Genomic DNA, 72,089 nt, shown 5'->3' with positions numbered 1-72,089 from the left:
TAACTTTACCGTTTGTAGCAACCACCACCAATTTTTTAAAAATTATCCAAAAGAATACAAATCAGATGTAATTACCAATTTTGAGTATGCTGATTTCAAATCTGGATTCCTTTTTACTCCAATTTCTTATAGAAAATGAGGTAGTTCTCAAACACCCCTACCGTCAGGTTGCCAAAAACGGAAACTGTTTCATTTTGCATCAAAAAGTGACCCAACTTTATTTCTTGAAACACCATTACCCAAAACAATAAAAAGCAGGTGTAATTACCAATTTTGAGTATGCTGAATCCAATTCTGAATTACTTTTACTCCACTTCCTTACAGAAAATGAGGTATAGTGTCTTAAACACCCCTACCGTCAGGTTGTCAAAAATTGAAAATGTTCCATTTCACATTAAAAAGTGACCTGAAAGTTATTTCTTGAAATAAGGCATACAACATAAAAGGAAAACAATTAATACTAAATTGTTCCATGAACATTCTTAGTTGTTTTGGAAAGAATATATCTCACCTCTGGACTTCACAGATACAGGAAAGGAAGAGGAATACGGAGCGGATCAACGATCTAAAATTTAATCAGATTGGGCCATAGCCTAATGAACTGATGAACAGGAGCAAAAGTAAATTTAATAGGAAAACGGATTTATTAAACATCAGCAAGTCTTTTCCGAGAACTTCTGGTAGAGCTGTCGGGGGGGGGGGGGGGGGGGAGGGGCTGATTTGCATCATTATCAGAATTTACCGAAACAGTGGACTCTCTGGCCAGTCTGGGGCTGAGCTAGTTGCATCAGAACTGACAGAAGCAGAACTCTCTGGCCAGTCGGAGGCTGAGTGGTATCAGAATCTATTATTTATTTTTTTTCTTCAAAATTTGAAAACTGTATGATCAGATTTTTTTGTAACACTAATAATTAATGTCCCTTTATTGCGATGACTCTTCAAGTACAAACCATGATATTAAAAAAAAAAATGAAATGAAATGATAGATAAATAAATAAATAAAATATTTGTAAGTTACTCTATTTATCTGTAAGTAAGTCACTAATTAAGTGTAACTAGTGGCAGTGCAACTTGCAAGTGAAAATTGCATCATCTGTAGCTTATGACCCCTTTTGCCTTGCGTTGTAATTAATATTGTTGAAAATTTGGCAAATAGCATTTTTAACCCCCATTCCATACCCCACTTTTCTTTAAACGTTAAAAATCCAGCTAATTCAGTGAGGAAGAAATGTCACTACCATATTTCGAATTTCCTCTAGACTATATCAAATTAAATACCACACTGCTATCAGTCACAGATTGACACTGGTAGGGGTATGGGGACCTGGTCTGTGAGTGTGATGGAAAAGATTCTGATGAAAACAAAGATTCACTCATCATTCAGAAATGAATAAACATTGTATTATTGTATACCACCGGTACGTTGTGAGTACGTTAATAATGGGAGTTATCTTTCCTTGGATATCTAAATCAATCAAATACTATATGAACACGGACAATTATCGTCCATGTTTGACCTCAGCATAATTTATTCATGCATAAAATGTATTAATATGTCACTCTTTGTTGCGTATTTCACCGTTAAGTAAATGTTTACATATACTCGCTCTGCTAAATCGCTTCAACCTCAAAGGGATTTTCTGGAATATGCCTAATCACGTGAGATACGCTAAATATAGCTATTTTAGATCCGAACGATCAACTTCGCATCATTCGTAGGCTCAAGGTTTATCCATACTAGCCCGTAAAAAATAGGGTGGAACCTCGTCCCACTTTTCCTGTAGAAATAAATATAGAACATGACGCGCCACCTAGCGAGCGTGGTTGTTGCTACCGTTTGGTACTGAATTTGACGACGGATTACTCCGTTAACCTGATGAAAATATATAACACTCGATAGAGGGTGCTTACACCTCTTGTGTTTTCACTCACAACCTGATCATTGAAAACCATTTCCTAACATCTGACTGTATCGTTAATAGTGGTTTCTGGCAACTGGCCACTAGCATTCATTATCTTGGAACTGTAATTATACTTTGGCAGTCGTAAAGGAAGGAACATTTTGTAGGATGTCGTTAATGTCAGTTGTAATAGTTATCTCTATACACAAAAGAACAGTGTACCCAATCGTGGTAAATTTGTCGCTTTTGAAGCAGTGCATTAATTTCTTAGAGACACTTTTGATTGGTTTAAATTGAGTATATCTTTTTCCTAATGGCTAAAAAAGCTGAAGGATCCAGAGACATTAATATTTACAAATTACGATACAAAATAAACTTTAAAAAAAAAGAAGAATTTCATGACTAATAAGGGCATATATTTAATTGATAATAAAAATGAAGATGTAAATTTCACAAACTTCTACAAGTAAAGGTACATGTGCAGTAAGTTTTCTTTTAATTAACAGGCTGTACTCTTTGATATCACCTTATCTTTGGACGCGTCTTTCGACGGCGTTTCACAGGAGTGGAGACTACTTCAATTGTTTTGGCGCTTACAGTGACTAGTGAAATCTCGTACTTACAGTGACTAGTGAAATCTCGTACTTACAGTGACTAGTGAAATCTCGTACTTACAGTGACTAGTGAAATCTCGTACTTACAGTGACTAGTGAAATCTCGTACTTACAGTGACTAGTGAAATCTCGTACTTACAGTGACTAGTGAAATCTCGTACTTTTGTGGAAATATTACTCCAAGATTACTTAATTTTCATGGCACCTTTGAATCTTTGTTTGACAGTTAAATTTAGCAACATTCGTTGCACCTAGAGCGATATTCCCTATTGACGTTCAGGTCACAATATTGTCCGCTCAGTATCTTGAACACACTTTGCTTGCAAGACATTAAACTTGATACTCAGGTTCTACCCAAGAAGTAGATGACTCCTACTGATTTTAAAATCCTAAGGTCAACGGTCAAACTGGACATAATAAAATGTTCGTCAGTATCGTGAGAACCATTTGCATGACAGACATAAAACTTGGTACATTAACTTATAAAAGTATATGGCCCCTGTTGAGGTCACGAGGTCAAACTAGACACAATAAGATACTGTCTCCTCAATATCTTGAAAATCCGTTGTTTGAGAGTTATCAAACTTGTTTTACCTAGGGAGTAGATGACACCATTAGGTTTGGAGATCACTGGTTGTTTGGAAATGTCTGTTCAGTACATTAAGAGATAAAACTTATCACGGTTGTCCCTGCCTAGTAGATAAGTCATAAATCTTACTATCAACACTGACATTCCTAATGAAAAGTTGATCCTTTTCAATATTGTCACACGAGGGCATATATATTTTATAAACATTTCCTGTTCTTGACTTAATCACCACCTCTTCTTCTTCTAGTTGTGTTCTCTTTATGTCTATATACTTGACATTTGTCTTTCCATAGTTCAAATGTGCTGTGTGTTACTTTTTCTAGAATATCTGTAATACTCTGTCTGTCTTTGAATTTGTTAACAGCGGAAAGAAATGAAATAGCGAGGAGGAAACCTCATTGAAAGTGGTGCTTGATTTACCGGTGATACGACCATTTAAAATCAACAGCATCGTATTAATCAACTTAATAACACTTCCACAACTGAATCCCAAAGTCTCGGAAACTAGATTCGCGAAATGATATCGGAAAAAGGTAGGCTACTTAACACCTGGCTGGAAGCGAGGCCAAGGAAGTTTCAAACAAAGTCAGATGTAGATCTAAAAGCACCCTATCTCTACTAGTCAGAGTACCATATCTCTATAAATAGTATTTAATCCGATCATCACACAAAACCCTTTATAAAAATACAGCAGTACACGTCTGAGTAAAATCGAGCTTTAAACCAGTTGAGATGAAATCAGTGTTAGAACACCTTTCCCAGCCTTTGCTTTATACTCAATACGACGAGGGCGGTCATTCATGTCGCATCCAATATTTCAGGTTGTCTGTACAAATACAATGTATATCCAATTTTAACGACGACGATATACAATGCACCGCGGCATAACACGCACATTCCCTGGGATTCCACAATTTCGGCACGAGAAGACGCCATTTCTCTTTAAACTGCCATTGCGACAAGGATCGGAATGACACAAAGTAATCACAAGATCAGTTTCTGATGCCCCCGTATGGCAGCAAAGTAAGATCTTGTCACAATGAATACACATGTGGAATATGAAAGCTCTATCACTAAGCATCTAAAAGCTATATTGCCAAGGAGAATTTTTTTTCAAAGTAGGTCAAACTCCATAGTGAAGGTAATGAGGTCAAAATTTTATAGGTACCAAAAGAGAGAGAGAAAAAATTAAATGGTACCCCAAACAATAAAACTCATTTTTAAATGGTACCAATAGAGAGGACCGCCGTGATGGTCTATAGGTAGAGCGTTCTCCCCGCATGCGGAAGGTCAGGGTTCGAATTCCGAGCAAGACAGAACTAAGTAGTTAAAACAGGTAGTGACAGTTTCATCGACAAACGCTCGGCATCAGGTGTGAATCTCATGACTCTTCGAAACGAATGTCCCGTGTCACAGCAGGTGTGGTACGCTAAAGAACCATCACTGTCTAATAGCCGTAAGCGCCGAGCATAGGCCTAAATTTGAAGCCCTTCACCACATGAGTGGAAAATTCTCGAAAAGGACATTAAACAAGATACAATCAAACAAAAGAGAGGGCTCGTCACAAAGGATACGAGATGGAAATATGAAACCGTTAATAGCCTTTCAAAAGGTATGACCAAGGTTCAAGTTTTTTCGGACAGACAGACTAAAACTATATGCCCCAAAGTTCCGATGACGGAGATATACAATGAAATTCCTATGTGCTTACCAGGTTGTGTAAGTGAATAATTTACCCCACACTAGTTCTGCATCCTACGAATGCAACACTTAAGTCCGGCGAAAAAGCATTTTAAAACAAATCATGTACCATCAATCCATTAAAGAAAACCATGTCTTGTTCGGCACTTCTTAATATGAAAAGGTATCATGAATTATTATTCTCTTTGCACTTATTTTATTTTTATTTATTTTTTTTTTTACCAAAGAAGCATAACATTATACGTTATTGAAAACATTTTAATCTCCATATTTCCAGAAGTTATGAAAATAGAAAAACATTCCATTGTGCGAATATTTTTTTTCATATTCTATAAAGTTTTGGATCGTTGAATAAATCTTTGTTTGAAATCTATTTTTAAAAATAAATTGCATTTCAACTTTGAATCGATGTGTTGCAATTTTTCACCAGAGCACTAACCAAACAATTATTCATCTTTCGTTTGTTTAAAGCTACATATTGATGGCACATCTTTGCTTGAAATGCACATCAAAGAATATGAAGCAATTTGAGGTTTTGGTGTCTGCTACATTTTTCTTTCAGTAAATCAATTCATACTAATTTCAAATAGTGCAAATACATATGGAAAGCCAAGGGTTTAAAATTCTATAGATATGGAAAGCCAAATGGTTTTAAATTCTATTGTAAGTTGCATAAAGTAAAATGTAAACAAGAGTACCGCAAACGGTACAATATACGCCCATCGGGCAGTGAAATTGAATCTGGAAGCATATTGTGCACTCTGAATTGATACAACACACATTCTGAATAGAAAAGCCTTAAAATGGGTTCTAGTGCACCAATCCATCTGACATGTGAACTGATTATGTATTTCTCTGAGTTATGACAAAATGTCGGTGCAATATCTATCTATGATGATAAAAAGTCCAGGAAACCATTTGATTTACATTTAGCCGTAAAGTAGGTCATGGTGCATCTATGAAATTGAAATGTGAACTGATTATGTATTTCTCTGAAAGGGAGGTTGTGACAAATTTTCAGGACAATACCTGTGACCATACCGAAACAAATCTGGAAAACTGTTTGACCTACTTCTACTCCTAAAGTAGGTCACTGTGCACCAATCCAGCTGAAATGCTAATTGCTTTGGGTTTGTTTTTTTTTCGAGAGGTTACTTGTGACTTATTTAAATATCAGAACAATATATGTATCCGTAACGAGAAACAAGGATTCTGAGAGTATTGCATGGCAATACATAGTCCCTTACCAGTCACAAAAGGTACTGGACCGCAACAATATTTAAAGTTTATTAAGTAGACTATATTAATGGGGGAATCAGGATAGGAATGGTTGGAAATTTACTACTATTCAGGTACAAAGACTAAACCAGGAACAACGACAACTTTATAATTAGGTTTAAATTTTTAACCAAGTCAATGAACTGTGACATGTAGGTGATCATGGATAATTTAGTTACGCCGTTGTATTACTATCCTAGATGTTTTAATGAGTGTAGTACTCTTATCAACAGAAATAAGAAACTTGGATGTAAACTAATAATTCATGTAATTTTGTCCAGTCCAAGGGTCATAACTTAGTGAAAAATCAACGGACCGAGACGAAATTCGACCTTCATCTGTAGCTTGTTATGGCCAAGCAATGTATCAAATGAATATCTGCAAGCACAGCAAAGCAAAGTCCGGAAAAGTTATAATTCATGCTATATTTCTAAGTTCAAAGGCCATAACCAAGTGAAAAATCAACAGACCGAGACAAAATTCAAACTTGATCTGTAACTTGTTATGGCAAAGGAATGTAATAAATATCAAATAACAGTGGGAAAAAATGCGAAAAGCTGATCTGACGGACAGATGGAGTGCAAACAAAATCGCCTTCGTCGGCAGGGTACTAAAAAGTACAGAAAACTGTTTAACCTACTTTTAGCTCCAAAGTAGGTCACAGTACAATACTCCGGCTAAAATGCAAACTCACTCTTGTGCTTCTTGAGAAAGAAATTGTGACTAAATTTCAACGCTGTACATGCATCTGTTACGGAAAAAAGTCTGCAAAACATTACCTTGGACTGAAACACAGACAGATCAATCCAGCTGAAATGCAAAATGAACTTGTATTTCTCTGAGAGGAAGCTTGTGACTAAACTACATGTCAGGGCAATATCTGTATCCGTAATGGGAAAAAAGTCCGGGAAAGCTGTTTGACCTATTTTTAGCTCGACATTAGGTCAAGGATTGACCAATCCAGCTGAAATGCAAACTCGACTAGGTGAAGATAACGAACAGTGATCAATCTCATAACTCCTATAAGAAATACAAAATAGATAGTTGGGCGAACACGGACCCCTGGACACACCAGAGGTGGGATCAGGTGCCTAGGAGGAGTAAGTATCCCCTGTCGACCGGTCACACCTGCTGTGAGCCCTATATCTTGATCGAGTAAACGGAGTTATCCGTAGTCAAAATCAATGTGCCAAGAACGGCCTAACAATCGGTATGTAACACGTCAGACAGCATTTGACCCAATGATAGGTTGTATTGACGAACTAGATCGTTATAACGACCATAGAATTTGCGAAATGCTGACTTCAATCAAGACTGTTGAAACCCCTGTACCATCAACTTGTTTGTCAGTAGCTTACCTCGATTTAAAAACTGACTATACCCAGAACAAGCTCTTGTATATCGAATCAGTTGAGATATATAAACACCATATACAGGTGATAATGGAGCAAACCTGTGACTAAATTTCAGGGCAATTTTTGTATGAAAATAAGCCCGTGAATACGGCTTGACTTACTTTTAGTCCTAATGTAGGTCACGGACGGACGGACCAATCCAGCTAAAATGCAAACTGAACTTGACTTGTATTCCTCCGAGAGAAAGCTTATGACTGAATATCAGGGCAAGATCTATCTGTAACGAAAAAAAGTCCGGAAAACTGTTTGACCTATTATATAATCCTAAAGTAGGTCAAGGTGCATCAATCCAGCTGAAATGCAAAGTCAATCTTACGCTTTCTTGGAGGAAAAATTATGATCAATTTTCAAAGTCGTACATGCATCCGTTACGGAAAAGGTTAAGGAAACATGACCTTGGACGGACAACCAACCAGAGGCACGGACAGCGCCATAACTAACTACGGCCGTATAAAAAGCAATTGCAGACAGTGCAATTTAAATAACTATCGATGCTCAAAATCTTTATAATAGTCTTTCTATCATTGACGCTGACGTTCTGTATGCGTTATAGGTATGATGTATTCTGATTTCGTCAAACATATATGGAGTCCGGTTTTGCACAATGGGGTGAAACGTCACATTTTTATGCTAGATACCAAATAAAATTGTGAGAGTTTTTCTGTGTCAGCTTCCAACTTGTAAAAGCTAAAGCGATTATTATCCCAGTGGGACAATTTCAAATTTAGGTATATTTAATGAACTGCAAAATCGATGAGATTATCCTTACACCGTGGGGACTATGTGTTAGCGACTCAAGGGTTAAGGTAGTACTCTACATCGTCATAATGGCTGACTTCCTGTAAAAACATGGATGAAAAAATCGATATCAGCAATATTTTACTTTTCCTTTTCATTATCAATACCTAGCCGACTAGCTCAGTAGGTTTGAATACCGACTGCTGAACTGCAGGTCGCAGGTTCGAGTCCAGCAGGGGTTTTACTTTTTTTCCAAATTACTTTCTACTAAAACTGCATTTTTTTGACAAAATTAAGGTTGATCGATCCTCTTGTGATGTCATAGGTTTTTACAAAAATCTTAATTAATTAAACTTTGCGCATGATAGAAATATATCTTTCTGAGGAATTTCACTCACTGGATATAATAAAAAATCTGGTAAACTATAAACACTGAAAAAGTTTATATTTCCCATTGATAATCAATTAATTATGATTTTAAAAATGTCGTCAAGGTCAATAACTCCTATGCTGGAATTTTCTTTACTGGATGTCTATTATACATTGGTTTCCCTAATATCCACAATCAATCTATACATATTTATGAATTAGCAGTTTTTTTTAAAACTGTTGATATATAGATTTTGTCATTTCAACAAGTTTTTATCAATTTATATTATTCTGTTTAACGAAAATGTGTGATTTTATTATGTTGATGTGTACTTCTGTTTTTGTACATCTGACATCTTTAAAAAGGTGGCAACATAATTTTTTTTTACAATACTTCATTATCATTTAATGATGTCTAGATTTCTCTGACCCAGGTATCTAATATTTTCCTAAAATCTACAGTGGATCAAAAACAAGTATTTTAAGTGTTGTTTTTTTTTTTACCCTTTATTGAATAATCTTTGTAAAATTGCATGTGCAAAAGTAAAGATGCATTGAAAATTCAATTACAAAATTAAACATTTCACTGGTTTGTTAAGGTACTCACTACACTAAAGCTTTATGACACTATGTTACAAGATGACGATTTAAATGTTTTGGGAAAGTATTTGTATTGATCGATTTATTCGTCTATAACACCATAGCTAAGTGGTTAATTAATAAAGCATTGGGCGAGAGAGAGAGAGAGAGAGAGAGAGAGAGAGAGAGAGAGAGCATTGGGCTGGTGAACTACAGATCTTGAGCTCAAATCCACCAGTCTTTTGTTCATGTGTTGAAATAATATTTTTGAAAATCATGTTTTTATCCAAATTTGCATTTTTTGCTGTTTTTGGCATACACACTTATTGTATATCATCAGATCTTTTTTAAAATATTAAATCAATTTGTACTGATTTGAGAAACTATTTCCCGGTGTAGTGAGCCACCTTAAATGTAAACATAAAAAGACTCCAGTCTTTGTTTACATGACACAGAATGAAGGCTAAAATTTTATTCCTGCATCCAGAAGGTTACAATTTTGGCTGTGAACACAGATTCAGTTATACTTTTCATGTTTAACATTTAAAAAAATGAAAACAAAATTTAAAAAAAACAAAACAAAAACGTAAACGTCCTGCTTGAGAATTTTTCACTTGTATGGAGACGTCACCATTGCCAGTGAAGGGCTGCAACATTTAGGTTTATGCTCGGTGCTTATGCCCCTTTGAGCAGGGGTGGATTAATATTGTGTCACACATTTAGGTAATGTCATATAACTGTAAACAATGTCTCTAGAGGATTTGGGTGTTGCTCAACCGGAAATTTAATAAATTAATGCATAAGACTGGGTCATACTTCTTTTTGGACTAGAACATCCAGGACTGAACTTTCTTAGGGTCGAGATGTCTGTTAACCGTTTATTCGTATTTACTTGTCAAAGTCTTTTTGACGCTTAAGGTATAGGAGAAAGTACTTTGACTTCAGAATGAATGTGATTGTCAGAGGGAGAATGATGGACCGAAGCATGCATTTTGTAAAATGATTCTTGTGTTGTTAAATCTTCGAGAATCTTGTTGGAGATGTCTGATTCGGTTCACGAAACAACTTACCATCATCTAGCAGTAGCAGATTTCACCGTAAGCACTTAATTAACACTAATTTTAATATATTGTAAACAAATTGTAACTGTAAGCTAGGCTATTCCAAAATTCCACAACATATCAGAGGAACCGGTAATTTAGCCTATACATAATGATAAGAGTAGGGGTATATACCACACACCCCTAATAAAAGCACTGGGATTACTGAATCAGAATGACAATTGGGGTGGGGACGATAAAAGCAGAATTTTCGAATTATTTTGAAGCGAAGTTTTGAGTAAGAAATGGTGCCATTCCTTTGGGGTTATTTTTTTCATTGGGGATGGTACCATAGGGCCAACTATTATTATTACAGACAAAAATACCGATTCCTGTGAATATTCACACCTGACGACCTGTAAAGGGTTGTAAATAGTGAATGTGAACATCTGGATGTAAATAAGTTAGTGTTCTAACTGCATAATTTAATACCGTTCAATTTTATTCTAATATTTTTGTGATAGGGTTATATGTATACAATTAAAATTGCATGGGAAAGAGTTTAGTAATGCAGAGCTCTAATATAATTTAATTTCTCATGTTGTTTAGACATGTATCCATTAACACATGTATAGGTCTACATAATTTAGGAGTGTAATTACTAGATATAAAGTTAATGTCATTCCTTAGCTTGCAAGTACATTCTTAAGAATCATGACAAACAACACTCTTTAAGATACAATTTTCTGCTTTATTACTATATTCATGGGATAAAAGTCCCCATCCTGTGTTTTATTTGGGATATTTATTCCCATTCATGCTCAAATAGGATATTCACTGCCATTTCATGTTCATTATGGGACATTTCCTCCTATGGGACATTGTATCCCATTTTGAATTTAAAAATGGGAGTTAAAATCCTATGGGAGAAATTATATTTTTTCTCCCATGGGATTTTTGGTGGGAGTGAAAATCCCCCAAGTGGGATTAAAAATCCCTCCAAAATCCCATGGGATTTTTTGATTTCAGGTGAAATATCTTAAAAACTACAATAGTTACAAGTGTAAATGTTGGTGCATGTCTTGTGGACATAAAATCCCATCTTTTTTTGTAAAGGGTTTATTTGTATCCGTAATAAAAGGGTTGGCGAAACTCCGGACTTTTGTCGTGTCCAGAGTTAAATGTCGCACTGTTATATACATTTTCTTTGGTTATTAATTAAATTAAACTATATTGAGTGGAAATTAATCAAGTTTTTCCACTTTTAACCATTAGTATTGATAATTCACATGAGGATGGAGATACCTTAAGTAAATTTGAAAATTTTCAACTTCAAAATATTGTTGTACATATCCTCCACTTTTCATCCACATCAAATTTCTCTGGTGTAGCATACCTCCTTAAACTAAATACTTCACATATGGTCTGCAAAGATCCCGTGGGGATCCGTGTTAGAAAAGGCCCTCAGTACCCCTTGCTTATCGTAAGAGGCGACTAAATGGGGCGGTCCTTCGGATGAGGCCGCAAAAACCGTGGCCCCGTGTCAATATACAATATGGCCTGTAAACGACTTTCTTATCTCTCGAGTCCAGTTCACTTGACCCTTTCACCCTGAAATCGATAGGGCTCATCGTTAACTCGCGGAGAATCTGTGTCTTTAGGTATGGCGACCCTAGGTGTAAAGAGAAACCGTTTTACTATATCAGTTTCCGATTCTCCTTGTCTTTGAACCCCCAGATCATTAAAGATGAGGCTTGTTAAATGAACTCAAAATTGGTTTAAGTTCCTTAAGGTAAATAAATAATAGCTTTTAACCGAACGGACAGACGAATTTGCCATTTGATCCCCTAATTTCTTAAATTGGCGCAGGAATTCTGTACTCGCTTTTGATTTGAGTTTCATTATTTCAGCATTAAAATGAAATTACACTCTTCTATACATGTCCAGTTTACTTGACTTTTAGAAAGGTTTTCAAGAGGGGTCATTTCCATTTGAGGTACATGTATGTGCATTCAATATCCATTCATATTTCTGGTAAGAAGAAAACTTGGTAAAACACCCATTGTCTTCTATTGTCGTTTTTCTACTGACTTTGAAAGTTTCATCCAAAATTATCTGAGATTACCCATTTCCAATGTACTCACCAATGGCATAAGTTTAATGGGCATAAGCTGTCATTTTGTCACAAAATATTTAATTCAATGAAATTGCCCAATCTTATTATATATTTCATTACTAACATCAGTATTTCATGATTTCAAACAGTTTTTAACCCCACCCCCACCCCCAGGCACATGAATATGCCATTTTGATGATTAAATATTGTCTTACAAGTTTTATGAGGTGTTATATACATGCGTATATATATTTTCTTTGATAAAGACAATTTGTTAGTTTCTTAGATTTACTTAAAATGATTTAGGCATTGTTTAAATGTTTTTGATTAATTGTTAGAAATCTATAATTGAAATTTAATTGTTTTATTATATCATTAGAAAGAACATTGCTGCACGTGTTTGTAATTTCTCAAACTTGACATCTTTCTCCCCGTCCCACGGTATCGATGCTATTCGCTTGTAATTGTTATCAGATTTATGGTCAGATCTAAGACTGGTGTTTCTTCGAATTTGTTATGCTTACTCAAAATATTTCCTGTCCTGTAAATTAATGTCATTGAGCTTTCCCCTAATGGTTCATTTAATGAAAAGTGGGAGGAGTTGTCAAAGATGAGACGTGCGTGAGTTTGTCTGTTATTCACTTTTACTTTTGACTCTTACAAATTTTTGTGTTAAAATGCAGTTTTTAATTTTGTATTTTTTGGACTTGAATAAATTCTTAACTTTAATAAGGAATTATTATTTACAAAACAACGAAAACACTACAGAGGTTTCTCCTCTTTCTGTACGAAATAATTTTATTGAAATAAAATGGTTACTATTAAAACAAATGAACAAAACCTTTTAAAATAGTACGATGGGCAGACCGACAAAGTGATATATATACCCCCAAGCTTCGTTAACGATTTGGTCTTTATTTTGTTTTATCTTTGTTTTGAACATGAACATCTATTGCAAAAATTAATCCATCACAATTCATTTGATCGATTCACTGTTCATCAGAATGTTCAATACAAACGACAGATGAATTTGTAAGAAACGCTCCCTGACGAGGTCTCCTGGAGGCGAGTGTCCGTGTCTGTACGGAGATAGTCACCAGAGCTTGAAGGTTCGCCAGAAGCCCAGCGAAAGTAGGTCATCACCTGTCCATTGTCATCGACAAAGTTGGATCCTGACCGTCTTCCCTGTACGTATATGGCTCCAGTATTGTATGTGTCTGTTTATAAAACAATTATACTTTTAAGGAGGTATGCTACACTAGAGAAATTTGATATGAATGAAAAGTGGAGGATATGTACAACACTATTTTGAAAATGAAAACTCCATTTTACTTTATTTAGTAGAAAGTAATCTGAACAAAAAAAAAAAAACAACTAAAATCCCTGCTGGACTCGAACCCGCGATCTACAGTCCATCAGTCGACGCGCCAACCCACTGAACACCTTACATCTCCTTCAAGTTGAAAGCACAAAATACTTAATATACCTTGGTTATCAAATTTGACTTTTAATAAAGTTAAATACATTTTGGTCCTTAGCTTTAGAAATGACCTTAATAGAATATGCCCGATATTATTAAGGGTTTGTCAGCTATTTTATTTTTATTGAAATGATGGGAGCAAAGGGAATGTACGTGTAAACATAATGAGTTGAACATTTGAAACAATGCACAATCCCTTTCGAGTAATTGTAGGTCTAGTATGATCCAATGGCTCAAAATTATTAATGAAGGCAGCACTAGTAACACACAAATCATTTGTTTTACCTATGATGTTTTTAGCAAAATTGTAGGTATCATCCGAATGAATTAAAAATAGGTGGCTGTTCACATGTTCTGTTGGACACTTTGCCGTGGCATCCGCTCCATCCAGTTCGACGGTATGGAGACGATAACATATACCATACGCCACATCCCACACGTAACCCAATCCATTTAGCGAGTTGCAAGACTCTGTAATGAAAAAAAAAATCTGTAATAAAAACACTGCTCCTTAACTTTATGAACGTAGCACGTAAACTAAACAAGAAAAGGTTAAATAATGTCCAATTCGTGCTAGAGAAGAGATAACGTAGAGTTATCGTTTATGTTTGAAAGATGAAGATAACGAACAGTGATCAATCTCATAACTCCTACAAGCAATACAAAATACAGATTTGGGCAAACACGTACCCTGGATATACCAGAGATGGGATCAGGTGCCTAGGAGGAGTAAAAATCCCCTGCCGACAGGTCACCACCGCCATGAGCCCTGTAACTTGATCAGATAAACGGAGTCACAATTAATGCACCAAGAACGGCCTAACAATAGGTATGAAACGCGTCAGAAAGCATTCGACCCAATGATAGGTTCTAATGGCAAACTAGATTGTTATAACGACAATAGAAATTGCGAAATGCTGACTTTAAACGAGACTGTTCAAACCCCTGCACCATCAACTAGTTGATCATTAGCCTGCCTCGATTTAAAAACTGATCATACGAAGAACAAGCTCTTGCGTATCGAATCAGTTGAGAGATATAAACACCATATGCAGGTGATAATGGAATGTTGCTACATAAATATTGGAAGTTGACGATGGAGAAGCTAAAATCATCCCGTTTGTGATAAAGTTGAGTTGTTAGTTTGCTAGTAATATATACTTTCAATGAAATATCTAAGTACGAAGCAGAAGTGGACGACTCTGTGATGTCTTTATTTCGTGTTTACTGGGATATATCGAATCGACATATGAATGAAAATTATCATTGTTAAAAATAGTACTTCGTCGATATATGTAAAGGTCGAAGTGAAGGCCACAAGAGATTTTTTTTCTTCTCAAGCAGAAGTTTTTGAATAAATTCTGCTTCATAGGAATATGAAAACAGGTCAGCTAACAAAGGAGCACAATTCGTGCCCATAGGAATTCCAACAGACTGTTGGAAGACCTTATATTGAGGAACTCGAGCATATTTTTTTTTTTATTTCAACTTGAGAGTACTTCTGCGTGGAAACAGAGTAGTGTTTAACAAAGTAATTTTTCGATGACTGATCACTAGAGGAGTAACTGTCTATGATGACTCGAGTCTTTAATTCATCGTGAGGAATTGTTGTATAAAGTGTTGAAAAGTCCTACGTTTTGATGTTGATTGGAGAAAAGTTTTGCGATTTCAAATTTACCTAAAGTTCTTATTTGGCAAATCTATTGGGATCTTTGTGACACAAGTAAACTTTATTCTGTTGAAAACAAAGTAAACAAACCGTATGACATCGTAATGAAACGCCAAGATGAAGTGATTATTTCTAGAATACGCATCGGACATTCAAAATTGACCCATTCTTACTTACTAAACAGTCTGTATGCATTTCTTGTGACTGTCCATTAACTATACATCGCATTCTTAAGAATGTAGTGATTTTCCGCCCATAGGAAATATACTTTTAAATAATGTGCAAGCAATGAAAGAACTTTTTACAAATATTGACAATCATTATATTATACAATATTTATAAGAATGCGACTTTTACAGAAAAATTTGGAAACTTATATAATACAACTGTTTATATACACGAATTGATTTTTTAAAAATCCTGTTTATGTATTTCTAACTTTTATGTCCGTCTGATGGGACGCTAAAGGGAATTAAACCACAAAAAACGACACCCCGTGTCACAGCAGCTGTGGCACAATAAAGATCCATCCCTGCTCAAAGGCCGTAAGCGCCGATCATAGGCCTAAATTTTGTAGCTCTTCACCGACAATGAGTGAAAAATTCTTCAGCGGAACGTTAAACAATTTACAACCAACCTTTGTATTTACACTGAATAACACGATTAGGCGAGGAATACTTTCCTTTACGACTCATTAAGATCAGAATTTCATGTAGACTGACTTTCACAGGTCTTTTAATGTTCGTTAACTAATTTGATATTGCTGTTTTCTTTAACAAGATCACGAAACTTACAATTTTGGTAGAGGCCTTCCTGTTCTCCATCACCATGCATTTAGTTTTTCTTGCACATGTGCAGTTCTCGAGAAGTAGATTTTTTTGAAAATTGGTCTGTACCCCCCCCCCCTCTGCTCTCTCTCAAATCCCATATACCTTTAGCTTATGCTTGTTTTTTGTTTGCTCCTTTTCCTGGACAATCAGAGGTCTAGATAAGGTGCGGAAGAGCGTAAATACTCATTAATTTTTACCAAATAGTATGAATTATCTATTCATAAGAATTGAGGTAAGCTTAGCGCTAGATCTTACATGAAATATAATCTCTATAAAAAACATTTAGACGACAATGACAATTTTGAAAGAAGGCTTAGAGATAACTCAAAACAACTGTATTATGTATAAGCCTAATTGTTATACTTCTTTCTTAAAGAGGCAAAGTGCTGTCGAAAGCACATGAAAAATAACTTGTATTATCTATCATAGACAAATGATTGCTGCTACAAACATGGTACAGAAAATGTCACCGGACAAACGATACTTCTTCCGTTAAACGTTAACTTAAAAGTTTTTGTATTGAAAGGCCGCTCCTATAGCATTGTCTTACTAACTATTTAAAAGCATTTGCGAGAATGGGAGTCACGCATTTATTTACCGACTTCCGTCACACATGCACTCGTTTTACACAGGTGGAGGAAAACCAATTCTTGGTTAACGGTACAAGATGAGGGGAATCCGACCGTAATTTGCAGTCAAAACAAAGTACAAATAATATATATGGGCAGAATTAGGTTCGTCTAAATTTCAAAAAATGCTATAGAAAGACACAAAATCTTTTGACTTTGAAACTGATATTTTTTGGTCAAAAATGCTTTTGGTTTCTCAGTTATAAGCAAGTTTAATTTACAGTATGATATTTAGTTTTGTTTGTTTGGTGTTTGTAAAACTTGTACAGTGCCAATTTTGACGCACCAGAGGCGCATTTCGACAAATAATGTCTCTTCAGTGATGCTCAACCGAAATGTTTGAAATCCGAAATAACTATGAAGTTTTAGAAATATTATAGGGAAAAAACAGTGTGCCAAAAAAGTGGAGTCAAATTCGTCTAAGGATAAGAGCTATGCGTGAGGGAGATAATCCTTAATTTTGAAATGAATTTCTAAATTTTATAACAGGAATTAAATATACATCCGTATTTTCAAGCTAGTAACGAAGTACTTAGCTGCTGGGCTGTAGAGACCCTCGTGAAATTTGTTCAATACTGTACAATAAAAACTTGTATAGTTACGGGTGAAAATCCTTTGTAGTTCTTTTTATTATAAACTCTTCATTGTTATTGGGATTTTGAAATTTATCATTGGGGTATTAGATTTTAATTTGTCAGACACTAGGTCACATAATATCTTATTATATTTAGATTAAGTGATCGAATTCTGTATTATTGACAAAACAGCAATATAATCAGTAAATGAACACAATACTCTTTTGACTTTTTCTGGAAAGCAAAATACTCATTGATTTGAAAACCAGGGGGTATATACTCTTTGTGGTAAAACATTTTCTGGAGCTCTGTGGATATAATATTAATGTATATCTAAAGTACCGATATGTGCACTAAAATAAAAAAAGTATATTTAAAAAAACTTATTAGATCAGAGAACCTGGGGAAACTTGTGGAACTGATCGGACATGATTTACGAAGTTTCAACTTTTATCCAAACAACAATCATGTATTTGACTGTAGACACTAGCTTTAGTTAGTTTAGGAACGAGATCAAAAGATCGATGTCAGATAAAAATCTAAATTCAAATAGGTAGTAGGAGGGGTGGGGGGGGGGGGGGTAAAAACTCAAAGTTTTTTCATCTGACATCGATTACACATTAGTGAAAAATAAAGACATGGCTGTTAAAAACCACCTATTACATTTTAATGTACACTTTCATTTGTGAATAAACATTAAACAAGAGGCCCACAGGCCTTATCGGTCACCTGAATACTAGTGAAAAAGAATCACTACTTCCATGGTCTATGAAATCTAGAAAAAACAATTCTGTTCTGAATATCTAAACTAAATTCTAATGTTCAGCAACAGTGTAAACAAGATGTGTTCTTAAAACCTCACTGCCCTCAAAAGTGCATACACTGATCGAAGGCTTTAAGTTTGGCCCAACCCTTAGGTCAGAACCCCTACCCCAGGGATGAATCATGAAATTTACAATCTATGCCCCCTTGTTCAAAATAAGCTTTATACCAAATATGAAAAGAATTGGAATGATAGTGATCAAGAAGATGTTAAAAATGTCTATTGTTCACACATTTAATAACTGACCATTTTGACCCCACCCTGATACCAAAACCCCTACCCGTGGGATCATCAAATTTACAAATTTGGTAAAGGACTACCTGCTCTTTTTAAATATCTATTTAGTATCAATATAGTATCAACAACACTAAAAAAGATGCTATTTAAATGTTTTACACATTAATACTATATACCACGTTTGGTCCCGCCCTGGGGTCAAAACCCGTACCCCGGTGATCACGAAACTTACAATTTTGGTAATTTTGGTTCAATAATTTGCTGCAATTGCTAAGTAAAAGAAAGAATAAAATATTGGAAGTTTAGAACACTTTTCTAAGCAATTATAAATGCATCCTATACTAGTATTGTTCAAATATGCAGGTTTCCTTATGAAATAGTTTTCCTGAAATGGAAGAATGAAAATATTTTACAGCAATTCATATCATTGTTCGATCCTTATTGTAAGAATGATTTATAACGTAATTGGACTGTTAAATTAATGAAATTACAGCATTTTGCAGTGATATACATATTATGCATAAAACGTTTGCTGGAATAAATTACAAACTCGTTTTTATTAAATGACATCCAAGAAGAATGATATTTGGTTTTTTCTCAACACAATGTTACCACACAATATTGCTCAGAGGAACATTAAAAACCATGATAACATCAGTCATAAGGACAAAGTTACAAATCAAATCATAAATGTATGTCTTAATAACCTCATGAATGTTATCAATGTATCCAAAACAATTCTCATTCATCTGATAAATTGTTAGAAATATGTCTCATATCATCTGAATCACATCTAATTCTCGACAATCTCAAGAATGTTCTCAAATAATTCAAAAACAATAATTAAAAAACAATCTTAAATTATTTGAGCTTGTTCTGTGTATGGTCAGTTTTTAAATTGATTGATTGATTTTATCTTGCTTAAGGGTGTACTCTCGTGAGCTATTTATGCTATTTATGCCGCTTTTCTGCTAAAAAAAAAAAAAAGCGGCAGATAACTCTTACTGACGTAAATTGAAGTAAAGCGAAATAGTACTTTATCTTAATTAATTTTATATTAATATATATATAAACCAATGAAAATGAACAAAATCCATGGTTGATAAAGCCACTCCTCAAAACGAATTTTTATTATATGTCGTAAATGTTAACCGGAAGTACATGTAGTATGTAAACAAAGTCTGACGCAGACGATGACAGCGAATGGTAGAGGCTAGACGCGACGTAAACTTCCATACATCAACAGATCAATGGGTAAAAATTAAATAAGGGGTTCAAAACAACAAAACAGAAAGACAGGCTTTTAAAGATATATGCAGTTTTAAGTTCTTGATAACTGCCATTCCAATTATTTTCAAATTTTGTATGAAACATGTTTGGGATAAGGGGACATAAATTGTATATATCAGGTCCCCTGCACCCCTGGGGCCTGGGCAAAACTGCCAAAAATGACCAGTTTTCACAAATCTTCTTCTCTAAAACAACACATTTGTAAGCAAAACTAAATGTATCGTGATGTAGAGCAGGGAGGCCTTTACCAAAATTGTAAATTTCATGATCCAACGGGGTAGAAAATCTTTTTTTCTATTTCAGTTATATTTGAGAAAAACTGAATGCATGATTATGATGTCCTTGAAGCTCTCTTCCTAAATTGATATGGGAGATAAACTGAAGTTTTATTTATATAGGACATTGTTCAATGATTGGAGCTAAGACGGGCAAGGCTGTGGGATATAGTGTGCGCAGTAAATTCTGTAAAACTTATGATGTGGCAAATCAAAATGGCATACAACTGAAAGAACACGATTGTCGTTTGAACTGGAGTGGAAGTGCAAAGGCTATGGAACAAGATATGGTGATTGAAATGCTCAAGTCGTGCCAAGAAAAAGGTGCCGAAGTCAACACAATTATAGCCGATGATGACACCACAACGATACCCAGAATTAAACAACAAGTGAATCCAAATATCAAGAAAAAATCAGACAAAAACCATGTGAAGAAAAATATCGGCAATGCCTTGTACTCCCTGAAAATGAAACATAAGAGATTACAGAATCCAAAAGTTTTCAAATATCTTCAGCGATGCATAAACTACATGCTAGCTCAAAATCAATACAATGCTAAAGGAATTGAGGAGGGTCTCGATGCCATAAACCGCCATCCATTTGGGGACCATTCATTGTGCCAAACCTCTTGGTGTTGCCATTTGGAAAATCCAAACCAAAAATTTTCTTCCTTTCCTTATGGAAAACCGCGAGAAGATGCTGCATTACAAGATTCTCTAAAAAATCTCATGAATAGTTATAAATCACAAAGTGTAAAATTATCCAACATGGGCAGCACACAGTCGAATGAAAGTTTTAATAAAACAGTTTCATCAAAAGCACCCAAGACACAATTTTACTGTGGCTCTGGTAGCTTGAACCACAGGGTTGCGTCAGCTGTAGCCCAGAAGAAACAAGGCCAAAGCTATCTACCAGAGGTAACTAATTAATTCTGGGTTGAAAATAATTTATCAATAATTATCTCATAAAATTTATCCTGATTTTTAGAGCAGAAATCAAATAAAGAAAATAAAATCAATTTCAAATATCAAGCTGAGCTCTAATTTATTTATTGATATTTTTATGCTGCTGCAACTAAATTTGGGGATTTGTCATTTTTATCCTGCCTGTCTGTAACATTAACCCTGGGCATAACATTTGAAGGATGAGCAATAGGCTCTCACATTTCATAAGTGTATTCCTTTGTGACAAGAACTTTCTTTTGGTACTAAAGATTTTGACCTTGTTGATTGTTTCTTTTTTGTCACCTGGGTCATAGTGTTTCACAAACACAACTTTTTGATTTAGGTATACAAGAAAGTTGGACTTTCTCCAGGTTATCATACAAAAAGACTTGCAAACCTTCGATACATCAGAGCTAAAAGACGGAGAGCATTAGCGTCCCTAAAGAAACACAAATTAAGAAGACTTGAGCTTAGAAACCGACGGTACTGATGCATAATTCTTGATGACTAACTACATTTTTTAAATCCTTTTATTAAAGAAATCTACCTTTTACATGAAATAGGGAACTCGTTGTCAAAAACTAAAGAACTCTTTCCTTCATGAACTTGATAATATGGAATCATTAATGTGTGTGGGAGCCAATGTTTACAAATAGCCAAATATTTACTTGTGCATTGGGATGGAATGTTTTTGACTAAATAAATTATTTTGGAAAAATTATTAATTTTACTAAGTAATATATGGCAAAGAGTCACTGGTTCATGGGGATGTAGATTACACAGTATATTATAAAAAATTAAAAATATATATTTGTTCATTACACATGTTATGCATGCAAGGTGAAGATAACGAACAGTGATCAATCTCATAACTCCTACAAGCAATACAAAATAGATAGCTGGGCAAACACGGACCCCTGGACACACCAGAGGTGGGATCAGGTGCCTAGGAGGAGTAAGCATCCCCTGTTGTTAATAGTTTTGTTATGCTCAGCAATTTTTGCAACATGGAATTTAGAAAGTTTGTCGATTTGAACTATTAATGTTTAGGCCAAAAAAGGAAAGTTAAAAAAATAATCAATAGGCCCATGGGCCACATCGCTCACCTGAGTCACCTTGGCCTATATCAGAAGACTTTCCATATATATTTGCATGTAAAACCGTAGTCCCTATTATGGCCCTAACCTACCCCTGGAGGCCATGATGTTTACAAACTTGAATCTACACTATGTCAGAAAGCTTTCATGTAAATGTCAACTTCTTTGGCCCAATGGTTCTTGAGAAGAAGATTTTTTCTATATATTTGTATTCAAAATTTTGATCCCCCTTGTGGCCCCATCCTACTCCCAGGTGCCATGATTTTAACAATCTTGAATCTGCATTATGTCAGGAAGCTTTCATGTAAATCTCAGCTATTCTGGCTCAGTGGTTCTTGAGAAGAAGATTTTTAAATGACCCCACCCTATTTTGCTTTTTTTCTATTATCTCCCCTTTGAAAGGGACATGACCCCTCATTTGAACAAACCTGAAAGCTTTCACCCAAGGATGCTTTTGGCCAAGTTTGGTTGAAATTGGCCCAGTGGTTCTGGAGAAGTCGAAAATATAAAAAGTTTACAGACAGACAGACAACGGACGATGGTATTATGACCTAGATTTCTAAGTTTGACATTTCGAACTTTGAGCTGCTAGTTCTGAAAAACATAGATGTAACAGCAAATCTCGTATTTCACAAATGTATTTCGTTTGATTCTTTAGCTCAAAGTTAAATTCTGCCGCTGAACTGAGAGAAGGACTAAGTTACTCCACTGGGATTGATTTGCAAGTTCAAGGATCAGATGTTGCTGAAATTCCTCCACCTAGAAAACAATCATGTGATAACATTCCAACCATCACAAAAGATTATGTTTTTGATTTGGAAACAACAGGATTGGGTAAATTGATTTTTTTCCCATTTGAATTTGATAAAATGTGAAACACTATGGTGCTTTTCAAAACACAACAACAGGTGTCGCAACCATTTGCAAGAGTAGTTCAGTAGAGGGCACACTCTTTATGCCTCTGATTATTTACTCAATCAAATTAAACATTTTTTCCTGTAAGTGAAATTAAATCATGACTCGTACCAACTCAAATTTTCCAGAACGAAATTCTCACATCACCCAAATGGCAGTAGTGTGTGGAGATGACCAGTGGCAATGTTATGTGATGCCGAAAAAGCGAATATCTCCAAATGCAGCACAGACATCTGGAATTACATTAAGAAATGGCCAGATGTACCACTATGAAAATGTTGTCGAAGCCAAATGCATATCCACAGCACTGGATGAATTCATAGAATTTATTGCCAACCTCAAATCATCCGGGGATGTAATACTTAGTAGACATAACATAAAGTCTTATGATTGCCAGTAGGAGTGAAGAGGAAGGTATAAGGCAATTGCTGTCTGAAAAATGTGGAAAAAACCTAGAGTGACAAATTCATCAAAAATAATACATGCTATTGCTGAACACTTTAAACAAATTACATGTCGCGGATCTTAATTATGATCTGTTTTGTATAAATGCATAATTATGATTTCATCATGAAGCCCCTCTATCGGAATTGATTCGCACTCATGAAAATATTTTAGAAATCCTCTCTTAGGAGTGAAATAAAGTCCATATCCAAAAACAAAACATTGAATATCCACAATATATTTTTAAACTTGCTAAGGAATGTTCACCAAGACAAAATGGTCTAAATGATATGTCAAATCTGCAAGGTCATGGTCACAGTGAACAAAGTCGTTAATTTTTTGTTCAGGCTATATCTTGTCATTTGTTGCTATAATTTATTTTGCATCACAAGTTTGATCCAAAGTATTAATTTCAAGGTCAAAGTCATGCAGTCCTCTACTTTTGGTACCACTATGTTCAGGTGCATTTATTCCATCATAACATAATGTTGTTACATATCTTTATGTTATTATAATAGTGATTAACAAAAATATAATTATTTTGATAAGACATATTTATCTAAACGAAATCTACTCGTATTGTTTGGTATACACTGGGAATGGAATGTGCGAAACAATTTTCAATGAATATGCAATGTCCCTACCCGTCTCGTAGATTATACAGAACAATTGTATAGCTTTCAAGATAATGCTATCACATAATTATTATGTAGTTGTGTAACAGCTACAATAATATCCATCATATTTCAATTTAAAGATTAAATTCATATTCAAGGTCACTTTTTAGAATATATCACAATCAAGGAAACACATGCTGTTTTACAATTACTATGCTAATTAATTCAAAAATATTAACAGATTGATTGATTGTATCTTGTTTAACGTCTCGAGAGAGAATTTTTCACTCATATGGAGACGTCACCAAGACCGGTGAAGGGCTTCAAATTTAGGCCTATGCTCGGCGCTTATGATCATTGAGCAGTGAGGATTCTTTAGCGTGCCACACCTACTGTGACACGGGACATCCGTTTCTTAAGTTAACTCCGAGGACCCGTGACATTCACAGCTGATGCCGAGCGTTTGGTGATGGGACTGTCACTACCTGTTTTAACGACTTCGGTCTGTCACGCCTGGGATTCGAACCCCGGACCTTCCGCATGCGGGGCGAACGCTCTAACCTCTAGATCACCGCAGCGGTATCGAGGCAAGCTACTGACAAACAAGTTGATGTTACAGGGCTTTCAACAGTCTCGATTGAAGTCAGCAGTTTGCAAATTCTGTGGTCGTTATAAAAATCTAGTTCGTCAATACAACCTATCACTGGGTCAAATACTTTCTGACGTGTTTCATACCGATTGTTAGGTCGTTCCTGGCACACTAATTTTGACTACGGATGACTCCGTTTACCTGATCAGGATATAGGGCTCACGGCGGGTGTGACCGATCGATAGGGGATGCTTACTCCCATACACCTGATCCCACCTTTGCTGTGTCCAGGGGTCCGTGTTTGCCCAACTATCTAATTTGTATTGCTTATAGGAGTTGTGAGATTGATCACTGTTCGTTATCTTCGCCTTTTTTTTTTCTTTTTTTTTTTTTAAATTCTCACATATTTGTCTCATAGCATTCCAATGTTCTTAAATGATTCCAAAGGTATTCGTCTGGTGAAATCTCATAAATATATATCATCATCTCCATCAAATCTAAGTGCATAATCTCAATTCTAAGGAAATATTAAATCGAATTAACCACACTCAGATTTTTACATAATGTATATTTAAAAATAGGACACCGCTAAACCTGTACATGATACGCCTGTATACATTTTTGACCCGGGAATTTGAACAAGTAAATCCATATCCAAGGATAATAATTTGGATCAATATAAAATGTTCTATGAGTTGCAAAATCAAGGTATTTGCAAAGACAAATCTAAGCCCATGGGCCCAACTAAGGTTTAATTTTTTCCACAGATAAACAGACAGACCAAAAACTATATGCCCCCAAATCTTTGAAAGTAACAATGAAATACATGATGAGTTGCATTTTCATTTACAGTCCAAGGGCTATAATTCCCTAAAAAATAATGGGATAGCATTCCCCTTGTAATATGCACATCTATACATTGTGATCTTCCTTTGCACTAAATGTCATTAAAATTCCCCAAAGGGTTTAAGAGGAGTTGCGAAGACAATGTACTTGCATAAAATAAATCTAAGTCCAAGGACCCTAACTCCTTCAAAACTAGTGGTTCAGCATTTCCGTTGTCATATGCACATCTCCACGTTGTATCAAGTTTCATCAAAATCTCCCAGAGGGTTTAGGAGGAGTTGCGAACACAAAGTACAACCCAAGTCTAAGAGTCGTAACTCCTATAAAAACATTTCTCCTTGCAGTATGCACACCTCCACATGGTGATCTTTCTTTGTACCAAAATTCATTGAAATCCCCCAAAGGGTTTAGGAGAAGTTGCGAAGACAAAGTATTTTGAATAGAAAAAAATTAAGTTGAAGGGCCCCAACTCCTTTAAAAACATTGAACAGTATTCCCCTTGCAATATGCACAGCTCGACATTGTGATCTATCTTTGTACCGAGTTTCATCAAAATCCCCAAAGGGTTTAGGAGGAGTTGCGAAGACAAAGTTAAAGGTACATACAGACAGACGACAGCGGTATAGCATAATACGCCAACATTTTTATGCGGGAGTATAAACACTGTTTATAATTTTTAATCTGCTAGTATCACAGTTCTTAAAACAAGTGAAAATAAATTTCCTTTTCTCAAACAATTTCTGAATTATGCCTAGAACTTGTATTATATAGATGTATCCAATCCATGGTGCCCTAGGTGCGGATTAAGCCCCTTTTCGCATCCACTGTACGTTATGAATATATATTATATAATATCATGTAACAACAACTCCTTCTAGAAACCCATTATTTGAGGTGTCCTGTCCTCTAGTAGCGTAGCGCAGAGTAAACGATGAACTCTTGTGTAAAATTAAAATACCTTGAGCTATGTTTTTTTTTTTTGCTTATATAAAACATTGAAATGAAATTTCTAAATTTGACACTGTCGCAGCCAATACTTTTCCCTGTTTCTGATTATACATGTACAAAAATGTACTATATAACATTATTTTCTGTAATAATAATTAATGCATGCATATGCTTTTATAACTACTGTGCTCTAAATGTGTCCAATCCAGGGACCCCTGGCACTCTAGGCGAGGATTAAAATGGGGTACTTGATAATAAAAGAAAGAAAATAGGCTAAGATCTATATAATTTTGAATGCTTTTCAAATGATTCCAAAACAATATTGTGATTTTCATTAATTTTTATATAAACTTCATTCTTCTCAATTTACTAGAACAAAGAAAAAATATCCGAATTCTATATTGATTATATAGGTTGATTGTATCAAATTTTAAAATCACATAACTTTATCTCTAAATTAAAATTTAGGGTCTATACCAGAAAACACTTTGAATGAAACTTTAATACACAACAACGTCCATAGGCCTCATCATCATTTTCATATCAATGCAAGGCGAAGATAACGAACTGTGATCAATCTCATAACTCCTACAAGCAATACAAAATAGAGAGTTGGGCAAACACGGACCCCTGGACACACCAGAGGTGGGATCAGGTGCCTAGGAGGAGTAAGCATCCCCTGTTGACCGGTCACACCCGCCGTGAGCCCTATATCTTGATCAGGTAAACGGAGTTATCCGCAGTCGAAATCAGTGTGCCAAGAACGGCTTAACAATCGGTATGAAACACGTCAGACAGCATTTGACCCAATGCTAGGTTGTATTGACGAACTAAATCGTTATAACGACCATAGAATTTGCGAAATGCTTACTTCAATCGAGATTGTTGAAACCCCTGTACCATCAACTTGTTTGTCAGTAGCTTACCTCGATTTAAAAACTGACTATACGCAGAACAAGCTCTTGCATATCAAATCAGTTGAGATATATAAACACCATATGCAGGTGATAATGGAATATTGCTACATAAATATGGGAAGTTGACGATGGAGAAGCTGAAATCATCCCGTTTGTCATACAGTTGAGTTGTCAGTTGAGTGCATACACTCAATGAATACATGCATGGTGCATGATAATATGACCTATCAACAGACGTAAATCCATTTCATGTACAGTCAACAGTTGAAAATGTTAATCTGTCTTCAGTAGTCTATTTCATGCAAATCACAGGCAGGGTACTCGGTCCGATGGGAAAAAACCCCACTAACACTAATAAATATAGAGTGCATACACTCAGCAATTAGCGCATTCTATATTATTCAAAACTTTTTAAACAAAAAGCACTGTGAGCATCAAATGCCACTGAATTAAAAAAACCCAAAACAAATTACAAATAAGCATGTACGGTAAAAATACTGTAACCAGTATTTCTACGGAATATTTAGCAGATATATAAGATGATATTTAATCACAGTTATTCTCCACATCATGCATCAAGCTGTCTTCAGTAAAGATTGAAAGTCTGAGTAGTTAAATCTTAAATTGGCCTCGTTTTAAAGGACAGCCGACACGTTTCAAAAGGACACTGCCATCAAGAGGCAAAAGGACACTGCCATCAAGGGACAAAAGGACACTGCCATCAAGAGGCAAAAGGACGCTGATCTTTTCTGTCATCATAAAAGGTGTTACACGTCTCATGTGGATTTCCCTAAAGGTGTTACACGTCTCATGTGGATTTCCCTAAAGGTGTTACACGTCTCATGTGGATTTCCCTAAAGGTGTTGCATGAAAGATCGATAAAACTAAGTTATTCAAATATATGATAAAACCAATTGGAACTTATGTGTTGATTAAAACATTTCTGAAAATAAGTCTAAAAGAAGTGTATTGACAAAAATTAGCCAAAAATCAAGCAATAAGCGATTTATACCCCGAGGGTCTCTACAGCCCAGTAGCTAAGTACTTCGTTACTAGCTTGAAAATACGGATGTATATATATTTAATTGCTGTTATAAAATTTAGAAATTCATTTCAAAATTAAGGATTATCTCCCTCATGCATAGCTCTTATCCTTGGACGAATTTGGCTCCACTTGTTTGGCACGCTGTTTTTGGCTATATTTAGATCGAAAACTTCATAGTTATTTCGGATTTCAAAGATTTCGGTTGAGCATCACTGAAGAGACATTATTTGTCGAAAGCGCATCTGGTGCATCAAAATTGGTATACCGTATAAGTTTTACATTATATGATTTTTAGCGTTAAAATGGAGGGGTACCACGAATTTCAGAAAAACTGCCCCCATGAAACAAAATAAGTTTAGCATGAACATGTTCTTCGAGTTTTCCTCTATAAAACTATCGCTTTGAAATTTTGTTTCACGGGGCATTCTTTTCTAAAATTCAAAACATCAACTTCACCTTACGTTAATTTTCCATAGAGGTGGGTAAGGTCGTCGAATTTAACATGTGAAGATATGTTCTTTTTTAAAACGATCGGGTTCGAATCGAAAACATTTTTTTTTTCCTATTACGTTTTCCATTTAGATTTTTTCTTAACTGAAACACACATCCAGTTTTTATAAATGTTTCGGGTCAAACCTTTGTTTATTACAATGTGCCTGGACACTGTTTAGTCTGTGAATGGGATTCGCTGTAAACACTCGGAATACAGCATGCAATACCTATGTTTTAATAATCAAGGTTACTAACGAGAACTTGTATGTTTTTCTGAGTTAAAGGTGTTGACAAAGGCATAACATTGCGTCTTTCACGAAAATCCGTTCTGAACTTTGCAAAGCTCTGAAAGAAAAACTTTAAGGCCAAACAAGGTAAATAATCGTTAAACAGTTTGAGTTGATAAGGTGTTATGTATTCCAGTAGCATATTGCTATGGTGAATTAATGTTTTCATGTGCATGTACATATAATTTTGTTGAACTTTATTAATGCGTATTAAACTTCCCATATTTGTTTGTGGTCAGTCATGTACAGTTGGTAACTGTTGGTTGTAGAAAATAATACATAGAGTATTAGAGCTTTTAGACTGTAGCAGTATAGAATATTACATTGTAGATATTTGATACACTCGTAAAATGTAAACGTATACATTGTTTCTGATATTCAGAAGGAAAAAAAAACACAATTTAATTTTCACGATTTCAAAACTTATGTTTATACTAAAATGTATAATGTATTGACACGTAAAATGTATTAGGCTTGCCCTTAGTATTGGGGAATCCTTCAAGTACTTAAATGGCAAATACGCAATAAGAGTATAAGTATGGATGAAGATCATTTCTACGTCACGAGTGCTGCTACCGAGTTCCGATTTGGGAAAATTCCCGCTTCGGTGCTACACCCTCTTTCGCGATCAGACAAAGCTGATATAAATCTAGTCTAAATGGGGAAGAGAAATGACAAATGCAACGAAGTCATATGATTTTTTAAATGACAAACTTGAAACATTGTGTTGTGTATCTGCATGTATACCTACATGATTATATATTTTTAAAGAAAGTTTTCCCGATTTAAGGTAACTCCATACTAGCAGTTTTATCTGATACAAGTTTAAAAAGTGTCTTTATTTCCATTCATTAGAGTTAAAACTAACAAAGGACAAGGTACGGTTTTAGCCAAATTCTGCCCGGCGTTTATGGAGGAAAATTATTTTGCGTTGCAGATATTTTCCTGTCAAATTCCTAAAAGAGTAACTTATAGTAACTCTCAAAAGCATATGGAAATCAACTCATCTACGCGCATGCGTAGTACATAATCAAATAAAGTAAGGGCTTTCAGGCTATTTGTGGTGTTTTCATGGTTTTTGTATTGATAAACTTGTGAAATTGAACACCTCTTCCCTCGTCGCCCGGAATAATTTTTATATGGATTAAAAATTTACTAAATAACTTACAATTCCTCTTAGTTTCATCCCGGGCGACGATGGAAGAGGGGTTAAAATATCAGTTGAAAGATGCTAACAAATTCGCCATCGTGACGCAATTTGCGTTGATCGTGGCGGTTGAAGAGGAAACGAGAATCATTTGAGTAGTAAATATATTTTCAAATAATATATGCTCATATAGTTATTTATTTAAACACATTGACATTTAATAAAATCATCATAATAATAATAGAAAATCCGGATAAATTTAAGCCTATCTTACAGACCGGATGCCATTTTTGTTGTTATGACTATAGTGTAAACAGAACGGTATATAAATAGCACCAACCGACGATTCGTGAGAATTCATGTTACATACCAGGCAAGCTACATTTAAATAGTTTATATAACGATGGGCGATTCTTTTAATAAATAATATATTCCTTGAAGATTCAAGCATTATTTTTTACCATTCATTTGATTAAATGGGAAACGGCATGTAACAGCAGACGACAATATCCACCTAGGTACGTACGTACATCAGTGACGTATTTAGCGCGAGTGTAACATTTTATATTTTTCAAAGACAACAATTTATTTGTCAGAAAGTTTACGATGGTTATTCACAAATATAAAATTTTAAGCACACTATCTATAAATATACACCACCGCGGTGGCCGAGCGGTTAGAGCGTTCGCCCCGCATGCGGAAGGCCCGGGGTTCGAATCCCGCCCGCGAACGACCGAAGTCGTTAAATCAGGTAGTGACATTGCTCGGCATCAAGTGTCAATGTCACGGGTCCTTGGAGATGACCTTAACACCGGATGATCGGTGTCACAATATGACACTGGGGGTCTTTAGTGTTCTAGTATATCTGCAATAGTTACAAAACTATTTCGTTGTTTGGGGAACACTAATTCACTTTCATTTTTGAAAACACAATACAAAACCAAAAAAGTTTGTGTAGCTAAGATAGGGATTAATATACATTTCTTGCAAGGCACTTTTTACTAAGGAATATATGTTACTCATTAAAATTATTTTTAAATTGAGGTGCCTGAAAGATAATTTGCTCCATATGTGTTACTCGTATTACTATATGTATTTTAATTTACAATGATTGAAATAGATTATAGGCGCATATATCTTCTTTTTTTTTAAGGGGGGGGGGGTGACTTCTCGAAAACATTGACAAACACAAAAATAGGGATTTTGGTAGCATTGGAGTGGGTTGATTACATGTATCCAATGTAGCACTTACAATTACATTTCATCTATCTTTCTCTACTACTATAAAATTCATTCCGGGGGAGGGGGGTTACACAAAGCGAATACACAACATATGGGTAGATCTATATATAAATATAATATTGAGACTTGCAGTATTGAGCATTCCGTCAAAATTTTGTTTTTCTCCATTCGAGATAAATATACGATGTATGTATATACTTGCATAATGAGAAAATGCAGTTTAGATTTGAATGGTTTTCTTTTATCATGGGGCAGGGGTTGGTTAGCAAGTCTTAAGTTTTATTTCTCTTGTATAAACTATCGAATGATTTTTGTATTTTACAACTTTTAAGAGGGTTTCTTTGAGCAAAAGTGGATACAATGACACTAAATTGCGCAAACCAAGTGTTGGGGTGTACCAGCTTTGTATCGCTCAGTTGTACAGTACCGAACACATTGACGATTTTTTGTGGAGAAGCCTGATAGTGGTGAGTGAGAGTGTGTGTGAATATGTGCATAAGAGACGGTCTGTTTGAGGCATGGTATATTTGAGAGAGAGAGAGAGAGAGAGAGAGAGAGAGAGAGAGAGGAGAGAGAGAGAGTTTGACTTAAAAAGTTTTTCATGTTTTGTTTGTTTATTTTACGTCCTTTCGAGAACTTTTCTCTCAAATTGAGAAATCATCAGCTGTATGTGACGTACCACATATAAAACCTATGATTAGCATTTAAGGCTATAGCATTGATTTTTTTTAACGTGCCAATACCTGTTGTGACACAGGGCCTCCTTTTTTAAGGTCACGAAAAGTTGAGGATATCGAATAGTGATGAATTCGAATTTGCGTAATTTCTATAAAGAATACAAAATAAAGAGTAGGGCAAACACGGACCCCTGGACACAGTCGAGGTGGCATCAGGTGCCTATCTGAAAGACCCGTGATTCTCACTTTTGTTGAGCGTTTGTCGAAGAGCACATGTATGTCAACGTCTCAGGTTCGACATGGCATGTCATGAGCAGGGTTCGAACACACTATACCTCCCGGTTACGAAGCGAATGCCCTACCACTGATAACCGTAACCGTTTCATAATTATCTTCCCTTTGAAGTTGTGTTTCTAGTTTCTCAGAAACACTGCGTTTTTTCCTGAGTATACCCATGAAATGACATTTTGCTCCAACTTAATACCACGCATATAATATTGAGAATATACATATATGGAATATTGAATTTGAGCTGCCTTTGATGTCATAATTTTTTTTCCGAATGCAGGCGAGACTCTAACAAATATAAAAAAAATCTTAAAATTCGCCAAGTTGGAGACAGAAATAAGAAATCACTGTTACCAGTATATAAATGTTTCTTTAATTAATTTGGTGTTCAAACCATTATATTTCTGCACCAGAAAAGCTTTCCGCGAATACCTGCAGTTTTTGCCCCTGTGCGGCATATCTGATGTGGTTTCAATTTCCATTTAATACCCATTCAAATCAGTACAAAAACCAATAATTTCGCATTTATTAAGAATTAATACTTCTATGTGTGTTTTCCTACTCAAAACATCGCTTGGGGAGAACTCTCGTATATTACGTCAAAATTAACGTCAAATTTAGTGACGTCGTCAGGTTAATATAAAGTTTTCCGTTGAATATATTACAGCTACTATGGTAGATAAAGAATAACAATGGTCATTTTCATAAATGGCACACTCTCAAATACCAGATTTAGTATTTTGGTGAATTTCCTTGACAGGGCAGATTTTGGCTAAAACCGTATAAATAAAATACCTAGGTCATCACACGTTTTAAGATGCAAGATTGATTGATGTTTTCTGCCACACTCAACAACTTTTCAGTTATCTGGTGGCGCCCAGTTTTTATTGGTGGCAGAGAGAACCCAGATACAATGTACCTGGGAAGAGACCACCGACCTTCCGAAAGTAAACTGGGAAACTTTCTCACTTACCGGCACGAGCGTGATTCGAACCCGCGCCGACAGAGGTGAAAGGCAAGACGTACATAAACAGAATCATATATCACCGTCAGAAAATTGCAATTTTCATTAAACAGCGTAATCAAAATTTCATACAAAATGGTTATGACAGTGTAATAGAATTCATAACAATTTCATGAAACTGTATCTTCACAAAAATATACAAAATGTTTGTAAGAAAGAATAAAGGAATCTCTTGATAGGGAAAGCAATAAAAACAGAGTTATTGCCCATGGATTCAATATTTTAAAACGAATCATTGATTATTTATCATTTTGAAATAGTTTATTTTTAACACGATTTTTTAAAATACCTATCGGAAAAGACTCCAACAAAAGTTATGTTCCTATCATGCATAAATCTAAATAAATCATCGATTTTGCAAAATCTGATGACATCACAGGAGGGTGGAATTACTTTAATATCAAACATTCTAATTTTTAAAAGAAATATAACGATATATAACACAGTGACCAGTCGGTATTCATTTGAACAAAATTTCCAAATTACTCACAGCACTCAATTACTAGTATAGCAAATGTCGGTATTCCGCTAATGGATCGGATCTACTTTTTTGTTTCTTACTGTTGTTCTTTCCTTTTTATAGGAGGGTGGGTGCGGGTAACGGGCAAATACACAAATTTCATCAAAATCAAAACTTCATGAATTTCTTTACAAGCGGTAAAACATTTCTTCCTAAAATATTCTTGTAAAAGGTTTTGTAAATTCTTATACAAACGTTTAACTTTTTTAAGACAAAAGTTGTTTAACCGCTTGTAAACAAATTTCCAAAATTTTGATTTCAATCATAACAAAGTATTTTCTTCTGCTTTTTGGTGTTAGCTACAATAATCATTTCTAATTCTTAAATTCTTTTCCGTTCCGCGTTTTAGTCCCCCCCCCCTGAGTCACAGCAGGTGTGCCACGATAAAGATCCCCCCTCCTCAAAGGCCGTAAGCGCCGAGCATTCGCCTAAACTTTGCAGCCCTTCAACGGTATTGGTGACATCTCCATTCGAGTGAAAAATTCTCGAACGGGACGTTAAACAATATTCAATCAATCAAAAAGAGTTCTCCACAAAATATCCTTTCCATCATAGATATTCTACAACCTGGTAAAACTCAGTATGATAAAAAGTTTGGCAGCGTAAGCGTTTCTATACCCTGCTAATTTATGTGATGCTTAAGACTGTGCAAACATATGTAGCCCGAGCATATCTTTAAAAAACGGTGTTCACTTAATCTACCACTGATTTCACAAAGAATGGTGTGTGCGTGCGCGTGTGTGAGAGTACAAGTTTACTTGCCAAGCCCAATGTCCTTAAATCGTGAAATCGTTCTCTTCAATACTTTACCTATTTTAGTATTTAGTACTTTTTTCCAATAAGGCTGGTATATTTCTTTTCCCAAAGCACGTCTACTTATACTAGTAAAAATAAATCCATTTTGACACAGACTCGCACAATACGCTAAGCATACTTTTCTAAACTCTTTCAACGAAATACATGGTTACCTCTTTCATTTAAAAGGTTAGTTTCTTGACTTCACGATACTCGATAAAATAATCCTCCAGTTTGACATGTTACATTTAATGTATGTGTGCAGGCCATGGGGACCCCGTGCTGGATGACGTAACATCGCTGGTCTATCAGTCTAGATGGTTTTCTTGTCTTCTATTTATAGAATGTATCGCTATGCGAAAAGTTGACATTTAAAATTTAACATATCATACCACGGTCCTACAAATCATATACTATATAGACCTTTGTCCAAAATAAAATAAATTAAAGACAATATACTTTATTAAAACACTTCAGCGGTAACATATACCTGTCCCGCAGAAACGCATGCTACTTCTCCAAACTTATAGAATGGGCCGGATTGTACCGTCCCGTAATAAAGGGACAAACACGACTAACACATTCTGACTGAGTCAAGATATCTTCTGAAAACTAGAGCATTTCATTAATGATTTATAAGATTTTATGATTGGGAACTGATATTTCAGCAATTAGAATAAACGATAATTTTTTGTTATATGAGATTCATAGAAAATTGAGAACTATTTCAAACACATGACGTATATTTGAGATATCTCTAATAGGGGTATTACTTGTAAAAGTAATGTCAACATTTTTTCTCAAAATTTATCAATGACATAGGAATATATATTAATGGCTAATAAAAACATCTATTTTGTACAACAACGAAAGAAACCCAATGAAACCTTATAAAACTACGTTAGATAACCGTTTTTAGTGTATAGAAATATATAAGGAAGAATTATTGTTTTGCAAGACAATAATTATTTAAGCACCAAAATTACATATTCATGTGTCTGTTTTGAGGTTAAAAAGTGTTTGACATTAAATACTGATGTTATTACTGAAATGTATGATATTGAGCAATTTTCATTGAATTAATATTTTAATGCCAAAATGACAGCTAATGCCACTTTAAGAACTTCATCAATCTGTTATATAAAATTCATTTTGAAATAACACGATAAAAACCAATTTGAAGATTAAAAATCCATATGAGAATATATTTAGCACATGATGAATGACTTATTTGAAATTTCTTTTGAAAAACAGTATACATATGTAAATGTGATGTTCTTTTGTCCAATTTATACACACCGGTACACAATAAAATCCTACTAATTATCAAGTAATCATCCCAAGAAATTTAAAAAAGGTCATTTTCTAGACCTGTAATAAGAAAAATAACATTATGCTCTATTCAGTTTAATATGTATTCTTTTTAAAGGGCACAGCATGCTAGAATTATATTGCTATTACAAAATGAATAGATCAAAGACTTTAAGGAAAAAAAGTTCATTATCTAGACCAGTAATAAGAAAAATAACATTTGCGTCTCTTCTCAGTTTAATATTTATTCTTTTTAAAGGGCACAGCATGCTAGAATTATATTGCTATTACAAAATGAATAGATCAAAGACTTTAAGGAAAAAAAGTTCATTATCTAGACCAGTAATAAGAAAAATAACATTTGCGTCTCTTCTCAGTTAAATATGTATTCTTTTTAAAGGACACAGCATGCTAGAATTATATTGGTATTTCAAAATGAATAGGTCAAAGACTTTAAATGGAGGTAAGCTACTGACAAACAAGTTGATGGTACAGGGATTTCAACAGTCTCGATTGAAGTCAGCTTTTCGCAAATTCTATGGTCGTTATAACGATCTAGTTCGTCAATACAACCTCGCATTGGGTCAAATGCTGTCTGACGTGTTTCATACCGATTGTTAAGCCGTTCTTGGCACACTGATTTTGACTGCGGATAACTCCGTTTAGCTGATCAGGATATGGGGCTCACGGCGGGTGTGACCGGTCAACAGGGGATGCTTACTCCTCCTAGGCACCTGATCCCACCTCTGGTGTGTCTAGGGGTCCGTGTTTGCCCAACTATCTATTTTGTATTGCTTGTAGGAGTTATGAGATTGATCACTGTTCGTTATCTTCACCTTGCATGAAAAGGTGAAAATGAACAGTGATCAATTTCATAACTCCTATGATATACAAATTAAGAGGTGGACAAACACGAACCCCAGGATATACCAGATATGGAATCAGGTCCCCAGGAGGAGCAAAGTTCCCCTGTCGACCGATCACACCTGCCGTGAGCCCTATATCTTGATCAGGTAAACGGAGTAATCCGCAGTCAAAATCAGTGAGTAAGGAACGGACTAGCAATTGGTATGAAACACGTCAAGCAACAGTTGACCCATTGACAGGTTGTATAATATACAGTGTATGGATATGAGTTGCACATTCCTTTTATTCTCCCATGAGAAAATAAATTGCTCATTTACAAGGCTTGATCTTAATTCAATTTTGGGAACTGCATTTTTAAACTACATGTTTCTTCTTGTGGATTTAATAAACTCCCTATGAACTCGTTTTCTTGTTTTACCATTACTGAATTATCATTACAAAATGAATCACCATTACTGATTGCTTATTCAGGAAGTTACTGTTTTAAGGTCACCTTAGGTAAGCTTTTCCCAACCCAAGGCACCGTGTATCAATACTTTGATTGTATGTGTGTTATCATTCATGTTTTTATAAAACTTGTTGAAGATTCAAGTATGATGTAGATACATAATAGCTGTGTTTTTGTGTTCCACATGATTTTAAAGGGGGCATGGGCACGATTTGAGCTGAACATTTTCAAATTTTAGGTCACCTGAGTAAAATCATCTGATCTATTGCAATCGCTTGTCGTCGTTAACAATTGAACATTTTTAACTTCTTCCTGATAACTACTATTCTTTTCAAATTTGGTATGAAGCATCTTTGGGGCAAGGGGGATATAAATTGTTAATTTCAGGACTCCTTGGCCCTAGGTGTGGGACAAAAACTGTCCAATTTTCAAAAATCTTCTTTAGAACCACACATGTGTAAGAAAAACTAAATGCATAGTGATGTAGCGCAGGAAGCTCTCTACCAAAATTGTAAATTTCATGATCCCCGGGGTAGAGGTTTTGACCTAAGGGCGGGGCCAAATGTAATATATAGTGTTTATGTGTAAAATACTTAAATAACATCTTCTTCAGTGCTATTGATACTAAATTGAAACTAAATGGATATTTCAAAAGAGCAGGTAGTCCTTTACCAAAACTGTAAATTTGATGGATAACTCCGTTTACCTGATCAGGATATGGGGCTCACGGCGGGTGTGACCGGTCAACAGGGGATGCTTACTCCTCCTAGGCACCTGATCCCACTTCTGGTGTGTCCAGGGGTCCGTGTTTGCCCAACTATCTATTTTGTATTGCTTGTAGGAGTTATGAGATTGATCACTGTTCGTTATCTTCACCTTGCATGATCCCAGGGGTAGGGGTTTTGGTATTGGGGTGGGACCAAAATGATCAGCTATTAAATGTATGGACAATAGAAATTTTGAGCTTCTTGATAACTAACATTCCAATTCTTTTCAAATTTAGTATGAATCATCTTTGGAACAAGGGGGGCATAAAATGTTACTTTCAGGTCTCTTGCACCTCTGAGGCCTTAAGGGCGGGGCGAAAACTGTCCCAAATTGACCAATGTTCAAAAATCTTCTCTAGAACCGTTCATGTGTCAGAAAAACTAAATGCATAATGATGTAGAGCAGGAGGGCCTCTACCAAAATTGTAAATTTCATGATCCCCGGGGTAGGTGTTTTGACCCTCAGGGCGGGACCAAACTTAATATATAGTGTTTATGTGTAAAACACTTACATGTAATTAACATCTTCTTTAGTGCTACTGATACGAAATTGAAACTAAATGGATATTTTGAAGGAGTAGGTAGTCTTTTATCATAAATGTAAATTGCACGATCCTAGAGGGGTAAGGGTTTGGTTTCAGGGTGGTGTCAAAATTATATTAATGATTTGAAGGACTTATTTAAGTTTGCTGGTTCCGTATAAAATTTAAATGCATACTTAGGAAAAGCAGAAAGGGATGTACAAACAAGAGGTACTGTGAGCAATGCTCACTAAGAATACCCCCCGCTTACCCCAATCTCCCACAGGGTGTTGGTAATAGGTATAAACTACCTCTTTTCTGAGTGTAAAAAACAAATGGCATGACAAACCGAACCATATTGCTACTTCGATGTCCAGTGCAAGTGATCTTTGACCCCAAAATCGATAAGGAACATCTTCATCCCATGGGTAGTCCATATGTATGATATGGTGACTGTAGGTGGAAAGGACAACGCTTTAGAGCCCGGAAACCATATTGCTACTTCGACCTTTTGACCCCAAAATCGATAGGGAACATCTTCATCCCATGGGTAGTCCATATGTATGATATAGTGACGGTAGGTGGAAAGGATAATGCTTTAGAGCCCGGAAACCATTGCGTCTACAGACGGACGGACGGACAGACAGACAACCCGATTCCAGTATACCCCCCCCCCCCACAACTTGTTGCGGGGGGTATAAATATGGTCAATTTCGCAACCCAAGGTTTTGACTCTAAGATGGGTTCAGATTAGTCATATCTTTTAATGTTAATACACATACATGTATTATATTATGTAAAGCCTTTTATCAGTGTATGTACTTTTAAGGGCATTGAAGTTTTAAGAACACATCTTCTTATATACTGTTGCTGAACGTTAGAATTTAGCTTAGCTATTCAGAACAGGAATTTTTTTTTTTGAATTCATAGCCCTTGGGAGTAGTAATACTTTTCACTAGTACTCAGGTGACCGATAAGGCCTGTGGGCCTCTTGTTAATTGTTTGATTGTATCTTGCTTAACGTCTCTCTCTCTCTCTCTATCTCGAGAGAGAATTGTTCACTCATTTGGAGACGTCACCAAGACCGGTGAAGGGCTTCAAATATAGGCCTATGCTTGGCGCTTACGGCCATTGAGTAGTGAGGGTTCCTAAGCGTGCCACACCTACTGTGACACGGGACATATCCGAGGACCCGTGACATTTACACCCGATGCCGAGCGTTTGGCAATGAAACTATCACTACCTGTTTTAACGACTTCGGCCTGTCGCGGCCGGGATTCGAACCTCTAAACTTCCGGGGCGAACGCTCTAACCTTTAGGCCACCGCGGCGGTCCTCTTGTTAATCTTGAGAATGCTTAACTAAAGTATTTTTAATGGTCAGCAAAAATTGTGAATGTCAACTGTCGAGGTAAATGGGAGATACAGCGATTACAATTCTTTGTTATGTAAACAAGGGTCGTGTCGTGTTTTTGTTTACAAAAGGCTAAAAATACAAGTAAATGTTTCGTTTAAAGCAGAATTGTTGTTTTTCAATTTACAAGTTAATTCTGAAAACAATATTAATTAAAAAATCTTCGTAATTATAGACCAATTAGTCTTACAAATTGTGATTATAAAATTTTAGCACAAATTTTCGCTATAAGATTACAAAAAGTTATAGATAAACTAATAAGTAAAGACCAATCCGCATACATTAAAGGTAGATATATCGGTGAAAATGCAAGACTTTTACTTGATATATTTGAATACTGTGAAACAAAACAAAAAGAAGGAGCAATTTTACTTCTTGATTTTCAAAAAGCTTTCGATTCTGTAGAATGGAACTTCATGTTCAACACCCTTAATAAATTTAATTTTGGAAAGCAATTCATAAAATGGATAAAAAAAATTATATACAAATCCTGTATATCGCATAAAAAATAATGGATGGATGTCTAGGACCTGTAAAATGACCAAAGGCATTCGACAAGGATGTCCAATCTCAGCATTGCTTTTTTTATTTTTCGTAGAAATAATGTCGAAAAAAATTCACAATTCACCTGAAGTTAAAGGCTTTAGTAATGACCTTATGACTAACGAAATAAAAATACTTCAACATGCAGACGACACATCACTTTTTCTTTTTTTTTTCTTTTTTTTTTTTTATACAGGATATCAGATCTATAGAAAAAGTCATTAAAATAATTGAACACTTTGGTCAGGTATCAGGAATGCAACTCAATAAAAATAAATCTGAAGGAATACCATTAGGTCTTTTGAAAAACAGATATGATAAATTATATGATATCAATATCACCAATGCACCTGTTAAATGCTTAGGGATATATATAGGTCATGATGCTAATCAATGTTACAATAAAAACTGGACGGAAAAAATTAATAAACTAGAAAAAAGACTTACAATGTGGAATGCAAGAAAATTAACCTTATATGGAAAATGTACCGTAATAAATACTTTAGCATTAACACAATTATACTATAGTGCAACTATATTGCAATATCCAAGAAAAGAATCCATAAAAAAATAAAGAAAACAATCTTCGATTTCCTATGGGGCAAAAGAGAAAGGATAAAAAGATATACTTTAATTGGAAAACAAGATGAAGGAGGAATAGGTATTGTTGATATTGATTGTAAATTAAAAGCACTCAAGGCTGCTTGGGTAACAAGAATTTTCAATGAAAAACAATCATCTTTAAAATCTTTCTTTAATTCGTGTATTCTTAAAAGATTCATTACACCCGAATATCTCATAATGACAAATACAACCAGTACTGATGAAATAAAGCAAATTTTCAAATCATTACCAATATTTTACTGCGAAGTACTCAGTACATTGAATGAATGCAAACATAAAACACAAAATAAAAGAGATGACTGACGTTGAAGTATTGTCGCAAACTATATGGTTAAACAATTTGACTCGATTTAATGGTAAACTTATTTTTTTACACAGATTGGATAAAAAGTGGAATTTTATACATTAAAGACCTGTTTGATGAAAACGGAAATGTTCATGATATCAATTATTTTTCTAATATTCTTGTCAACAAGTCTAACTGGATTTGCGAATATAACACACTGGAAAAGGTTATTAAACCTGTCCAAAAATATCACGATACTTCAAAAGGAGTCTATATAAACATAAGAAAACAAAGTAACATTTGATTAAAAACAAGAGAAGAATACCCCTACACTTGATAAATAGCAAAACAATATATGATATATTTATCAAAAAATTCTTTATTAAACCCTACTGTGAGAGATTTTGGGCAAAAAGCTTCAATTTCAATTTTGAAGAAAACAAAAGAAATATTTTTCAGTCAAAAATCACTAAAATCAAAGACAAGCAATTAGCAGAATTTAATTACAAACTCTTACAAAATCTACTTAATAATAATAAATCTGTTCACAAATGGAATAAGAATGTATCCAATCAATGCCCGTATTGCCAAACACTTGAAGATACAAAACATTTAATCTTTGAGTGTAGAAACGTACAATTAATATGGAAGAAATTAGAAAATCATTTGAAATTTAATTTAAAATGGAAACATGTTGCATTAGGATTTTTTCATGAAGAAAATAAAACTACCACTTCAATAAATCATTTATTATCATATACAGCTTATTACATATATAAAATAAAGATGAAGTTAAGATATGAAAATAAAGAAGAAAATATTAATGACATTTCCTATTTTGTAAAAACAAACTTAATATACCAATATGAGACTTATAAAACATTGAATTTCAACTTCAATTATAAATGGTTTTATGATATTTCTATGACTTTGTGATGATGATAATAAAAAATAGTCAGATTATCTGAAGGAGTCTGTCCTTCAGTGGAGCTGCCTGAAGGGGAAAATATAGACATTGTGTGTTTAAGGCTGTTCCTCACAGGCAGCATGGCTTATTGAAAAATATCTCTACCATATTTATATATATTTGTTATAGTATTATAAATATCGAATTTATGTATATGAATGTATATCTATATGTATGCATATGTATGTGTCTTATATATGAATTTTCTTAAAAGTAATATAGTGTATGATTTAAATATATATATGTGTGTGTATATATATGTATACGTGTATATATATATATATATATATATATATATATATATATATGTCTGTGTGTGTATATGTATGTATGCGTGTGTGTATACGTATATAATTAAAAACGAAATACATCCAATCCAATGGGCTCCTGGCACCATAGGTGAGGAATAAGTGGGAATATCCTAGGATATTTTATCCCAACCAAAATTGTATGCTTCCAAATAAAATATATATATAGAAAAAACAAATTAAAAAATTTCTAGTGTTTGGCACATCTCATTTTGTTTTAAACATGCTATTTTCTATCAAGCGATCTATACATGTATGTAAACAAAAACATGACACGAGCCTTGTTTACATAACAAAGAATTGTGAGTACTGTATCTCACTTGTAACTCAACAACTGATATTTAAATTTTGGTTGACCATTAAAAATGCTTTAGTTAAGCATTGTAAATAAAATACAAATTTTGTTTTTTTTTTAAAATTGGAAAAATCACATTTTACAATTTTCGGTTCAAATCGTGTTCATGCCCCATTAAATAGAAAGTGTTTTATTGAATTTTACAGTATATGCTTTAGGATGTTGTTGGTATACCCCCTTGCACTTTGAACTGTACAACTTTCATGTTAACAAATGAGTTCTTTCCACTCTTGTTTAAAGGGACATAGCCACTATTTGAGCTGAACATTTTTATATTTCCATTTTTATTGTTTACAATGCTGAAGTAAATTATTTCTGGTGGTCAACCGAAATTTGAATATCAGCACTCGCAATGCTTTGTTATGTAAATAAGGCTCGAGCCATGTTTTTGTTTACATTAGACTGTTTAATAGAAAATAGCGTGTTTAAAACAAAATGAGTTGTACCAAACACTAGAAAATATTTAACTGTGTTAAGAATTCACTTAGGAATTGAAAAAAATCTGCTTTAAACGAAAATTTTACTAGTTTATTTAACCTAAGTAAACAAAAACATGGCACAAGCCATGTTTACATAATACCACCTTCACACTCACGGATTTTTCTTACACGAATCCTTACGGATCTCCGACTCGTAGTCAATCGCAAGCATTCGTAAATCACTCGTCGGTATATGTAAATAACTCGTCACAACTCGCACACACTCGTAAGGATCCGTGAAAGTAGGGGCAAATTTTTTGACATGTCAACAAAATTTTCACGATTGTCCACGAATTTCATTTCCCGTAAATAACTTGTAACAATCCGTAAGTATCGTAAACTGGTCGCAAGAACACGTAAACTGCTCGTAAAAATCCGTAAAACACTCGTAATTTTTTTTAATGAATCTTGGCGGTTAGTTTACGATATGTAACGGATAGTTTACGAGTTGTTTACGGATTATTACGAATGTCTAAGTGATATTTACGATTTCATTCACATCGGATTACAGTCGCTTTAGGGATTGATCAGAGTCATTATGAGGGCTTTACGTGAAAACACGATTACTTTAGGAGTACATACTTAAACTTAACGATTAAGGAAAGGTATAAAAGACGCAAAATCTGACAGTTTCTTTCAGTTGTTATCAAGACATCAAAGAAGTTACACATTAATGTCAGTTTTCGAATGATGATACAAAGCCAATTGCGAACCCTTTCGAGTCAAAAAAGTAGAAAATCGTTACTAAGTCCTAACTATTCGTAACAGCACGTTATCAACACGTTAACAGGTCGTGATTTACACGTAAAAGCTAAGCTAGATCGTAAATTTCCGTAATATACTCGAGCTCGTAACAATCCATAAAAAGCTCGTATTAATCCGTGTTCACTCGGAACAAATCGTAAATGTTTGCCGTAAATGCATCGCAAGAACTCGTAATAAACCGTAAATGGCCAGTAAATACTCTTAAAACGTTCTTAAATAGCTCTTTAAAGTGTCTAAATCATAACGATCCATGTACTTTAACGGATTTGTGGAATACATAAGACTTGTGACCTCTGTATCTCCCATGTACCTTGACTACTGACAATCAAATTTTTTGATGATTATTAGTAATGTGCATGTACCTTAATTAAGCATTCTCAACATTAAAAATCAAAAAATGAAATTTGAAAATTTTCAGCTCAATTCGTGTCCATGTCCCTTTAAAGGGACTGATTCACGATTTCCCCCCAAATTTTGTTTTTCACTTTAAATGATCAAAATTTACAGTCTAATATGTTTAGAAGGTTTCACAAAAAATTAAGGTTATTTATCATGACAGAAACCCATCTTAGAGAGTTTATTACTTGTTTTGAAAACAAAGATTAAGGTGTGTTTGTGTTTACGAAGTTTTCAAATAAATGGATATTGATCCAAGCTTATTATGTATATCACATCTTAAGCATACATTAGGTAACACGTGTTTATATAAGTTTAAATTTGTGTTTGTACAAAATGAAGATGCTTTAAATTACAAAATTAATGATTCACTGGTTTGTTTGTTTACATAAAAAGACTCGAGTCTTTGTTTACATAACACAGAATTAAAGCTAAAATATTGCTCTTAACCTTGCATTCAGACGGTCCAAAGTTTGGATGTCAACATTAAATGAGTTATATTTTTAATTTTTAACATAAAAAAATGAAAAATATTTCTTTCAAAAAAACGTGAACCAGTCCCTTTAAATCAGCATTCACTATTTGCACATGTATAATGATGGTCATTATACATGTGCAAATAGTCTTTTTAAAATACAGTCCTAATTTGTTTGGATTCACATTCTTGGCAACTTGATTTTGAATTAAATTCAACCTCATTATTGATTACGAAAAGTTAAGTCTACTTTCAGGTTTTTAGCTCTTCTGAGCCGAAGGCGTGTGGTGTGCATCAACTTTTTTGAAAAAGGGCTATATCTCAAGAACCCCTTGGCCAATTTTTGTCAAATTTGTCACAGGGTATCCTTGGCCCAAGGGCTTTTATTTGTACTAAAACTAAGGTTGTGACCCTTTAACAAGGGGAGACAATTAGGAAAATGTAAAACAAAAGAAGTTGTTGCTAAAAACAACTTCTTCTCAAGAATCATTGGGCAAATTATTACCAAAGTTATGCATAAGGATGAGGATAGGTTGTAGATAAAAAAAAAATTGTTCAAGGCATCATCCTGGGGCAAAGGGTGTGGTCTCAAGGTCACTTCTAAGTTGACCTTAAATTTTGTTTTGTTAAAACTTTGATATTTTGCTTAGTATAAGGACTAGGATCATCAAATTTTGTCAGTTGATGCATCTTAGGACGTAATATCATGCTGTCTCAAAAGTAGGTGATGACCTACCTTTTGAATTTCGCAGGTAATTATTATTAAATGGATTTTGATTCATATCTTGGACACTTTTGAGCCTATGATCATCAAAAGTTGTCAGTTGATGGATCATGGGACCTTAAAGTGCGTCATGTAAAAAGTATGTCACCATGACCTACTTCCTGAATTTTATGGCTAATCATTTATAAATACATTTTAGGTTGTTATTTCAGATACCGAGAGGTTTAGAATCATCAAACCTTGTAAGCTGATGCGTCTAGAGGCCTCGAAACATATTTATAAAACAAAGTAGGTCACAGTGACCTACTGTTTGAATTTTGCAGACATTCAAATTTCACATTTTCAATTTTAAATGCATATTTTGGACACTATGAAAGCTAGGATCATCAAACTTTGTCAGTTGATGCATCTTGAGTCTTCATAGTTTGTTGACCAAAAAGTAGGTCACCGTGACCTACGTTTGGAACTTGACGGCTATATTTTAATATTTTAGATACTATTTGACTTACACTTATCAAACTTTGTCAGTTGATGCATGTTGAGTCTTCAGAGTCTGTTGACTAAAAAGTAGGTCATCGTGTCCTATTTTTGGATTTTGACGGCTATATTTGAATATTTCAGATACTATTTGACTTATAATCATCAAACTTTGTCAGTTGATGGGTCTTGAGTCTTCAGAGTGTGTCGACCAAAAAGTAGTCACTGTGACCTACTTTTGGAATTTGACGTTTATATCTGAATATTTCAGATACTATTTGACTTCAATTATCAAACTTTGTCAGTTGATGCATCTTGAGTCTTTGGAGTGTGTCTACCAAAAAGTAGGTCACTGTGGCCTTCTTTTGGAATTTAACAGCTATATTTGAATACTATTTGACGTGTCAGTTGATGCATCTTGAGTCTTCAGTGTGTCTACCAAAAGTAGGTCACCGTGACCTACTTTTGGACAGTTACATTTAAATTTCCAGGTACTATTTGAATTAACATCATCAAACTTTGTTAATTAATGAATCTTGTTTAGTGAGAATTTTTGCCTGTTCTACAATGTATCAGAAGAGCGATTCTATGTCCATGGGCCTCTTGTTAAAATTGCTACCGGCAAACATTCACTAAAATATGTAGTATATGTCATAAAGATGCATACTTGTGTACATCAAAATTATTTCTGGAAAAGGGTGTAAAGTGTTTCAGATGCCTTCTTTATTTTGTCGGTGTGTTGAGACATGAATATTTGTGGCACTTCCTACTTGGTATGTGTGAGTAATATGTGTATTTGTCTTTCTGTTTTTGCTGAGTTTGTTTCTTCGTCCCTTCCTTGCTTGACAAGTATAAAACTATGGATTAATTTCATTATAATTGTATTCTAAAAATGTTTCCTGCACTGATAAACTATACCACAGTAGTTATTTATTAGATATGTAGTTGTGAATCATAGGCTTGGAAGTTTCCATTCAATTCTAAAGAACTTTGACTAAACTTGAAATCGCAAAACCTTTCTCAAGTCAACATGAAAACGTATGACTTTCCAAAATTTTACACAACCATTTCTCACGATAAATTAAAGTCTAGACTTTTTGACATCATAGACGGCTGCTTCTTCAAGAAAAATGGAAAACGCAAATATTCCTATCTAATGACCTGTCATCCAAAAAATAAAACAACTTTTTTAAACGTCATTCTGATTCCACGCACAAGTACTCTGAAGTTGAAATAAAAAATATGCTGGAGTTCCTCATCGACAATATATTCGTAGTCTTTGGTGATCAGGTCTTCCAACAGTCTGTTGGAATTCCCATGGGCACGAATTATGCTCCTTTGTGAGCTGACCTGTTATTATATTCCTATGAAGCAGAATTTATTCAAAAACTCTCTTGCTGTGGCCTTGAATTCGACATTTAGATATATCGACGACGTATCATCTATCAACAATAATAATTTTCATTCATATGTCAATTCGATATATCCCAGTGCACTCGAAATAAAAGACACCACAGAGTCGTCCGCTTCTGCTTCATGCTTGGATGTTTTGTTGAGGGTGGATGTTGGCGGCGAACTAACAACTCAACATTATAACAAACGCAGGGAGGTGACTGAATTCCTCCGAAATCAGAGAAAAACTGGTTAAAAAGGGAGGTAAACACCTCACCCAACTTCGAAAAATATAATTTTCTGCCACTTTAGATCAATTCCAGAGTGTTTCATTTTTTCGAAAACTGAGCAACTCAGAGGATTTCCCCTGAACAGAGGAAAAATCACATCCCTGCAAACGGGACGATTTCAGCTTCTCCATCGTCAACTTCCCATATTTATGTAGCAATATCCATTATCTCCTGAATATGGTGTTTATATATCTCAACTGATTCGATAAACAAGAGCCTGTTCTGCGTCAGTTTTTAAATCGAAGCAAGCTAACGACAAACAAGGTGATGGTGCAGGGGTTCCAACAGTCTCGTTTATACTCAGCATTTCGCAAATTCTATGGTCGTTATAACGATCTAGTTTGCCAATACAATCTATCATTGGGTCAAGTGCTGTCTGACGAGTTTCATGCCGATTGTTAAGCCGTTCTTGGCACACTGATTTTGACTACGGATAACTCCGTTTAGCTGATCAAGATATAGGGCTCACGGCGGGTGCGGCAGGTCGACAAGGAGTGCTTACTCAATCGAGACTGTTGAAACCCCTGTACCATCAACTTGTTTGTCAGTAGCTTGCCTCGATTTAAAAACTGACTATACGCAGAACAAGCTCTTACGTATCGAATCAGTTGAGAGATGTTAACACCATATGCAGGTGATAATGGAATATTGTTACATAAATATGGGAAGTTTGATAATGGAATATTGTTACATAAATATGGGAAGTTGACGATGGAGAAGCTGATATCATCCCGTTTGTCATACAGTTGAGTTGTCAGTTTGCCGTTAATATCTACTTTTAATAAAATATGTGAATATGAATGTATACAAACCCAACTCCACGTTCACTGTTGTGGTGACCTCCGCTGTTTGGGTGAGTTGTGTTGGTGTTGTATAATCATCACTGATATAATAACGTGTCCCTGGCATTGGAACTAAGCTCACAGACAACGGGGAATACACAACAGAGAAGCCCTTACAGAGTAGAGACGAATAAAACACAGACGCGCAGTTTGTGAGTAAAGTACACTGCGAAACACACTGAAGTCGTGAGGAGTTTCTGGATAAGAAGACGACGTCGTGGTTTGTGCTGATTTTATCATTCAGCGTTGTCAATAGTTTATATTTAAAGATACTAATACCTTCTGTGCTGATTTTCTTCACTATTATAGCAATGAAAAGAAGTACACTTCCTTTGGAAAATAATAACATTTTCTTTTTAGAAATGTGATAATTGCTCCAGGAGTCGTAGATTTAACCATTGAACCGCTTGTTGCTGTATTCGAAGCGTTTAGTATCGACAGACTGCGAATAAGGTACAACACCGGTCAGTATAGATCCAATAGTAAATAGAATCATCGATATCCTTTAGACAATATTTCTAGGGTGTTTGTATAAAGATATATGGTGGATATTGTATAGTTGTTTTCATGGTATCATAATTATTAGTACATGTACCTACCGACGAAGTCGAAGGGGACGACTTTAGGGTTACGCTCCGTCCGTCTGTCCGTCAGTTCAGTTTCCGCACCTTTTCCCTGTTCTTGCAGATATTCATTTGATATATGGTACATAGCTTTGCCATAACAAGTTACAGATCAACTTTTGAATTTGGTCCCGGTCCGTTAATTTTTCACTTAGTTATGGGACTTGGACGACGACGTTTTATCTATTAACAATAACTTTCATTCATATGTCGATTCGATATATCCCTGCGAGCTCGAAATAAAAGACACCACAGAGTCGTCCACTTCCGCTTCATACTTGGATATTTTATTGAAAGTAGATATTAACGGCAAACTAACAACTCAACTTTATGACAAACGGGATGATTTCAGTTTCTCCATCGTCAACTTCCCATATTTGTGTAGCAATATTCCATTATCACCTGCATATGGTATTTACATCTCTCAACTGATTCCATACGCAAGAGCTTGTTCTGCATATGTTCAATTCATGATCACCTACGTATTTCACAGTTTATTGACTTGTTTAAAGACCTAAACCTATTTATAAATTTGCCTTTTTTCCTGGTCTAGTCTCTATTCGAATAGAAGTTGATTTCCAACCATTCCTATCCTGGTTCCCCATTACCATAACCTACATAATGAATTTGAATATTGTTGCCGGTAGGATACTATGTATTGCCATGCAATACTCTCAGAATGCTAGTAGTTTGCTTCTTTACATGCTACATTATATATTAAGTGTCCATACAGCAATAAGCTGAAATACATAAGCCCTGTTCCGATAATGTTACATAATAATAATAATGATTGGTTTTATATAGCGCCTTTTCCAGCGTATGTTGCTCAAAGCGCTTTACAATATTCAATGTACATTATTACCCCGGCAGACCTTATATCAATCTAGAACTTTCTCAGTCTCCTAGGAAGCATACAGTGCAAGCTGTCATTACAAGCGCTAGAGCACTAACATTCTAACAATATCTTTCACTGTCTATAGCCAGGTACCCCTTTTACACTTGGGTGGAGTGAGGAAATTCATGTAAAGTGCCTTTCCCAAGGACACAACGTCAGCCCTGCCGCGGCCAGGACTCGAACCCACGACCTTTCGGTCGAGAGTCTGACGGCCTAACCACTCGGCCACCGACATACTGTTTTACGTCCTTGTATCGTAATTTCACTCACATGGAGACTTCAAAAAGATTTGTGTGAAGTACCACAAAGACAACGACCCAATAAAACCATTCGCATGCCTACAGCTTACGCTCTCTTACAAAATAAAACAAGCATTTTAAAAATATTGCATAAGCAATACATGTCCCATACCTATTGATTGACGACTGTATTTAACATTCGAGGAAATGTACACTTTATGTTGTTTGACCTTGAACTGTGACCCGATATACCATGTTTACCAGTGTCGAATTCATTTCATGTTTTAATGTTCATACAGTTGACGCATGTCATTTTTATCGGGATGAAATAGTCTTAGAATAAAATACATGGGGAGGGGGGGGGGTTAAATAATCGTGTAAATGGGACACTAACCATAATCATAATCATATCTGTATGTTAAACAGAGGAGTTTAAAATACTACTTACTATCAACTGTCTTGAAGGCCGATTTCGATTGTTACCCGCGACTGCAGGCATGCGTTAAATTGATAACTGCTGACGCATCAAACTTCGCTCACTGACTACCCGGATATGTTCCTTTTGTGATTAATGAGCTTGAAATGCAAAATTAATGAAGTAATTTTTTAAACATTTTGTAAATTTAACAAACGAGGTTCGTCAACTGCCAACCGCCCCGGTGGTCTAGAGGTAGAGCGTTCGCCCCGCATGCGGACAGTCGGGGTTCGAATTCCGGCCGCAACAGACCTAAGTCATTAATACAGGTATTGACAGTTCCATCACCAAACGCTCGGCATCAGGTGTGAATGTCACGGATCCTCGGAGATGACCTTAAAAACGGATGTCACGTGTCACAGTAGGTTTAAATTTGAAGACTTTCACTGGTATTGATGACGTCTCCATACGAGTGAAAAATTATCGAAACAATCAATCGTCGACTGTCTCTATTCAGACGTCCTACGTTTACTGCATTTCCATCGGAACACAATCCCGATCCCAATGAATAAAAAAAAGTAAAATATAAAAAAAAAATTCTTTAAAACTTAACCATTAAAAGGTACGAAATTCAAACTTGGCCTGTAGTTTGCCACTCTGAAACTACACTGCAAGTTTTAAATGAATCCACGCAAGCATAACGGGGACCAATGGGGCAGACTGACAGAGAGACGGACGGAAAAGAAAGCTAGTTTCCTTCGGTTTTACAAACGGCCGGTAGGGGACTAACAAGGATTCTCAGAGTATTGCATTAGCAATACATGTCCCATATCGGCGCCCTCATTTTCGGACGGATGCAATTCGAGAGAATGTACATTTAATGTTGTTTGACCTTGAACTATGACCTAAAATATTGGTACCAAGTAACCATGTTTATCAGTACCGAATTAGTTAACTGTTTGATTTTTCATTGTTCATACAGTTAACACGTGTAGTAGTGATCGGGGATGAAAGTCTTATTTAAATATTTAATAAATATTTAAAGACAGGAGGGGGGGGGGGTGTTCCATGCTAATGTATTACCCTCTGAATCGCCACCGAAGATCAGTATAAATTCTGAAATCTCTCAAGTTAAAGAGGTTCGCGCCTGAGATTTGGAGTAAAGTCAATTTTTTGGGAAGGAGAATTAGGAAATTGAATAGAAAACTGGGGTCGCAATGCTTATTACAGAGTTACAGTAGTCTAAATATGACCTTTTTGCACTTAAAATTTGCTCAAGATTTATTCAATTAACTGTTGATGTAAACACAACATAAGCAACACAAATCAATCATTACATAAAATAGATACATAATCATGTCTTTGTACGACACAGATTTAAAAAAAAAGTTTAATACAAGTAGTGGAGATACAATGTAAACTTCATTATATCAAATTTGACAGTTTAAAAGAACATATTAGGAGTAATGTTAATTTCTAATATTTCACATAATTTTCAAGGTCTTGTCTTAAAACTCAAAAAGGGAAATGAAATAGTGGGGACTGGAGATCATTTTTTTAAAAATCATTATCGAAAATACTGTATTTGTATACAACATTTCGAGTAAATTAATTCAACTTTTTTTTTTAATTTTTTTTAGAATCGGTGTTCTGTGTGGAAAAATATACCAACAAAATTGATAAATTACAACATTTGAACTATCTCCAAGTCTGAACTACTTGTATCAAAAGTTATAAAACTGAAATACAAAATGTACATGTATAGGAGTATAAAAATAGAAGATATGTTGGATAAAACAGAAACTATTATCATATAATGCAGATTTAGAACTTTTTGATTAATCAATCCTTCTGTCACAAAATATAGTCCCTGCAAAACTCTTTCAAAATTTGAATTGACACAACAAAATTTCAACTCTATAGAATTCTGTAATAGATGTGTAATGTGTTTGCACCAATGGAATCAATATTGAACCAGTAAATACTTAGTTGTAGAATCCTGCGCAGTTGTGCTCAAAAGTTCAGGAGCTAATATTTCTAAAGCTGAATTTACATACCAAACAAAGAACACTTGTACAGCCTTTGACATCATAAAACACGAGCACTTTTACATGTGTTAGATTTTAAATTTTTTTATTTGCATTCAATATGTTGCATTTGAATTACTTTATTTCCATTCAATATTTTCCATTTGTATAGCTTAAATTTCCATTTTTCATTCTATATGTTCTATTTGTAATCTATACATTGTTAGATATTACAATATTTGACATGCCATTTTAAAAATGCTTCTGAACAGCGCGGACGGTGATGCGTGAAACACAATAAAGGTGGATGGGAGAAACAAAATAACGGCTGTATTTGAACCTCGAGGGGGTTCAGTATGGAGAAGTGTAATTCATAGTACCATGAGATGTTTGTAAAACACACACACACACACACACCTATGTCAAGGGTGGATTGGTCATATGACCTAATCAATAGGGGTCATCTACTCCTAAGGATGTACCAGGTTTGATGTCTGTCAAGCAAAGGCTTCTTAAGATATTGAGCGGACAGTATATTCCTATGTCCAGAGTAGATTGACCCTTGACCATGTGACCTGAAAAACAATAGGAATCCTCTTCTACTCATAACCAACCCATATTTTGACGATGACCATATACAGGTGATAATGGAATATTGCTACAGAAATATAGGAAGTTGAGGATGGAGAAGTTGAAATCATCCCGTTTGTCATAAAGATGAGTTGTTAGTTTGCTGTTAATATCTACTTTCAATGAAATATCTAAATATGAAGCAGAAGTGGACGACTCGGTGGTGTCTTTTATTTCGAGTTCACTGGAATATATTGAATCGACATATAAATGAAAATTATTATTGTTAATAGATGATACGTCATCGATTTTTTATAAACGGGATGATTTCAACTTCTCCATCGTCAACTTCCCATATTTCTGTAGCAATATTCTATTATCACCTGCATATGGTGTTTATATCTCTCAAATGATTCGATACACAAGAGCTTGTTCTGCGTATGGTCAATTTTTACATCGAGTCAAGCTACTGACAAACAAGTTGATGTTACAGGTGTTTCAACCGTCTCGATTGAAGTCAGCATTTCGCAAATTCTATGGTCGTTATAACGATCTAGTTCATCAATACAACATATCATTAGGTCAAATCTGTCTGACGTGTTTCATACCGATTGTTAGGCCATTCTTGGCACACTGATTTTGACTACGGATAATTCTGTTTACCTCGTTAGGATATAGGGCTCACGGTGTGTGTGACCAGTCGACAGGGTATGCTTACTCCTCCTAGGCTCCTGATCCCACCTCTGGTGTGTCCAGGGGTCCGTGTTTGCCCAACTATTTATTTTGTATTGTTTACAGGAGTTATAAGATTGATCACTGGTCATTATCTTCACCTTTCATATTGCAAAGGCTCTCTTTATTTTGTATACATTTGTGACATGACTTGAACAAACTCAAATTTATCCGTGTGTAAATCTAGCACCACACGAAACTATGTTCACTAAAGGTTTAAACCCTGGTACAAAGTTACTAACACAACAAAGTGAATTCTCTGTTGTGAAAGCACTGCATTTCCTTCTAATTGATTAGGTAAAATATTGTGTGCAACAACTTAATTACTATCTCCATTGAAAAGCTATAAAATTTTGTTTTACATGAAGGAAGTATTTCCCCTCAATCGTCCCTTATGATCATCCTTAATCTACATAATTTTCTAAAAAAGAAAAAGGTTCAGTATTTTATTTCTTCCGAAAAATGAAAAAAATTCAACCTATTTTGAATTGTGAATGGGACAGAATATCCGACCATTAAAGGGTACCGATAAATCCCTGGAATGTTTTAGCTCACCTGAGCCGAAGGCCTGATCCAAGCTTCCCGGTGTCTGTTGTAAACTTTTCATATTTTCATCTTCCTCAGAACCACTTGGCCAATTTCAACCCAACTTGGCACAAACCATCCTTGGATGAAGAGGATTGAAGATTATCCAAATGAGGAGTAACACCTTTTCCAACGGGAGATAAAAACGAATTAGTGAAAATACACTAACAAATGTTTAAAATCTTCTCCAGAACCAGCGGGGTAATTCCAATCAAACTTGGTATAAATCCTCAATGGGGGAAGGGGATTCAAGTTTGTTCAAATGAAGGGTAACGCTCCCTTCAAAGGGGAGAAAATCACAAAAGATTCTGGAACGGGACGTGAAACAATATACAAGCAACCTACATAATCAGAAGTATAATATATCAACATCAGAAAATCATACATTTTCGTTAAACGGCTTAATAAAAAGCACACAAACGCGCACACATACAAACAATCTGGATAAAATGACAAAATTTTAATACCTTTGAAAAAACTGCTGCTTCATCATCCATATAACTTAATTGTGGATATGAGGGAAATCATTGCATAATAGACAAACAATAGAGAAAATACATGAAAATGAGTTATTTCCCTTGAAAACTGCCTTTTCTGGTTTTATAGATAATTGAATATTTGTAAAAAATATTATTTTTTTCATTTTCAAATAGTTCACCAAATATTTGTTTTTGATACCTGTTGAAAACATTCCTACAAAAGATATACACATGTATTTCTATCATACACATTACTTAATTAAAGATTTGCGAACACATATCACATCAAATAGGTTTTTTTTATTCAATGGCAATGGTTGTTTTTCCAATGAACATGTCAATACAATTTTCTAATTCTGGCAGTACACAAAAGGATAAAATGATGAATAATATGCTCATCATAACAGTAAAAACTCTGATGAAATGAACAGATGAAAGGAGTGTCATTTTTTTTTTAATCTAAGAGAGCACTTGCACCTGTACAATTTTAAATTTATTTAACAAGTCGTGAAATGTTTTTACTGTGATTTCAAGATGAAACAGAAAAAAATCCAATCAACTCGTTCTTGAAACAACCATGGGAAAATGGAAGTCTGTCTTCAATTTCTTTTAATATTTGTTTTATAATGTGTGTTAAATTGCACCACTATGTGTAAAATAACCACGACGATTTATTAAATCGTTAATGTCGCGTACTCGGCTTGCAATCAGTCAGAATTGATCGCTGTATCAATATGGTAATGCTTCAAAAAGACCGAAAGCCGTCAATGAATTTCAGACAAGTGCTTCAATGTTAAATATTGAAAAAACAATTATGCGTCGTTTAACAGTTGGATACCGATTCTTGTAATTTTCAGACATGAGTTATTGGGTCCTTGAAATTCTGCATGGAATTAAATTATTTTTACTTTTACAAGCAAAGAATTACCGAAGTAAAAAAAAATTAGCAAATTTCTGAAGTACGAGTTTCAAATGAGCATGACAGCAAGCATTTTAATATTAATCTGAACAAATAAATATATTATACATGTATGATTGCGCTAGATAAGCGTAAACTCATCTTGCATGGTTTCGGCCTTGCATTTTCAAGTCGTAATATCATAGCATTGTGGAATTCTTCTTCTATTACAGCCATTCAATCAAATCCTTCTAAGTTGATTCGCCTTTGATTAGTCCTAAATATGATATAATTTAACGTAAGACTTATTTTATGGGGCTCACGGTGGGTGTTACCGATCAACAGGGGATCTCCTCCTAAGCACCTGATGCCACCCCTGATATAAGAAGTAATCTTCATCTGATGACCGGTTACGCCCGCAGTAAACCTTATTATCTCGATCGGGTAAATGGAGTAATCTGTAGTCAGAATCAGTGTGCAAAGAGCGGCCTCAATTGGTATAAAACACGTCAAGACAGCATTTTACCTAGTGGCAGATTGTATTCGTTTTGTGATGTGCCGACATAAATGAGGACGGGGGAGGAATTTGCTGGGGGTCTTAACAAAATAGAAATTTGAAAATCAAGAAAATTTAAAAAAAATAATAATAAAAATGCTCAGTTAACTAATTTATTAAAAAAAAAAAAATTTTTTTTTTTTTTTAGAATGGAGTTCAGAAACGTTTGGTGTTGAAATTGATTTTTTCACGACCTCAACTCCAAATTATGCAAATTTTATGCTGAAGCTCGTCCAAAAATTGCAAGTATAACAACAGAAAATACTGAATATCACAAGAATACCATGAAAAACATTCGAGCAGCGATTAACAGACATCTTGCAGATTTGGAGAGAGACATGAACATTGTAAAAGATAAAGAATTTAAAAGTGCAAACGACACTTTAGATGGGGTACCTGTAAAGTGCGAAACGAAACGAAATCTACCGAAACGAAACAGATTGTATAACCGAACTCTTTTAATTACAATAATTAAAAATGGTATCTTAGGCCCCTGTGAAAGTTACCACATATAAAATTCGCCTCCCCTTTGATGTAGGCTTTCGGCTTGACTGTTACAAAGTTTTAAAAGTTGGAAAGGGGGGGGGGGGTAAGCACAAAGTACATATCCGTAGTTGATTAAATGCCATGTACAATTAGTTTTGGATCCATAAATTTCAGAACCGAGGGTTACAGTCTCAGAGATCTGGGGAAACACACTATACGAGGGGTGGGATCGCCGACGTTGGATCCGCCTTTGGGCATAGATACATTGTTTGAAGAAGCTGGTGTCTGAGAAAATTGAAAGCAGGAAGAGCTCTTAACCTCTTATTTTATATCTAACTGCTGAGGTGCGAGTACTTTCAATAATGGAAAAACTCTATACATTTGGGGTGTTGCTAAGACGGAGAATTGAAAACGGGACGGAAAACGGAATTTTTTTTAATGCAATAATATTAGGAGGAGGTCGGCATTTTGTAAAGTTAAAAGGCTTAAGAACGAGGGGATTTTAAGCAGAAATCATAAAGAGAACGGGAGGACATATTCAGAATCCACCGTTTGATATACTACATACAAATACACAATATCCACATGTATACATATATTTGTCTTTAGAGCAAAAAATACTGAAACATGTATTTATGTCCAAAAGCGGATCCAACGCCCACGACCCCATCCCTCGTTTAGTGTGTTTCCCCAGACCTCTGACCTGTGAGACTGTAACCTTCCGTTCTGAAATGTATGGATCCGAAGCTAATTGCACATGGTATTTATGTACTTTGTGCTTATCCCCCCCCCCCCTTTCCAACTTTTAAAACTTCGTATCAGTCAAGCCAAAAGCCTACATCAAAGGGGAGGCGAATTTTATTTATATGTGTAAACTTTAACAAGGGCCTAAGATACCATTTTTAATTATTATAATTAAAAGAGTTCGATCATACAATCTGTTTCGTTTCGGTAGGTTTCGTTTCGTTTCAGTGGGTTTCGTTTCGGTAGATTTCGTTTCGTTTCGCACTTTACAGGTACCCCTTTAGATGGCAAACTGAAACATAATGTGAAATGTGCAATTTCTAAACCAACGAAACATAATTGTGTCATGACCCCTGAAGATCTGATCAAAATCAGCGAGTATCTATACTCTGCCGAAAATCCAATAATCCTGCGGTATCGCGTTTGGTACGGTGTAGCAATACACTTTGTTACCCGCGGCCTCGAGTTTCACGAACAGCTGGAACCAAATTCATTTGAATTTCTTAAAGATGAACATGAATGTGAATATGCTGTCCTGTCAACCAAACAAAAAACAATTCAAGGAGGGTTAACAAACGAAGAAGCATATCATGATAAGAGAATGTATGCCACTAACACCGAAAAATGTCCAGTCGCATCATTAAAACTTCTCATTAGCAAACAGACCCGAACGCAAATGCTTTGTTCAATCACTGCACAAAAGAAGCGATTAATAATCTCAACGAGGATATCTGCTATTCAGAAAAACCAGTGAAAAAATACCAGTTTTCAAAATTTATGTGCGACATATCTAGGAATGCAAAATGTAAACAAAGGTACACGGCACACTGCCTCAGAGATACAAGCATACAGGCATTTAGCGACGCAGGGGTAGAACTCCGTCATATCATGTTCATGAGCGGGCATAGAAACGAAGGATCTATCCGTAGTTATGCCAGAAAATGCACAGGCAACCAAAAAAATCGCAATCGGCAAAACATTGTCCAACTTGGCGTCAGCGAGCGATGGCGGTGCAGGGCCCAGCTGTGTTCCGGACGACCAGAGCACATACCTGCTTCAGCAATCAATGTTCAAAGAACAAAATACAAAATTATCATCCAAATCATTTATCAACAATTCTGTTTTTCACAATTGTTCGATCAATGTTAATGTACATCCGGAGCTGGAGTAATCAACGTGTTGAAATCAACAAATCCTAAATAAAATCACTCCCCGTGTTAATTACATGTACTTGTTTGTTTCTTGTTGATTCTTGTTATTTACAATAAATTTAGCTTAAATATACATTATTTGTGTTTAAAATTGAATTATAAGCATTGACAGTACATTTTTTCTTTTGCTCATCGAGAAATGAATCTAAAAACCGCATCGCAAACTTTTTTATGAAAGCCTTCGGCTTTCATAGAGTTTGCGATGCGGTTTTTAGATTCATTTCTCGATGAACAAAAAAAATTATACAGTCAATCCTATAATGAATTTAGTATTGATTTTAGTCCAAGCCTAGACAGTTATAGCAGTGAATGAAAATTTTATTTTCATTTGCGCTCTGAATTTTAATATACTAAACAAAGAGTACAGTGCAATTTTAACAGACCTAAGTGACATTTTTTATGTTAGAAATTTAAGTAAAGCAAAGAACTCTGAACCATCACTTTTGAATGTAATCCAAAGCAACAGTAAAACAAAGTGCTTAAAAAATTGGAAATGTTTGCTACGGAGTAATCGTATCACTATTCAACCTAACTGTATTCAAAACAAAATTATGTAGAAGATTTCACAATTTTGATATCGGAATTTTTTCAAGACCTAGAAAATCCATATATTTCAGTTCATGCTATTTAAATACAAGCATGAACCTCTCAAACAGGGAATCCCCCCCCCCCCCCCCCCAAATCAACTACCTTACATGAACAAATATATTAAAAGAGAAATATACAAAAAGAAAATACTATACAATAAATTTAGGAAGATGAGCTCAGATCAAAACTGAGAAATATTCAGGAAAAATAGAATTTAGTAAGGGCTATTCCAGCAAAAATCGTAAGTAGTGGGGAAGGGGGGGGGGGGCGGCAGCCGATATTTGTTTGATGGGTGGTGGTGATTTGGGAAAATGTATTTGTATGGCTGGTTGTCTTCTAGGTTAAAAAAAAAACATGGGTGCTACTGAATTATGATAAAAATGAAAACATTACAGAGTCTGTATCATGTTGCATTTCTTTTATTACAAAAGAAGAGGAAGAAGAAAAGCGGGGCCATCCTACATTACGTACGAAAAAAGATTGATAAATGGGCAGATGACTCAAAGTGACCATAAAAATTTCCCTCCAAGACGTTACCCTACCTATTATACCCATCTGTCTAACGTGACCAACGACCTTTTCGCGTAATTTCACGAAATTTTACCTTTATTAAACTACTATACATTTTTCGATTACAACGCGATTCCTACTGTCGATTTCGGTCGAGCATAACTATTCTGGGAATTATCGCCCCTAACACATTAGTTTTAAAATGCACGGGTAATAGTTCGGCGGTGATCTCGTTTAATCGGCACTGAATCAATTATTATACCCAATCTATTAATGACCTTCATTTTTGCAATTACTGTCCTAACAACGGAAGTAGGGGGCGTGCCTACCGATGGGGTCCTAATATTCAGATAAAATAGTAGTAACAAATAGGGTATTGTAAAGCTTAAGGTATCAAAATCTTTATTAATATGTAAATTCATGCGTGAAGGAAGTGACATGCACAGATCTAAGCCACTTACTCAGTCAAATAAAGATGCCTTTGAAAATACAAATTTACATGTACTTCACTTAATATAAGTCTAATGTTTGTAGGTTCTCGGACAAATGTTGTGAGAGATGGGGAATCTACACCTTATACATGTATTGGGAACTAAGATACAGTTTCTGTGATTATGAGTACCACTGCAGAGCAGCCACAGAAAAACAAGAGTACCACAAATGGTACATGTACAATATACGCCCGTCGAACAGTGGAATTCAAACGGAAAGCATATTGTGTACTCTAAATTAATACAACACACATTCTGAATACAAAAGTCTTCAAGTGGGTCACGGTGCATCAATCCATCTGACATGTGAGCTGATTATGTATTTCTTTGAGAGGGAGGTTGTGACTAAATGTCAGAGCAATACTTGTGATCATACCAAAAAAATCTGGAAAACGGTTTGACCTACTTTTAGCCCAATAGTAAGTCAAGGATGGACCACTCCAGCTAAAATGCAAACTGAACTAATCTTGTATTCCTCTGAGAGGAAGCCTTTGGCTGAATATCAGGGCAATATCTGTATCCGTAATGAAAAAAGCCCAGAAAGTGTTTGACCTATTTTTAGCTCAAAAGGTCAATGATGGACCAATCCTGCTGAAATGCAAACTGAGCTTGTATTCTTCAAGAGGAAGCCCTTGACTAATTTCCTGGGCAATATCTGTATCCATAATAAAAAAGCCTCAAAAAATGCTCGACCTACTTGTAGCCCTAAAGTAGGTCAAGGATGGACCAAATCCAGCTGAAATGCAAACCCACTCTTACAATTTTGAGAGAGAAATTGTGACCAAATTCGAAAGTTGTGCATGCATCCGTTACGGAAAACATGAACCCGACGGACAGCCAGCCAGCCGGACACACGGACAGCGCCATAACATAATACGTCCCGTCTAATGACGGGCGTATAAAAGTGTAGTTACACCTGTGGTCCTATTACTCAAATGCCTTTTGTATCTGTAGACTCAGATTTTGCTGAGAGTCTATGTACTGGTTTTCACAGACAGTCGACACTTTACCCTAATATACCTGTAGTCCCCAGTACATGAACTCTCATAAGCCGCTCCATTACACAGACAGCAGGTCTTGTAGCTGGGTTACCTGTGAACTCTCCTATACACAGTATTACTGTAAGTCCATGTACAAACTATCACACAACTTTACCTGTAAACTCATATGCAGTTCCTTGTACTATTAGTTTTCAAAGTCCTATATATGTATGATTGCATGATCTTAAGGAGAAGACCTCCTTACTGCTATCCCGTGGGGATCCGGGTTAAAATAGGTCCTCAGTATCCGCCTTGCTTGTCGTAAGAGGCGGTCCTTCGGATGAGACCGCAAAAACCGAGGTCATAAGCGCCGAGCATAGGCCTAAATTTTGCAGCCCTTCACCGGCAGTGGTGACGTCTCCATATGAGTGAAATATTCTCGAGAGGGACGTAAAACAATATTCAACCAATCCTTACTGCTTGTCCCAGCAGTGCTTAACATCAGAGGAAAGGCGAGTCTTGGATGAGGCTAAGACGCTTTATCCAGACACAGTAGTTTGTACTGTTGAGGGATATGGGGGTATTGCAAATGTACTTGAACCGGTTTTATAATGACCTAGGAAACCTTCGAAGATCAGATGAACTTTCATTCACCTGGGGACTGTAGTTCCAGGGTATGTGATGTTGCAGATCATGTACATGAGCTTTATGACAGCTCTTCTCAGTCCTTAAATAAATCAGAGAAGGAAGCCTGTAGGAAATTTCTATTTGACCATCAGGATGCATTCTCAAAAGATGAATGGGATTTGGGACAAAGTGAAAGTACACCTGTAAAACACGTAGACTGTTCCAAGGATGCTAGCCAATGAAGAGAAAGATGCCATTTTGAACCTCAAAGAAAGGAGCATTATACAGTCTTCTACATCACCTTGGTCTTCTCCACTCTTCTTACATAGAAAGAAGAATGGAAAAATAAGAACATGTGTAGACTATCGCATATTAAATAATGTAAAACTTGTATGGTACCAATTTTGATGCAACAGATGCGCAGTTTGACAAATAATGTCTCTTAAGTGATGCTCAAGCCAAAATTTTGGAAATTCAAAATAACAATAAACTAAGGAAAACTAGAGTGCCAAATAAAAGCTATGCATGAGGGAGATAATCCTTAATTTTGAAATGAATTTCTACATTTTATCCCAGCAATTCAATATACATCCGTAATTTCAAGCAAGAAACGGAGTATTTAGCTACTGGGCTGTAGAGACCCTCAGGGACTAACAGTCCACCAGCAGAGGCCTCGACCCAGGGGTCGTAATGTAAAACTTATACGGTACCAATTCTGATGCACCAGATGCGCATTACAAATAATGTCTCTTCAGTGATGCTCAAGCCAAAATCTTGTGAATTCGAAATAACAAGAAACTTGAGAGAGCTAAAATGAAAACTAGAGTGCCAAAAAACTGGAGCCATATTGTGAAAGGTGAAGATAACGAACAGTGATCAATCTCATAACTCCTATAAGCAATACAAAATAGATAATTAGGCAAACGCAGATCCTTGGACACAGCAGAGGTCGGATCAGGTACCTAGTAGGAGTAAGCATCCTCTGTCGACCGGTCAAACCCGCCGTGAGTTGATTGATTGAATATTGTTTAACGTCCCTCACGAGAATATTTCACTCACATGGAGACGTCACCACTGTAGCAATGTTAGGCATGCGCGAGTTATGGCACTTTCCCATTCTGCTCCATGTTAAATAGGTCATATTTATCAATGGATAAACGGCTTATATTTCCGTGCATGCTTCAATCTTTTGTGTTAGAATAAAATTTTGATGTGTATTTTAAACAGTACATACAGTGATTCCCGATAATTGTGCGAAAAAACTGAATAATGCGGGAAATCTCGCATGGCTATTGATAACAATAGACGTTATGGCGGCCATGACAGGAGAAAACACCAAAGTTATAAATAGGTATTTTACTCGCATACGCAAATGCTTCATGAAAGCTAAGATATGGAAGATTCTGGAAACATCGTGGATACGTAGATCAATGCTTATTTATGGAAATTCAAAGCGAAAGTAGATGACAAATCGTGTTTAACCTCGTTTCTTTCGTTATTTTGCCGACTTAACAATACTTTGAAAACTCTTATTAAACACAGAAATGAATTTTCTTTCATTTGGTATATACATGTAGTTTTCTACAGTAAAATATTGCACACAAGTGCACAATGCACTAAAACAAATGACGCTAGAAAAAGAAATCGAGCCATTTTTAGCAGGGGCAGATAACTCCATTCCAGCGTTAATGTCAGCGAACTGGAGAAGGAGTATTTCTAAGGTTTGTCTTTGTTGATCAGAATCAATTTTCAACAGTATATTTATATTGTCATTCTTACACATATTTTTGCAATGCGTAAAGCTGTATGGTCCGAATTACAATATTTTTTTCCATCTCGTAAAACCGCTATTAAATCATCGCACGTATGTAGTTATGAGACTGTACGACATATCATAAATTATTTCACCTGTTTTAACCCAAATAATTTGATTTTAAATCGATGTTTACAAATAACCGCGTCACTCTGCCATTTCAAGTGACAGTCACGTGACAAGTTCAAACTTTCAGATTATCGGTGGTCTTATCTGTGTAAAGCTGTGTATTTTGTTATAACAGTACCGTACCATAAGTTTAATAGCAATAAAAATATCAAACACCTCTTAGTAATTCGTTGTTTTACGCTTTTTCAGCCGTAAAACTAGACATTTGCGTATGAGTTAATACATCATGTTGGGATTCCCCTGACGCGCGTGGGTCTATTTATAGACGTCTATTATGGAATGATTTATATATGTAGCCACTATATTTACTTTCTAAATAATATTCGCACTGTTTTCTTTTACATGCAGATGTTTTCAAGCATGTAATTAAGGGAAAGTTAATAACTTTATCAAGTAATTAATCTGCTTTAAAGTAATTATGTACAAAAATAATACATGAACATCGGGTCATACAGCTTTAAGGACAATAAAGTGAATAAAATGTGTTCAATCTTTTTACGGATCAGTTCTATGGACTATCACTGTTTTAGTCAATTAGTGTAGAAATGTTGCATTGATATGTTTGTTGTGTTTCGTCTGATAATTATCATAATAGGTAGGTGTAATTTTCCTTTACAACTTTAACAACAGAATGTCCAGTGATTCTACTGACCCAGGAGACATAATACCACCCACTCCAAAAATGTTCATAAAAAGAAAAAGGAAAAGGTAAATAATTACTATGTTGATTGGAAAGCTGTTATAAGCAAGTGCCAAAAGATTTCTCACAAGATGAAATTTTATGTTAATTCATTTGATGCATTTCTTTCCATTATTACAAGACACCAGAACCAAGTCAGGCAAGAGATCCAGAAAGTGATCTAGACAGGCCGCCAAGCCCAAGTATACTAAAGAGGAGAAAAGTGTATCACATTGGTAGGTAATTTTCATACTGATAAAAATAATTATTTTATTTGAATGAAGAGAAACTAAGCGTTCAATATATTTTTATTTAGCCAAAAGGTCTGAATCCAAAGGAAGTACAAGTACCCAAACTTTTGTATCAGGAACTATGCGTGTGTTTTCACACGACATATTTACTAAAAATAATCTGGTCAGAGGAGAAGAAATTGCAGGGCCTTCCAGGAGTGCATGTATGATGAATGCAGAAACTCAAACAATCATTACCATTAAAAGAAATGACTAACTTATCAAAATGGAGCCTTTAAAATATGTTGACATTCTAAAACTGTATCAAGATAATGGAAATTCCATAACAGAAACAGCAAATTGTTTTACTAGAAAAGTCAAGAAATTTGAAAGCTCATCCCAAAAATTTAATACCTACTACCAAAGAGCAAAGAGAATTATTGAAACTTTTAAGAAATTAAAGAAGGGAAAATCTAGGATAGAAGGGGAAAGATTTTTTTGGTAGGGAATTTGAATTTCCTAAAGTTGAACAAAGTGGGAGAAGATTATTACCTCAAAGTGAAATTGAAGCCCTTCAGCCGAGTGAATCAACTTCAGCTGAAATTATTAAAGACCTGACTTCTCAGCTTAAGTCTGAAAAAACCTCTACAGTCACACTCCCTGGAGAACTAAAAGAAAAATCAAAAATTGTTAAAAAGCTTCAACATAGATCTGAAATGCAAATCTCTCGTGAAAAGCAACTTAAAAAAGAACTAAAACGTGTGAAACAAAGAGAAATATATCACAGAAGTAAAGTCTTAAAATGGGAAAACTCAGAGTCAGAAACAGTTGAAAATAGAGCTGAGTTTGATGCAAAACTTAATCAGTTAGTCAAGGAGAATGATGATCTTCGACGGCAGCTAATAACAATGGAATATGAAAGAGATATTGCTCAAGAAAGCATTAGGGAAGCTCAAAATCCCATTGTTAACTTGTACGATGAAGATTTAAAAAAAATACTCTCCTGAAGTTCAGTTGTGTTCATTCATTGTTGGAAAACCATGTCAGCACAAAAACAGTTGGCCCAGTTATCGAAGCTTGCTTAAAACTGGTAGGTAAAATTCCAAATAGAGTACCTAAAACTACAACTGTAAATAACATGAATATTCAAAGACTAAATTTAGCTCAGAAACAGCTTGGAGATGAATTAGCACAGTAAGAAGACACAACCATTGAAACAGACGAAACTTCAAAATTTGGTGCTTATGCTGTCAGAGACTCTGAGGGGATACCATATGTAGTTGGTCTAAGGGAACTCACAACTAAATCTGCAAAAGACACATTAGATACCTTCAAAGAAATTTTATTTGATATAGATTCACACTTTTATGATTCTCAAAATTTATTGTCACAAAATATTCTGTACCACATACGAAATACTCTGTCTGATCGTGCAGCGACCGAAATGAAGTTTAACGAGTTGTTGGAATCATATAGAGAACGAATTTGGCTCCACTTTTTTGGTACGCTGTTTTTGGCTATATTTAGCTCTAAAACTTCATAGTTATTTCGGATTTCAAGCATTTCGGTTGAGCATCACTGAAGAGACATTATTTGTCGAAATGCGCATCTGGTGCATCAAAATTCGTACCGTATAAGTTTTAAATAGAGAAGAAATTTTGCCAGAGATTGTTCAGGATTGGGAGAATCTTCATGATGAAGATAGAAGAGTCTTCAGCAGATTAAACAATTTCTTCTGTGGATTGCATTCTTTAGTCCACATTGCTCAAACTGCAAATAAAGCATTAACAGAAACAGAAAATAAATATTTCGACAGTAATGTTCCTATCCTGAACAAACAATTTTCCAAGAAAACAGAATCTGGAACTACAAGGCTTATTCGCACTGCCTGTAAGACATTTTCTTATCATGGTGATGAGAAATGTGGGTGTCATGGACCTTTCATGACTTTTATAAAAGAATTTTTAGAGGAAAAGGTAACATATTCAATGTTCTGCTTCACAATGCAGGTGTGGTGTATTTGTTCAGAGAGAAAATGGTGCAATTTCTCCAAGGTTTTGCAGAGTTCCCGAAACTAGTAAAAAATCTGTAGGACAATTGTCCGGTAAATATTCAAAATTTACCGGACAATTGTGAAATTTACCGGACATTGTTGTTTTAAATAAAAAGAGATAAAATTAACATAGATCGGACTAATAATTTATTTCTATTTCCATTTCATGCACAGTTTGTTCAATTGCTCTGTCATTAAAGTCTTCTGTCTGTTCGTTGTCAGAGTCGCAGTCCGTCTCGTAGTCACAGTCATCTGCAGTCTCAGGGTCCGATTCAGCAACTGTTGTATTCCTAGGTTCCTCATCCTGTGTCACTTCCTGAATCATAATGTCTTCGTCTTGTTGTTCGCTGTTCTTGTTGCAAGTAGATCTAGCGTAGGTCAATCTTCTTGGCTGCTTACTTGATGTCTACAAAATATGTTCATTATCATATATATATACGTGATTAAAATCCAAACTACCGAATAAAACAAAAATTAAACTATTACAATACATGTTATAATTACCATCCATTTATTAATTGCTTCTGTTGGATCAAAGTTCAAAATATCAGTCGACTCCAGCTGAATAACCATGCAATCATCAAGGTGCTTGTTACTCAAACGCTGTCTCCTGTTTGTCTTGGTCATTTTCATCTGGTTGAAGGAGGCCTCATTGACAACAGAAGTGGCAGGGAGTGTACGCAGTAAGTCCATAACAGTTAGAATGTCCTGGATGCCCATGTCAGAAAAGCAATTCCAAACATGTGTCCACTTAACAGTGTTCAGCTTATTTCCATATCTTAAAACCAGACAGAAAGCAATTTCCACAGAAATAATAAACTTTTGGCATTGTTATATACAAAGTTTAAAATATAAATGTTGTTACTTGTGTTGTAATATAGGTATTGTGTAATACGTACTTTTTTTGCAAAACATCATATATCCATCATAGACCAGCCATTTCCAATCATCTAGCCATTTCTTGTGGAATTTTCTTTCCCTCTTACTTCCTTTATCCCCATCATTGTCTTTCTGACCGTCTTTTTCTTTTCTTTTAGTACCTGTGGCACCCAAATTCCACTTTATCGGCCACATGCCCAATGTTGGTCAACTCCAATAGGAAATTGTCGTATGTGTGTAAAAAAAGAACCCGCGAATTTATCCGGATTAAAAAAATAAAACTACGCGTTTGTTTGGCTTTTCCCTCCACTTTTAATTAATAGTTATTTTTTGTAACTAATAAAATGACTATTACATTTAGTTATATTTGTTCAGATGTTTTTAAATTTCAAAATAGTCCATAAAATCTGCCTGACATTTTGACCGATAAAATTTGGATTTTGCCGGCCCCATTCAAAATTTATCGGGGATGGCCGATGGACCGGCGCGTTTCGGGAACTCTGGTTTTGGATCCAACCAGTGGGTTTTGCATGACTTAAAAGTGCCATTTTTATTGCTGGATGTAGAGCTTTGGGCTTGATATGCAAATTCATAACCACTCCCCTCTGGGACTTGATTGAAAGAAAAGACATTCCTATAATGGAAATGAACCAGCACTACTTGACACTTACTGATTATTTGACTGAGGCATCAAATAATATTGACGACTTCATGTCAGGGAAATTGCTTCCATTTGGAGAGGACTCCCATATCAAGCATGACAGCATTTATGATGAACTCATTCGGTCCACAGATAATGATGCCGACGCTTCCACAATTCTTGCTATTGTTCTTCCTTCAGTAGCCAAACTGACAAAAATCATTTTAAAGACCATTTGCCAGGAGGTCCGTATGATAAACCCAGTGAGAAGATGCAACAAGAATAGAAGTGTAGCTAAACACAATGAATTCAGTGAGTCTATGTTTGCTTACCTGGATGCCATACTGAGATATAAGCCACACACAAAGACGCTGTCTGCAGAATCATACATCATGTTCTCCATGAATAAAACAATGAAGTGGATACAATCAAAGGATGAAAAGGAGATGAATCAGATATTAGATGAAGCATACAAAAATGTAAAGAAAATGAGAGAGAAATTCTCAGAGAGAAAGCAAGAAATTGTTAGAGGAAAGTATGGAATTCTTCAGGAAAAGATGAAGAAAGTAGAGGAAGCGAAATTGAGAGAACAAAAAAATATGCTTTTGCAAACAAATGACATCCTTTACTGGGGATTATGGCAAACAACTGACCAGGTAGAAAATATATTAAAACCCATGAAGGAAAAAGATAGACTGGAAGCTCTTAAAGCACAGCTCAGGTTCAGAAAAAAATATACTTCAACAGAGAGCAAGCAGTATGAGGTTTTCAATTTCACCAAATGTGAAAGTGGGGGTAAGAAGAGAAGAAATTTAACATGAAAAGAGCTGACAGAAAATGTTAAAAACTGGTACAAGAGTCTTTTTCAATTGTAAGTGAAAGTCAGGACAAAGGGGTTGATTTAGTGAGTAGGAATGTCCAACATAGATTTGAAGAAGATGGTCAGAAAGTGTGGTATGATAGCTTTGTTGTCTCTCAGGTAACATTGAACTGGCATGGTCCCTAATTTCTTTTTAAGTTCCCGATATCCTTTTATAGAGTTAAGTCAAGTTGTTATTCCACCTCATTTAATCCCAGTTGGCTTTATTGTTCTGCATTTGCTAACAAAAATGTTCTTACAATTTCTCAAAATTCTTTTTTCTATCAGAAAAATTTATGTTGAGTTTATACTAGATATATTTGACATTTTTTTGGATGAAATTTCTTTCAGGGAATTTATATACTGGGACAGCTAGATTTGCATTACTTTTAGATTAAAATTGCTTAAATAAGAAACAGTGAATGCTGATACTTGTGTAGTATTGCTTAAAAAAGTAGAATTTTATATTTGAATGAGCATGTGTTAAAGAATTAACACTTAAAAAGACAGTAATATGAAAATGTTTCAATTTTGAAATATCATTTTAACAATATCAGTGCAATATTATTATGATAACAAAATATCCATGATTGTTAATTATAACTAATTCATATCTTTGCTGATTTGTATTTCCATTAAAAGTACTCATGTATAATCTTTTTAGGTGCCTGGTTTCCCTGATTGGTACAACACCAAATATACAGAGGATCTGGCAATATACACATACAAATTGAAAAATGATCTTGAATCAGGGGACTTAAAAATCAAAGTTTAATTGACTTTGCATTTGTTTTTCTTAGTACAAACAGTTCTTAGTTTTAGCCATAACTTTTATTTTTAAAAATAAATATTGATTTACTGTTTTATAGGTGTTTTTCTTCATTTTTGATATGACAAAAAAATTTGGCAGAAAACCCGATATGCTACTGATTTTCAAATGTCTGTATCTTTGTTGTACATTGGCAAATCTGAATAACGTTTACACCATTGAAATCCTTATGAAATTACCTTTCGTTTGATGTATAACGTGTGGTTTCACAAATTTTTAAACAAGAGGTACTGTGAGCAATGCTCACTAAGAATACCCCCCGCTTACCCCAATCTCCCAAAGGGAATTGGTAATAGGTAAAACTTCAGTATTATGATCCAAAAGGTATCTAGGAACACAGCATCTCCATGCGATGAAAAAAGCCGTTAAAGAATTCAAATGGAAACCATATTCCTACTTCGATATCCAGTGTGCGTGACCTTTTGACCCCAAAATCGATAGGGAACATCTTCATCCCATGGGTAGTCCATATGTATGATATGGTGACTGTAGGTGGAAAGGATAACGCTTTAGAGCCCGGAAACCATATTGCTACTTCAATGTCTAGTGCGCTTGACTTTTGAACCCCAAAATCGATAGGGAACATCTTCACCCCACGGGTAGTCCATGTGTATGATATGGTGACTGTAGGTGGAAAGGATAACGCTTTAGAGCCCGGAAACCATTGCGTCTACAGACGGACGGACGCACAGACAGACGGACAACCCGATTCCAGTATCCCCCCCCCCCATAACTTGTTGCGGGGGGTATAAAAATTGCCTGTTATTGCTAACCACTGCCGGTGAAGAGCTGCAAAATTTAGGCCTATGCTCGGCGCTTATGGCCATTGAGAAGAGAGGGATTTTTATCGTGCCATACCTGCTGAGACACGGGACCTCGGGTTTTGGCGGTCTCATCTGAAAGACTGTCCCATTTAGTCGCCTCTTACCACAAGCAAGGGGGTACTGAAGACCTATTCTAATCAAGATCCCGGGAGCCCCATATCCTGATCAGGTAAACGGAGTTATCCGTAATCAAAATCATTGTGCCAAGAACGGTCTAACAATCGTTATGAAACACGTAAGACAGCATTTGACCCAATGATAGGTTGT

At 35.3% G+C, this 72,089-nt stretch overlaps 2 protein-coding genes and 1 pseudogene across 2 annotated transcripts; 1 reads left to right on the top strand and 2 right to left on the bottom strand.

The window, feature by feature from the left end:
* Positions 1–13,107: 13,107 nt before the first annotated feature.
* Positions 13,108–49,650, bottom strand: LOC130047123 (uncharacterized). The gene is made up of 3 exons (XM_056141512.1): positions 49,202–49,650; positions 14,106–14,291; positions 13,108–13,557 (listed from the first exon to the last, which is right to left on the bottom strand). The coding sequence occupies exons 1-3, from the start codon at positions 49,578–49,580 to the stop codon at positions 13,349–13,351; spliced, it is 774 nt and encodes a 257-aa protein (XP_055997487.1). The 5' UTR covers positions 49,581–49,650; the 3' UTR covers positions 13,108–13,348.
* A 17,226-nt stretch (positions 49,651–66,876) lies between these two features.
* LOC125645508 (uncharacterized) lies at positions 66,877–67,816 on the top strand (annotated as a pseudogene).
* LOC125659304 (uncharacterized) lies at positions 67,793–68,894 on the bottom strand. The gene is made up of 3 exons (XM_048890928.2): positions 68,691–68,894; positions 68,296–68,569; positions 67,793–68,197 (listed from the first exon to the last, which is right to left on the bottom strand). The coding sequence occupies exons 2-3, from the start codon at positions 68,509–68,511 to the stop codon at positions 67,931–67,933; spliced, it is 483 nt and encodes a 160-aa protein (XP_048746885.1). The 5' UTR covers positions 68,512–68,569; positions 68,691–68,894; the 3' UTR covers positions 67,793–67,930.
* Between the last annotated feature and the right edge of the window lie 3,195 nt (positions 68,895–72,089).

Source organism: Ostrea edulis, chromosome 6, assembly GCF_947568905.1.
Source record: "Ostrea edulis chromosome 6, xbOstEdul1.1, whole genome shotgun sequence".
Lineage (NCBI taxonomy): Eukaryota > Metazoa > Mollusca > Bivalvia > Ostreida > Ostreidae > Ostrea > Ostrea edulis.
Note: the sequence above shows the minus strand (reverse complement) of the source record. Positions and strands in the feature narration are given on the sequence as shown.

What these genes read in the sequence shown, in the direction of transcription:
- LOC130047123 (XM_056141512.1), bottom strand. Translation starts at nt 49,580, where the DNA reads ATGTTATTATTTTCCAAAGGAAGTGTACTTCTTTTCATTGCTATAATA. An exon ending in AACAGTGAACGTGGAGTTGG is followed by an intron (nt 14,292 to 49,201) that starts GTTTGTATACAT and finishes TTTTCATTACAG; the next exon opens with AGTCTTGCAACTCGCTAAAT. An exon ending in TTTTGCTAAAAACATCATAG is followed by an intron (nt 13,558 to 14,105) that starts GTAAAACAAATG and finishes TTTTATAAACAG; the next exon opens with ACACATACAATACTGGAGCC.
- LOC125659304 (XM_048890928.2), bottom strand. Translation starts at nt 68,511, where the DNA reads ATGGGCATCCAGGACATTCTAACTGTTATGGACTTACTGCGTACACTC. An exon ending in AAGCAATTAATAAATGGATG is followed by an intron (nt 68,198 to 68,295) that starts GTAATTATAACA and finishes CATATTTTGTAG; the next exon opens with ACATCAAGTAAGCAGCCAAG.